At 38.9% G+C, this 62,677-nt stretch overlaps 11 protein-coding genes across 11 annotated transcripts; all 11 read right to left on the reverse strand.

Annotated features, from left to right (window-relative positions):
- Positions 1 to 6,356: 6,356 nt before the first annotated feature.
- Positions 6,357 to 13,618, reverse strand: LOC125174557 (keratin-associated protein 21-1-like). Its single transcript, XM_047874066.1, has 2 exons — positions 13,328 to 13,618; positions 6,357 to 6,713 (listed from the first exon to the last, which is right to left on the reverse strand). The coding sequence occupies exons 1-2, from the start codon at positions 13,616 to 13,618 to the stop codon at positions 6,357 to 6,359; spliced, it is 648 nt and encodes a 215-aa protein (XP_047730022.1).
- Positions 13,619 to 17,827: 4,209 nt separating this feature from the next.
- On the reverse strand, positions 17,828 to 18,043 carry LOC125175675 (keratin-associated protein 21-2-like). Its single transcript, XM_047876456.1, has one exon. It carries the CDS (start codon positions 18,041 to 18,043, stop codon positions 17,828 to 17,830), a length of 216 nt encoding a protein of 71 aa, XP_047732412.1.
- A 7,539-nt stretch (positions 18,044 to 25,582) lies between these two features.
- On the reverse strand, positions 25,583 to 25,864 carry LOC125175709 (keratin-associated protein 6-2-like). Its single transcript, XM_047876509.1, has one exon. The coding sequence runs from the start codon at positions 25,862 to 25,864 to the stop codon at positions 25,583 to 25,585; it is 282 nt and encodes a 93-aa protein (XP_047732465.1).
- Positions 25,865 to 29,772: 3,908 nt separating this feature from the next.
- LOC125175721 (keratin-associated protein 21-1-like) lies at positions 29,773 to 30,000 on the reverse strand. Its single transcript, XM_047876534.1, has one exon. The coding sequence runs from the start codon at positions 29,998 to 30,000 to the stop codon at positions 29,773 to 29,775; it is 228 nt and encodes a 75-aa protein (XP_047732490.1).
- A 3,536-nt stretch (positions 30,001 to 33,536) lies between these two features.
- On the reverse strand, positions 33,537 to 33,809 carry LOC125175744 (keratin-associated protein 6-2-like). Its single transcript, XM_047876558.1, has one exon. The coding sequence runs from the start codon at positions 33,807 to 33,809 to the stop codon at positions 33,537 to 33,539; it is 273 nt and encodes a 90-aa protein (XP_047732514.1).
- Positions 33,810 to 37,722: 3,913 nt separating this feature from the next.
- Positions 37,723 to 37,950, reverse strand: LOC125175542 (keratin-associated protein 21-2-like). The gene has a single exon (XM_047876197.1). The coding sequence runs from the start codon at positions 37,948 to 37,950 to the stop codon at positions 37,723 to 37,725; it is 228 nt and encodes a 75-aa protein (XP_047732153.1).
- A 3,688-nt stretch (positions 37,951 to 41,638) lies between these two features.
- Positions 41,639 to 41,878, reverse strand: LOC125175541 (keratin-associated protein 6-2-like). Its single transcript, XM_047876196.1, has one exon. The coding sequence runs from the start codon at positions 41,876 to 41,878 to the stop codon at positions 41,639 to 41,641; it is 240 nt and encodes a 79-aa protein (XP_047732152.1).
- A 3,612-nt stretch (positions 41,879 to 45,490) lies between these two features.
- Positions 45,491 to 45,820, reverse strand: LOC125175701 (keratin-associated protein 21-1-like). Its single transcript, XM_047876497.1, has one exon. The coding sequence runs from the start codon at positions 45,818 to 45,820 to the stop codon at positions 45,491 to 45,493; it is 330 nt and encodes a 109-aa protein (XP_047732453.1).
- A 3,901-nt stretch (positions 45,821 to 49,721) lies between these two features.
- Positions 49,722 to 49,967, reverse strand: LOC125175761 (keratin-associated protein 6-2-like). The gene has a single exon (XM_047876587.1). The coding sequence runs from the start codon at positions 49,965 to 49,967 to the stop codon at positions 49,722 to 49,724; it is 246 nt and encodes an 81-aa protein (XP_047732543.1).
- Positions 49,968 to 53,461: 3,494 nt separating this feature from the next.
- On the reverse strand, positions 53,462 to 53,695 carry LOC125175713 (keratin-associated protein 21-1-like). The gene has a single exon (XM_047876510.1). It carries the CDS (start codon positions 53,693 to 53,695, stop codon positions 53,462 to 53,464), a length of 234 nt encoding a protein of 77 aa, XP_047732466.1.
- Positions 53,696 to 57,310: 3,615 nt separating this feature from the next.
- Positions 57,311 to 57,595, reverse strand: LOC125175706 (keratin-associated protein 6-2-like). Its single transcript, XM_047876506.1, has one exon. It carries the CDS (start codon positions 57,593 to 57,595, stop codon positions 57,311 to 57,313), a length of 285 nt encoding a protein of 94 aa, XP_047732462.1.
- Positions 57,596 to 62,677: the final 5,082 nt, after the last annotated feature.

A 62,677-nucleotide genomic window follows, 5' to 3' on the forward strand; every position in this document is an offset into this window, starting at 1 on the left:
GAGAGAATTTTAAGCAGGCTCCACACTCAGCCTGAAGCCCTACATGGGGCTCGATCCCATGACCCTGGGATCATGACCTGAGCCAAAATCAAGAGTCAGACGTTCAAACAACTGAGCCACTCAAGCACCCCAGAAATGTTCTTAAGCTAATTGATCGTCAAGTGAATACATGTCTGATAGTATGTACCCCATGTATTTGTTCAATCTCTATTAATTGAACTTTAATGAAGAAAACACATACAACCAAATCCTGAGAAAATTGATTATCCTAATGCAAAACCAACTATACTGTGATTGAAGCATTATACAACAAATTGTTTCTCAGAATACTATATTAATTCAATAAACATGGGTAACATATATTCAGTTCAGTAATTATGAAAGCCAACACTTATACCTATAAAACTTCTGGCTTGAAAACATTTTATGGTTTCAATATGTAAAACAATTGAGATCCTTATTTCAATTTTGGTATCACCAAAAACATTAACATCATGGGAAAACAGGTTATGTTGAGACTGTGACTGTTTTTTAATATATTCAGAATTTAAAATCTTGCAACTGCAGAGTTAAGTGAATAAAAATGTTAATTATAAAATATCTATCACTAATTATGGAATATGTCTCAGAGGGTTGTGTGAATAAATGTATCAATTAATCTTTTAAAGATTTGATTACTGCTTTCTCTTTGCAACTTCCCATAGAGCAAAGAAATTCATTCTAACAAGTTTTTTATAATGGTTTATGTTGCGTGAATTGCCTTTGAAAATATTAAGTCTGAATCACCCCACAATATTGGGAACATATTTTATCCACATTTTCATACAAAGAAATTGATTTTTAAGGAGAAATTACATTACTAGACCAAAGTAACAAAGCTAATAAGTAACAAAGTACTATGTCATTCTGCATACTTACTGCTCACAGATGATCAGTTCATCTGTCTTTGAATAGTTACAGTAATGATGTCTGTTTCTCAAGGCAACTGAACTGTTGTGACCCACATCATATCTCATAATCTCTCAGCAATCCACAATGAGTAGATCTCGATATCCCTTCAAGAACTAGACTATTCATCATCATATTAATCCCTGACCACCGTCATGAATTCTTTTGCAAATGCTTTACTGAATCTGGTCTCTCTCTTATCCCTGCTCTGGGGATCATCTGTACAAATTCACAGAAATCTGGAAATACTGACTCAAAGTGAAGGCTTCAAAGTGTACCTCAAATCAAAACTCTTCTTCCTGTTTCTGCTACAGAGTGGGGCATTATTTTTTTCTGGCTTTCCTGACCATATCATCCTCATTCAGGCTGCCTGAACCTCACTTTAATTTATTCTTTACTTATAGAATCACTAAACTTCAAAGTAGAAGTGAATGGAATGAATCAATTAATCTCATGTTCTGAATGCACAGCTTTGCTCACTTCTGCAATAAGAGGAGATCCAAACTCTTGAACAACTTCTGGGTAGGGATGCCTATAAGTCTACCAATTACAGGGTACCTAGGTGGCTCAGTTGGTTGAGCGTGCGACTCTTGGTTTTGGCTGGGGTCATGAGTTCAAGCCCCACATTGGGCTCCATGCTGACAGTGTGGAGCCTGCTTGGGATTTTCTCTCTCTCTCTCTCTCTCTCTCTCTCCCCCACTCCCTCCACCCTCTCAAAATAAATAAATAAACTTAAAAAAAACATTCCTCTAACCATTAAAAACATTTCTTGGGGCGCCTGGGTGGTGCAGTCGGTTAAGCGTCTGACTTCAGCCAGGTCACAATCTCGCGGTCCGTGAGTTCCAGCCCCGCGTCAGGCTCTGGGCTGATGGCTCAGAGCCTGGAGCCTATTTCCGATTCTGTGTCTTCCTCTCTCTCTGCCCCTCCCCCATTCATCCCATTCATGCTCTGTCTCTCTCTGTCCCAAAAATAAATAAACGTTGGAAAAAAAAAACAAAAAACATTTCTTGTGAGGTCTATTTGTCTTTAAATTCTACCCATTGGCTCTACTTCTCTTTAGTAGAAACATGTACAATAAACCTAATTTTTGCCATTACGATAAAAAGGCTTCTGAAATATACAGAGAGATATAAGTGAAGAGAGAACATGATAAAGAATCACAGACAGACTCTTACACATAAAAACAATATACAATAAAGATGTACCACCAATCATTGACAAAGGATGGACTGTTTAACAGGAGATACTGGAGAAAATGGCTCAACACAGTGAAAAATAAAGCTGAAGCACAACATATAAAGATAGACTCCATGTGAATTAATTATCTAAAAGGAAAATGCAAAACTTGAAAGTAATAAAATGTGGAACATCTTTGACATAAAGGTAAAATAGGTCTTCTTAAAGCTTCAAAATCACAAACCATAGAGTTAAAAATTTGTGTTCAGTTATGCACACTATGAACAAAGACAAATGACACTTTAGAATAGGCAACGAACTCCAACAAATCAATAAGAAAAAGACAGAAACCCCATTGAAAAAAAAATGGGCAAAGGATATGGAAGAAACAAAGTTTGACACATATTTGAAGTAATACAAAATATTCAAAGTTTTTAGTAATCAAAGAAATATAAATTAAACAAGATGATATCACTTTCATTTATCAAATAAGTAAACATTAGAAGGTTAGATAATACCAAGTTTTAGCATAGATTTGAAAACATAAAAACTATAATTTTAGGGTTTTGAACTGGTGTGGACATTCTAAAAAGTAACCTGGTTTTTTCACTGCAAAGGCAACTGTCCACAAAACAAAGGCAACCCTCTGAATGGAAGAAGATACCTGCAAATAATATACCCAGTAAGGGGTTGATATCCAAAATACATAAAGAACACTACAACTCAACAAAAACAACAACAAAAAAGTCTGATTAAAAAGTGTGTAACACTGGATGTTGTATGAAAACCAATTTGACGTTTCATATTTAAAAAATAAAAATAAAATAAAACTAAGCAAATGCCAAAAAAATAAAAATAAAAGAAATTAAAAAAAAAGAAAAGAGTAGAAGACCCAAATAGACATTTTTCCAAAGAAAATGCACAGATGGCCAACAGACACATGAAAAGATGCTCGATATCACTAATTATCAGGGAAATGCAAATCAAAACTACAATGAGCTATCACCTCACACCTGTTAGAATGGCTAAAATCAAAAAGATCAGAAATGACAGATGTCGGCAAGGATATGCAGAAAAAGGAACCCTCACGTACCAGTGGTGGAAATGTAAATTGGTACAGCCACTGCAGAAAATGGCATGGAGGTTCCTCAAAAAAGTAAAAATAGAAGTACCATATGACCAATCACTCCACTATTGGGTATTTACCCCCAAAAATGAAAACACTAACTAGTAAATATATATGCACCCCTTGCTTATTGTAGCATTATTTATAATGGCCAAGACATAGAAGTATCCACCAATAGACAAATGGATAAGGAAAATGTGGAGTCCATTTTAGATAGATAGATGATAGATAGAGGTAGATAGAAATAGATAAATGGATATTTGTGTTTATAGCCATTTGAGTTTGGACAGGGCACAACAAAAGTTTGTCTTCTAGTTATAGAGGGTTAAATTTATACTCCTCTGTTTATAACATGTTATTTGTCCACACTGGGCTCTTTTCTTTCTTTCTTTTTTTTAAACCTATTTATTCTCTGTTATTTTTCTTTTATTTTCGTTCTCACTCTCATCCCTCATTTGCTGCCAGCCTGTATTTTATGTGCAACCATTTCATTTTATATAATACATTTTAAATTTATACAAATGACACATCTTTTTCTTTTTCCTTTCTTTTCCTTTTGGCTTTCCTTTTTCCTTTCCTTTCTTTTCCTTTCCTCAGATTGTGCCATTTGAGACAACACGGGTGGATCTCGAGGGTATGGCGCTCGGTGAAATAAGTCAGACTGAGAAAGACAAATACGTGATTCCACTCATAAATGGAATCTCAAAAATGAATAAACAAAAAGAAGAAGGATCAGAGCTATCAATATGGAGAACAAACTGATGGTTGCCAGAGGGGTTGGGCAAAATGGGTGAAGACGAAAGAGAGATATTGGCCTCCAGTTACGGAATGAGTAAGTCCTAGGAATAAAAGGCACAGCATAAGGAACACAGTCAATCATATTGTGATAGCAATGTAATGGGACAGATGGTAGCTACATTTGTGGTGAACAAAGCATAATGTTTAAACGTGTCAAATCACTAAGCTGTACCCCTGAAAGTAATAAACATTGTGTGCCGACTCTACTCAAATTTTTAAAAAAGTAACCTAGCCATACACATACCTGCCCCAGCAATTCAGATCCTGGGTTGATTCTCATAAAATCCCACAAAGGAACACGTGTTTACTGAAGCAACGTTATGATAAAGGGGACCTGAGGGCAGGTGTGTGAATCACCGAGATATTGAATGAGAAAAATCTTGTACATGCACTACGTAGATCTTGTATATACATGGTACACAGAGTACCATGCAGCAATAGAAATAACATTCTAAATGTACACACAATAGTATAGATGGATCTGTCAACACAAATCATGCTGAGTGAAGGAAAAGGAAAGGAAAGGAAAGGGAAAAGGAAAGGAAAGGAAAGGAAAAAGATATGTCATTTATATAAATTTAAAATATATAATATAAAATGAAATGGTTGCATATAAAATACAAGCTGGCAGCAAATGAGGGATGAGATTGAGAGTGAAAATAAAAGAAAAATAACAGAGAATAAATAGGTTTAAAAAAAACAAGAAGGAAAGAAAAGAGCCTGGTGTGGACAAATAACATGATATAAACAGAGGAGTATAAACTTAACCCGTTATAACTCGAAGACAAGCTTTCATTGTGCCCCTGCGGAAACTCAAATCACTATAAACACAAATATCTATTTATCTGACTTTTTGCTTTCCCCGTCTTTTGTCCTTTTCCACTGATATTCAAGACCTATGGGGTTTTGGCACACACTGTTGGCTGACAGGCAGAACCTCTGTCAACAATTTCTTTTTCCTTACCCACCTTCAGCTGAGAGTGGCCACATGACACAGTAATGGTCCGTGGAGGTGTAAGCAAACGTCTTTTTATCTGGGAAGTGTTCCTCTTCCCCCCCCCCAAAAAATTCTTTTTTTTAATTTTTTTAATTTTTTTTTTTTTTATTTTTGAAAGAGTGAGAGACAGAGCACAAGCTGGGGAGGGGCAGAGAGAGAAAGGAGACACAGAATCCGAAGCAGGCTCCAGGCTCTGAGCTGTCAGCACAGAGCCAAATGCAGGCTCGAACACACAAGCCATGAGATCATGACCTGAACTAAAGTTGGACAGTTAACCGAGTGAGCCACACAGGCACCTCAAAGACAACATTTCTTTAAAAAGTCAATGCTGCTCACCTTTTGTCCTTCCTGCCTTTTCCTGAATGGAATACGAACATGACACTGGGCATTTACAGAATCCACTTATAGTTTTGTTTTTTTTTTTTTAATTTTTTTTAATGTTTTTATTTATTTTTGTGACAGAGAGAGACAGAGCATGAGCAGGGGAGGGGCAGAGAGAGAGGGAGACACAGAATCAGAAGCAGGCTCCAGGCTCTGAGCTGTCAGCACAGAGCCCGATGTGGGGCTCGAACCCACAGACTGTGACATCATGACCTGAGCTGAAGTCGGATGCTTAACTGACTCAGCCACCCAGGAGCCCCTTGGGGGATTTTTTTAAGTTTATTTATTTTGAGAGGAAGAGATTGCAAGCAGGGGAGGGGTAGAGAAAGCGGGAGAGAGGAAATACCATGCAGGCTCCATGCTGTCAGTGCAGAGCCTGACTCAGGGCTCCATCCAATGAATCATGAGATCACGACCTGAGCCGAAATCAAAAGTTGGGTACTCAACCCACTGAGCTACCCAGGTGCTCCAATCAGTAAACACACTTATCCAAAGTTGTGGTCACCCATATTTCTAGGAGGACACAAACCTTGAAACCAATGATGGCTGTGATATAAAGAAAACCAGACTTCTCAGTAAATAAGATATTTTATTAAGAAATTGCTATTTTTGCTCCATTTTAGTATACTCCAGTTGGATAATCCTCCTGTGCTTGTACAAATAGCCACGGTACAGAGACAAATATATAAGAATTTACAATTGAAAAGTGATCAGAATAAGATCTTCTCTCTTCAGTGATGTGATGAAACTACTTGGTCCCCATCAACTGCAAAGAGCTTCTTTGATGTGTAGGCAGGTTCTTGACAGACAATAATAATTCTTTACTTTGCGATGAAGTTCATGGATGGGGAGATTGCAATTGGACTTGGACTTGTAGCGATCGTTTCAAAGGGGCAGTACAAGGAATATCATCTTCTGTAGGCAAAATGGTTAGTAGCCACAGCCATAGCCGCAGCCATAGAGGGAGCTGAACCCACAGCCATATCCGCCTTTGGAGCCATATCCATGGCCAGAGCCATAGCCACAGCCATAGCCACATCCAGAGCCACATCCAGAGCCACAGCCAGAGCCACAGCCAGAGCCAGAGCCACAGCCATATCCGCAGCCATAGCGGGAGCTAAACCCACAGCCATATCCGCCTTTGGAGCCATATCCACAGCCAGAGCCATAGCCACAGCCATAGCCACATCCAGAGCCACAGCCAGAGCCACAGCCAGAGCCACAGCCAGAGCCATAGCCGCAGCCATAGCGGGAGCCATAGCCACATCCATATCCACAGCCACAGCCCCAGCCAGAGCCACAGCCGCCACAGGAGTTTCCGTAGTAGTTACAACACATGGTGTTGGGAGGTGAGTTTTCAGTTGAGGTGTAGGAGGATATTCTGAAGTCTGGATACCATCTCCTCTTCCAGGACCTTTATATAGTCCCAGGGATGTATGGCTCATACCTCACATGGGCTCTGTTCTCTCATTTTACAACTATTTGCCTAATATTAGCTCACCCTGTGTACAACAAGTTTATTTAAATGCCCTAATTTACTTGCTAAACTAGGAATTTTCTAAGGCTTTAAAACCAGATAAAGATACATTTCCTAAGCACCCAAACATATAAGACCATAATTTTCACTTCCATAATTGCATTTCATGACCATGACATATCACATCACCAAAATATGTTTGACCTATAAATATAAGTTTGGTTGGGGTTTTTTTGTTGTTGTTCTTTCAATACCTCAGAAATCATCCACAAAACACAAAGTTCTACTCACTACTATTAATATCCTCTGTACCATCATCATCATCATCTTCATCACCATAATCATCATCCGTAGCATCTTGGTGTCTTTTTTACCCTTTCTTAGTGTTTTGTTTTTTCCATCATAATCACTCTGAAGCACTTCTCATGATTTTGCACAAGCAATTAAATATTTCAACACATTATAGCCTCGCCTGGAAACATTCTTATTCTCTCTGGAGGAGTGCGAGTCTATCCCAACCTTTTCCAGTCAGTTTATTACATTCTCTTCCTTTTTTTTTTTTTTTTTGTATTTTGTTGTTGTTGTTGTTTGTTCTTTTGTTGTTGTGGTGGTGGTGGTGGTTAAAATCCAGATGAGTACATTATTTAATATTTATTATTTAAACAGAGAGCAAACTTTCCCAAGGGTTTCAATTTAGACCAAGAAAAATGCCTTGGTTCAACAACTTCTTTGTTAAAGTCCATTTCTTTAAAAAAAAAAAAGTGTTTATTTATTTTGAGAGAAAGAGACAGACAGCAGGGGAGGGGCAAAGAGAGAGGGAGAGAGAGAATCTCAAGCAGGCTCTGCACTATTAGTGAGGAGCCCAACACAGGGCTTGATCTCACAAACTGTGAGATCATGACCTGAGCTAAAATCAAGAGTCAGACACAACCGTCTGAGCCACCCAGACACCCCTAAAGTCCAGTTCTTAAACATACGTCTATTCATAAATTTTCTCCCACTGCTCCCATCTTTGTACTATCTATCCAAACTTCCCACTAAAATGTAGCCACTCAATAATTAATTCTTCCAGGCTCTGCAATATTTTTTGATTTTATTCTCACCTGTCTTCTCTGACAAACAATATTTTAATAATGATATTTACCTGTACTGCTTTTGTTGGATGCCTTGCGTCATGACATTAATAATAGTGACCTTTCCATGGTATTTATTATTCATCCTTACTTTTAATTTGATATCCTCTTTTACCACCATTTCCCTTTGCATGGGCTTCTGGTCCAGGACATCTCTCTCATTAACAATCTTTCCTTGCTTTTCCCTAAGTTTTGGGCTTCTTGTGGTTACTTTATCCTACATCTTTGCTTTTCACCTTATACACTATTAAATCTTATCTGCTGCCACTGATTTGACCACTGTAAACACACAGATGACTCCTAAAACTAAAGACCTCTATATCAGTCTGATTCTAATCAGGATACAGAAACCACATAGTAGGATAAACAGAAATTTTAATGTGAAACAAAATTATTAAACCATGATAAAAGAGTAGCTATACGATATGAGGAAATTCTATATGGTACCCTAAGAATGTGACAGACTACTCAAAAAATTAAAAAAAAAAAAAACTTGAAAAGATTAGTTCAGCCCACTAGAAAGCAGAGAAGTTCACCGGTTTGGCCAGACCAGGGTAGTTCTGCAGTCATTGACCAAGTAGGAGACAACTCTTTCTGGAACGCAGATGAAAAACAAGCAACCGATGGTGTGGGCGTGTAGAGGGCCTGGGAAGCTCTGGGATACAGGCAGACAGAGGATGGGGAATTCCTGTAGAGGCAATCTGGGTGTCTTTGAGGGCAGGAGGTCAACAGGGATTCGTGAATGAGAAGTCTTCAAGGTACAGGTTTCCATATGGAGGGGAGCCAATAAAGATTCTTGTCAGTCTGAGGCTCCGGCATCACTGAGGATCCCTCACATCCTCAACTCTTGACTGAGTAGAGCTTCCCCAGATGTCTTCACATCCACACTACTGAACACCCTCCCCTTCCCTCCAGTGCTGCACCCAAAATATTCAGAACCACTTCCTCTTGCAATGTCCCAACACCCCCCGCTAGTGAGAAAGCTTCATACCATGCTCACAGCAAAGAAAAAAATGCCTAAAGGAATCCCATGTGTTATCACAGAGCATCTACTGAAGAGGCAGTAAATTGATGACTGATACATGTCTCCCCCAAGTTTCAGAGGCTCTGTAATAGAAATAGCTTTCCATGGCAAACAGATCGATTCCCTTTCCGGCTGAGCCACTTGCTAACAATTTGACCAAGGAAAATGTCCTCAGATTTGTGAGCCTCAGTTTTCATAACCTCTAAGTTGGAACAAAAATAACATGTATTTAAAATTTTGTCAAAATGTCTGTAGAAAATATATAGGAGATACAAAGGGTATAGCACAGATCCTGATGTATAGTGGAGACTCAATACATTCTATTTTTCCTTTCCCCCTTTCTTTGATCCACATACAAGGAATCCCAAATAACAGCAGCTTTTCAAATACCTACATTTACTTATACCGATATATTTATTGTACTAAAATTTTAAGATGTTGTGTAATGTCGCTCTGGTTTCAAGTGCATCTGTGTTAATTAATGTTTTTCATAATAAGTTTTCAAAAGTGACCCAACTCCCTCAGAAAACAAACTACCATGCAATTGGCCTCAGTGCACCTTGTTGGGTGCATTTTAAATCATATTTTTATAAACATGTAGTATCAAACCATACATCACAGGGCTTAGCTTCATAGCATATTTTGAAGATCAGTGATCATAAACATCTATTGAGGTTACAGTCCCCTCCCTTGGGAATAAGCCTATGTATTTAATAGGGAGAAAGTAAATTTCTGCATTCCCAGAGTTCCACAGTTTACTATGGAAGAGTAAAGTCAGTTGCTGCTTGGCGGTGTGACCATACTGCAGCTGAATGTTTCAAGAGTGATGAGTAATGTGTCGTTGTACGGGGGCTCCTGCTGATTCACGAGATTATACATTAAAAGTTCTATGAGAATCACACTGACAGCAAATATACTTTTTCCCTCTTTTCCCTCTTCCTGCTTAGATGTCAATTGAATCTGAGTCAAAATGTGATTTGGTCCAGCTCCTCCCACACGACTAGGCAGTATTCGCTACTGTAAAATGCTTTATTGGCTGAAAACATTCCTTTTCCAGTTGTCTGTATGTGAGCCGTGAAACCATTTGGTGAAACTATCAAATTGTGAATTAAAAATGTCATTTAACAGAGACTGACACTCAGAAGGGTTCAGTGCCAAATTAAAATTGCATTTCCAAGTTTGCTTGATGTGACATATAATCTGTACTATTGTATTACATAATAATATAATAGGGAGATACAAGTAACCTCTCTTTTAATAGTTTCAGTTTTCAGGAACTCTCAACTTATTGTTTAAAACAATCTCATTTTATTGTGAAATCTCTTTTTGTTAGTAGTTTCTATATGATTCAAATCTCTCAGAATCCTCCATGGAAAATTCCTAGTGTAACTTAAGATCCTTGCAAATGCCATATTCCTTTTCCCGACTCCTCCCTAGTATTTTCCCCCATGAAGTCTGTAGTGCAGCCTTTGGTTAATATGGAATATTTCTATCTTACTGTGTCTAGGTTTTTTTCATGTTTATTTTTTTCTTTTTATTTTATGTATTTTTTTAATTTTAAATTCCAGTATAGTTAACATATAGTGTTATGTTAGTTTCAGGTTTGCAAAATAGGGATTCAACAATATCAGACATCCTCCAGTGCTCATCACAAGTGTACTCCTAAACCCCCATCACCTATCTAACCCACCCCACGACCCACCTCCCATCTGGTAACCATCAGTGTATTCTCTATAGTTAAGAGTTTGTGTCTTGGTTTCTCTCTCTCTCTCTCTCTCTCTCTCTTTTCCTTTTCTAATTTGTTTTGTTTCTTAACTGTCTCTGCACAGTCAAGGAAACCATTGACAAAACTAAGAGGCAACCTACTAAATGGGAGAAGATATTTGCAAATGACATAGCCATTAAAGTGTTAGTACCCAAAGTATATAACGAACCTATGCAACTCAACACCTAAAAAGTAAACAATCCAATTAGAAATGGGCAGAAGACATGAACAAACATTTCTCCAAAGAAGGCATCCAAATGGCCAACAGTCACATGAAAAGATGTTCAACAACACTCAACACCAAGGAAATGCAAATCAAAACCACAATGAGATATCACCTCACACCTGTCAAAATGGATAAAATCAAAAACACAAGAAACAACAAGGGTTGGCAAGAATGTGGAGGAAAAGGAACCCTCTTGCATTGTTGGTGGGAATGCAAACCGGTGCAGACTTGTCTAGGTTTAAGCTTCTGCTGATACTACAGCCTTACTTTGCTAATATGGTTACTATTGCCATATTACCTCAGCCTCATGCCTTGTCTTCTTCCTATAGGATAAGGTAATAAAATATATTCATTATCTCTGGTCATCTTCCAAATCTATAAAAAGTTTTTCATTTCACTTCTTTCCTACCATTGTTAAGAACATTACCACTTTGTTCAGTGACTCTGATTCTATGCCTTGCAGGCATTGTTAACATTATAGGATCAACACTTCTTGAAAATTAGAATAGGGGGCGCCTGGGTGGCGCAGTTGGTTGAGCGTCCGACTTCAGCCAGGTCACGATCTCGCTGTCCGTGAGTTCGAGCCCCGCGTCGGGCTCTGGGCTGATGGCTCGGAGCCCGGAGCCTGTTTCCGATTCTGTGTCTCCCTCTCTCTCTGCCCCTCCCCCGTTCATGCTCTGTCTCTCTCTGTCCCAAAAATAAAAAAAAAAAAAAAAAAAAAAAATTAGAATAGGATGAGGTGTTAAGAGTCAGACAGATCTAACTGGCTCCTATGTGTTTTAATTTCTCTGTAACAACCAGAGTAAATAGTAACATAGCCCATACCCAGACACCCTCAGAGCTGAATAACCTCTCTGACACCAAAATCCATTTTTGCCTGTTATGTTTTAAAACTGTCACATATTAAGATGTTAGCCTCCTTTTAATTCCATACGTGTTCATCTAATTCTGGTCCCCAGAACCAGGAAACCAATATTGATCTCTCTTCCATGTAACAAATATTTTAAAATATGGGAAGAAAATGGTGGTGTCAACACAAAGTGCTATGAGGTACACACTTGTAAGTACCCCCTCTCATAGCCTCTTCCTCCCTTCCCCCCGTCTCCGAGCTGCCCTTACAAATTTCCAAGTCCAGGCCATACACTATACCCCCTTCAATTACTCCAACATGCTCCAAACAAGATACCTTTCTTCCAATCTTCCATAGTCCAATCCACACACACGGAAACACGGAAATGGTGTGAATTTGTGTTTAGTATTGATATGAAAGATGGAAAAAAGATGGAAAAAAGACAGAAAGGAAAGAAGTTGCAAAGACAAGAACAAATGGCTGGATAAGCCAATAAGTATCTTAAAACAAAATCCAAGCAAATCTTAACACCTTATAACACAAGGCTTTGCGTGACCTGGCCTCTACTCACCTCTCCAGTCTAGATGGTTTCTGCTCTCCTGTCCCCAGACCTCCTTACATTCCCTAAGCATACTAACCTCCCATCTGCTGAGAGCTTTGCACCTGTTCTCCCTCCTGCCTCCAACATTCTTCCCCTTATTCTAGCATCTATCCATTTGCCAAATATCAGCCTACTTGTTACTTCTTCAGACTTTTAGCCTGATCTTCCTATCTGAAACAGCACCATATTCTTTTTTTAATTGGACTTTACATTTTATTTTATATTTTTCTAAGGTGGCTCCATGCCCAGCTTGGGGCTGGAACTCACCACCCCAAGGTCAAGAGTCACATGCCTACCAACTGAGCCAGCCAGACACCCCTGGACTTTACATTTTAGAGCAATTTTATGTTAACAGCAAAATCAAACAGAAGGTTCAGCTTACACAGTGGTTACCCAACCTTCCAGGGAAGCCACAAATACTAACGTCAGTGACGAATCTGGCCCAAAGGACTCAATAACTTTCAGGAACAAGTGAAATTTATGTATTGAAAAAATATACTTTTATCCCACATATGGAGTTTTTATGCTCATGGACAATACAAAACCATAGAACAGGATAACCAAGAATTTACATTTTGAACATAACCAGAATCAAATCTTCTGTTTTCATGTAACATAATGGAAACATTCATAATTCCTCAATAACAGGTTCTCTGAAGTAAACACAGGTGGAATCCAATTCTTACTTGCATGTAGAGATAATAAAATGAAGCATCTTTTAGGGGGAAATGTTAATCTTGAAATATTTCTTCAGAGGCATACAATATTCTAGGAGCAAGAAGAACAGCATTTTCTGTAGCAAAATGGTCGACAGGTATAGCAGCCACTTCCATAGCCACAGCCGTATCTGCAACCATAGCCACAGCCACAGCCACAGCCACAGCCATATCCACAACCATATCCACAGCCATAGCCACAGCCACAGCCAGAGCCATATCCACAACCATATCCACAGCCATAGCCACAGCCATATCTAGAACCATATCCACAGCCAGAGCCATATCCATAGCCACAACCAGAGCCATATCCACAGCCATAGCCAGAGCCATATCCACAGCCACAGCCAGAGCCATATCCACAGCCCCAGTAAGAGTTTCCATAATAGTTGTAACACATGGTGGCAGAGGGTGAGGTTTCCGTTGAGAGAAAGAGTGCTTCCAAAGTTTGAACGTCACCTACTACCCTGGAACCTTTATATACTGACAAGGAAGGGCCAGGGCATGTAATGAATTTTGTGATTCATGCAATAAATATTTATTTAATATCTAGCATGTATAAGTCACTCCTGTCAGTTGATAATGAGAGGACTTGATCTTTTCACAGCTATAGCATCTATCTTAAATGAAACAATTATTATAGACTCCAGTTTTATTGGGAAACCATGTTTGTTTTTTGTCACCCAGGAATTGTCTTGAGCCAATTACAAATCTGTCGAGAAAGTTTCCATCAATTATCCAATCATCTGAGCACATGATTCCAACGATATATGTAACAAGGCTCTGTGGAGGGTAGCAAAGTTTAGATTTGGAAATATGACTATTAAAATAAGCTTGACTAATTACATTGACTAGCTTACTAAATACTACATAGGGGATTTCATTGGAACTTAATGCTGCCCAATTCAGAACCTCAACATTCTATGTTGTAGAGTTCCTATGAATCCAAATATCCATGCATATGATATTCTGATAATTTTACCCCAAGAGCCATTCCTCAATAAATTTTTATCAATTCCAGGTATTCATTTAGTTCAAACAGAACAACACACACACATACAAATACCCTTTAAAGACTGTTGAGGCGCGCCTGGGTAGCTCAGTTGGTTAAGCATCCAATTTCAGCAACTTCAGCTCAGGTCATGATCTCATGGCTCGTGAGTTCATGCCCCATGTCAGGCTCTGTGCTAACAGCTCAGAGCCTGCAACCTGCTTCAGATTCTGTGTCTCCTTCTCTCTCTGTCCCTTCCCCACTCATGTTCTGTCTCTCTCTCTCTCTCTCTCTCTCTCTCAAAAATAAGTAAACTTTAAAAAAATGTTAAAAAAGACTTGAAATTTTTGCAAATCACAAATTTCCTTCAGACATTTTAATCTATGTGACCCCAATAAAATTGTGAAAGAGGTAGATAACTTGTAATATGGAAATTGGAGTACAAAGAGGTTTAGGAACCTTACCGAAAGCTCCACAGTTAATACATTACAAAGATCAAGTGTCTGTTCTTCGTTTCATTACATCAAGTGTCCCTTTCTACTCATTAGAGGCTTAAACACTTATTGTTTCTTATGGTGACCCATTTCGCTGTGAAATTACTCTGTTATAAAATCGCCACACACTTTCAAGTCTCATTATTCCCAGTGTCACTTTGGGTCCTAGGTAAAATTTATTTCAATGTTGTGTTCACAAGCCAGTCTCCTCAAGTATGTCTGAGAGTGCCTCTCGACCTTTCTTCCACTTTCTCTCTATAGCGGTCTACTCTTAATACCTACTGGTATGACTGTCTCCTAATCTCTGTTGATATACAGAAATGATATAGGGGTCACCCAAGTCAACCACACCTCTTACCAGATAATTTAGAGAACAGTAGAGAAAGCCTGTTGTAAACTATCACACACACACACACACACACACACATACACATACACGCGCGCGCGCACACAAATAGCACCTCAGGACAATATACGCTTATTCTTTCCAGTCTAAGTGGATCAGAAGTCTAAGCACAGCCTACCTAGGATCTCTGTTCGGGCTTCATGATATTACACTCAAAGTATCAGCCAGGACATCTGAAAAATCTCTTTCTGTGAAACTTGAGTTTCCAGATTTAGCCAGTACGCCCCAAATATTGCATGAAACATACTAAAAAGTTATCTGGTTTTCATCTAAAATTCAGATTTATTCATCTTGAGTTTTATCTTCTAACCCCAAACATAACATAATCACAGGAATGCTATCCCATCATCTTTGCAAAGGTAAAAGGCAAGTTACAAGACCTGCTCACACTGAAGAGGAGGGAAGCATACAATGATGCATGTCATTAGAGGTCACCTTTGAATTCAGCCTACCGACACCTGTGAATTTATTCCTTAAGTCCAACTAGTGATTACATTTCCTCCAGCTTTGATGATATCTATTGCAATAAGGCTCTAGGCTATAGACCTTTCCTGAAACGTATTACATCTTTTTCCCCTGTTCAGAGGCTATTTCCCTTTATGATGGACCAACTTCTATTCATCTTTCATATTTCAGCTAGAAGTTTCTCTCTCTTTCAGAAATATGCCTGACTCTTCTTTGTTTATTCTTTGTCTTGGCCTCTCTTCTAAACAGAGAGGCCTTCTTTATTTTTCAAACACCTTTGTTATAATTATATTATAGCAATATTCTGATCTTTGTAGCTTGTAGGGTTTTGTGTATGTGTCTTTTCCACACTTTTAGAAAGTAGGGCTAAAATATTTTAATTCTCTGTCCATAGAACATAATGAAATGTCCCTTATTAGGTAGTCAACAAATGTGTGATGATTAAGACTACTCATTCCTCTAATTTATAAGAAGTGATTCTATTTCTTCCAAGGAGAATAATCTATCATCATCCTCTTGTGTCCTTCCTTTTCCTAAGCCTGCAATTTCTTTCAAGATTCAAGGAATACTGGGACGCCTGGGTGGCTCAATCAGTTGAGCATCTGACTCTTGGATTTGGCTCAAGTCATGATCTCATGGTTCCGTGAGTTCAAGCCCTGCATTAGGCTCTGCATGGACAGCGTGGAGTCTACTGGGGATCCTCTCTCTCTCTCCCTGTCTCTCTTACCTCCCCCACTCCCATTGTCTCTGTCTCTCTCAAAATAAATAAACTTTAAAAAAAAGATTCAAGGAATATTAAGAACACTGAATTTATTTAACCATGGGTGGTTGAATTTTGACTCCAGTTCTAACAGTCTTTCTGCCTCCCAAATGAAGATAGGATCTCTCAATCCAAAACATATTACATCTGGCTTCTCCCCCTAGATTTGGCAACATAAAAGTTTGTGGTCCTGTATTTTCCTGGTATTAGCATCACCATTATCACAATCAGGTCTCAAAGCTCAAATCCATTTCTAACCTATAGCATCCTACAATAGAACAGGAAATGGATATGTAACTCTGGTTAATTCTACCTCTCCCCCCAAATAAGCCTACTAATAGGGTTTTAGACCTATCCCGTGATAGACCATCTAATGAGGGAATCACTCTTGTTTCAGATGGTGTCACATTGAAAGATCTCTTGTGTTGAGAAATTTGTATGTTATGATCACCCATTCACCCCACCCTGATTAGTGTCTCTGGAAAGACACAGAACACATCTGTAATGCTAGTCTTATTGATTTTGCTATACCAGCCTTTCAGATATATAACTGCATATACTACCCTGAATTCCTTACCATTCTATGTGCAAAGAAAAAATACGTACTTTTTAGATATTACCTTCTCTAGGATTTTCTCCCATCTTCTTTACTGATGATGTTTAAGATCTTATAGGTTCTACCTTCACAAAGTCCCTGATGCTCATCTGTTCCCTTTCATTATCTATCCTATCATCTAAACTCAGGTTCATTTAACCAGTCCCCAGGTCATTTCTGTACCTCATTATTGAGCCTTCTTTCCCTCCCCTTACAGCCCATTTTTTTCACGAGCATCATTTTCCCAAAGCAGATTTTCGAGGCGTGTGTGTGTGTGTGTGTGTGTGTGTTGAATACATGAGTGTGGTTAACATGGAAAGAGTGAAATGGATAGCTCCAGGATCATGAGACACAAATGCTTAAAAACAAACCTTTGAGTAAAATGAAGTAAGAACACATGACTCAGCCAAGAAGGTTCAATATTTTAGGGATGAAATACAAGATATGTAATATTCAGTATGTCATGGATACTGACCAGTCATAATGGAAGCCAGACATACATAACCAGAACGAAGAGTTTAGCATGAGCTCTGTCAATCTCTGAGGAGGTCACAGAAATAATACACAAAAATATGTCAATGACATGTATGACAGAAAAGATACACAAACTTGGGAGGAGCAGTAAAACGTGTTTTATTTGGAAATCATCACAATAGAGAAGCATAGAATAAGAAGATAACAAGTTTAACCTTGGACAATGGCAAAAATGAGGTCTTCCTTCCAAAAACATAGGATAACTCAGACCCCCTCAATTACAATGAAGACTTTCAAGAAGACAGGCAGTTTACCGCAGACTCTGACTACTCTCTTCATTCAGATCTGGTGTGATTATGGGACACTGAAACAAAAATGGCTTGGAATAATCATCTTAGAGAAAAAGATGTATTTCAGTTATGTTCTAGCAGCAAGATGAATAACATCTTCTGTAGGAAAATGGTCTGCATCCACAGCAGGCAGAGCCATAGCCAGACTTGTATCCACAGCCGTATCCACAGCCACTGCCCGAGCCGTATCCACAGCCATAGCCACAGCCATATCCAGAACCACAGCCACAGCCATAGCCACAGCCATAGCCACAGCTACCACATGAGTTTCTATAGTAGTTGCAACACATGGTGGCAAGAAATGGAGCTTCAGTAGTTCTTTAGAAAAGCAGATGGAGGTTTCGGGAGTCTGAATGTCATGTCTTCCCCTGAGACCTTTATATACTACCAGAAAAGGGCGGAGCACACAACACAGACTTTGTAGCCGCATTACCACAGCAATTTCATTTTTAAAAAGCTCATCATTTTAAGGACAACAACTTTTTTCAGGTAGTTATGGCCAGGATTTGGCCGTAACTAGTCACAAGAATTACAGGAAAACAGACGTAACCCTCGTATTATAGGTCTGTGGAATGTTAACAAACCTAATTTAGATTTTCACTCGAGGGGGCACTAGCCCTCCTGCAATTCCAGATAAACATACATGGGCACTGAGACGCTCCAGCATCTCCTCTCAGGTTCAACAGGAAAGCATCGTGGCTGGAAGTGAGAGGCAAACAGCAGGTGTATTAGGTGACACATTCTCCGGTTATATCTACAAGAAAGTGGAGGGAACCCAGGTAGAATGGCTACTGCAGTGTGGCTGGAGCAAGAGACAGGTGAGGAGAAGATCTAAGTTAGTATAAATCAGGGATCTGATGCAAAATATCAAAATAAAAACAACCATTATTTTATCCAATATAATATAATCCACTCTAAGACATTTTTCAGTATGACATATATTTTTAAATGTTTATTACTTATTTTTGAGAGAGAGAGAGACAGAGTGTGAGCAAGGGAGGGGCAAAGAGAGAGGGAGACACAGAATCCAAAGCAGGCTCCAGGCTCCAAGCTATCAGCACAGAGACCAATATGGGGCTTAAACTCATGGACCACTAGATCATGACCTGAGCCGAAGTCAGGCATTTAACCAACTGAGCCACCCAGGTGCCCCAGTATGACATATTGTTTTGAAATATCTGCCACTTGCATTGCCAAAATTTTATCTTCCCCACATTCTACTGATTCATTAAAACACAGCTTAGACTATACCCTGTATAGGAAGCATTCCTGGAGTACATGTATTAAGCATAATTCCTCTGTTCTTCCATAGTTTACCTTTATTGTGGTACTGAATATGTTGTATTAGCATGCTGTGCTTTAATGATCTGATTCCCTTCATCGATTGTGTGTTATTTAAGGCCAATAACTGTCTTTATTTTCTGTGAATCTAAAGAACTAGGTAACTCACTAACTGTTGAATGAGAGTCTATGAGATTCCTTCCACCTGTAAAATTATTGTTATTTTAATGGATAGGATGTTATATAAGAAAAATAAATTTGAAGAACAACAATAATTATTATTAACATTTATATTTCTTTCTATAGCTTTTGAGTTACACTCAGATTTATCACTTCATCTGAATCTGACAAAAACAACATAAAGTAGGAAATTGTGGTGTGCATTTTTACACACGTTCCAGATGAGAAAAAGGAGGCTGAGGATACTTAAGTCTTGCCCAAGGATGATAAGTTATTTAGGGGTAGAGTTGAATTCTCTCAATCCTCCCTATAACATAAAAGCTAGGACAGGACCCATGAATTTTTTTTTTCATGAATTATTATTTCCTTCAGTGTTTCAAAAGCGAAATATTCACTTTGTCTGACTGAGATTGCCAGTATTTTGCAACTTTTCTCTTACACTTCTGTCATCTGGATTTTGTTTCTTTACGATCTTCACCTCACAGCCAAAGCAGACAACTCAGCCCCCTCTCAGACCTGCTCCAGGACTCCTCTTAAGCACCACATGGTGGTACTAGGACTGTCCCTCTGCATCTGCAATCTCTGTCTACTGAGAGTACAGTCTTCATAACATTTTGTAAGTCAGCATTTAAGTAGAAATGACGGTAACTTTTCTAGACATCTCAAATTTTAGTCAATATAGATTAAAAGCATCTGGATCCACAAGTACAATGTCAAAATTAAAACCTGAAACATTCTAGATTGCCTTCTAATTATGACTGTCCCAATTTTCATAATTCTTTCCACTAAAACATATTCAACATTGGCTCCATTCCTGAAAACTCCATGACCCCTTGACATTTCACATCACCTGCTTTCTAAACCATCTTTGGTATGATCGTATTTACCCTCATAGTTCCGTTGATTCTTTTTCCAGACAGTGACTAAACAATTAATGTTACAAGAATTTTTGAAGACCTGCATCATGCAAGTGCTATTCTAGGGCATAGGATATTGAATAAAAAGTATGTATCTAGAGCTCAAGGATGAGTTCTGTGCTTTAGAAACTCTAGGGAGAGTGAATCATCATTTCCATTAGACCATTCTTTATGTTTCCACCTCGTGCTACATGAAATATTAGATTGTATTCAATGTTTGCTCTTCCTTCCCCGTTAGCTCTTCAATATGCTGCAACCAATACCTATGGTTATCACCACCCCCTTAATAAAAACTTTTTTTATTATAGATCTCACCCCTTCTGCCAAATCGAATGGAAACCTCTCTACTAATTAATAGAACTTGATACAAGAAAAAAAAAAACAGGACCCAATCATCAGAAAATAAACTACTTTACTAATACCCATTAATTTGTTATGAAAAGTACATTGACAAACACAATGTCAATTTACTTGGCATCAAAACATATGTCAGAGTTCATAACTATGGAATACATGTATGATAGATGTACAGAACATCTACCTTGGGAGTCTAACCTATGTATCTGACATGAGAATATTGGGATTATGGATTAAAATTCTGGAATTATCAAAATACTGCCAATATTAACAGATATAATATATAAGGTTGAGCCATATACAAAGTTTTAGGTTAAAATGGTTAAATGTCAGCCACTTCACTATGAGCAACCTAATAATAAATATAATAACAAAAATGTACTGCATTCTCACAGTGGTAGAGTTTTGCATATTTTATTTATTTTGTACTTCCAACAATCCTGATTTAGCACTCTTTTAGCATTTTACCTCTGAATATACTGAGGCTCAGAGGTGTTAAATAATATCAGCTCATAACTGATGGAGCTAAAGCACAAGTAGTGTGACTCTGGATCCTGGACCCTTAATCACTATCCACACAATTTTCTCCTTGGAAGTGTAATCATTGGGATGGCCTTGAGGAAATGATATTTTGCAGAAGGAGAATGTGGTTAAATCCAACGTTTCATGCAAGGGGAACGTAGATACCAACTTAAGATAAGCTCTAAAGATTTCCGGACATAAAGAAATATTGTAACCCCTCTTACTGATTTCTGTGGAGTTTTATTTTTCTTTTTCAGGTTTATAAATAATACGTCCACATTTTTAAACTTTCAAAAAAGTAAGTTTATTCTCAATAACAAGAGGCATGTGGGCAGTGGCCTGCCATTTAATTGTTTAATGACCTCTGCTGAAGGTAGGGGGTCTGATTTGCCAATTTCCGTGATGTAAATATCCTTAGCATGACTAGTTTCAGATTAAATGGCTTACAAAATTCCTGAAAGTCTATATCATCTTTTGATACTCTAATAAATTAACTTTCATGTTTACAACTTAAATCAATATGCCACTTCTTTTGTGTTTGGGGTAAGGCAGGTATCCATCTTTTCTTTATCTTAAACAGTAAATTGATTAATCCCATTTACTGAACAAACTATCTCAAATGAAAACCTTGTTACTAAGCACCCCTGAAGTCTTTAGCACTGGCTATTGTGGTCTTACTTCCCCAGAATGATCTACTCCCTATACCTTGATAACAGGTGGACAAACATGGCTTCTCTTCTAGGCTGAAGTCCTCACTGGCCAGCTTGTTGTGACTTTATAAAGCCAAACTGTACAATAGGAATGTATTATTAAACACATACATTTTAGAATTTTCCAGTAGCCACATTTTAAAAAAATAAAAAGAAACAGATGAATTGATTTTATAGCATATTTTACTTAACCTAATATATTCAAAATATTATAACAATATTTAACCAATATTTTTTAATTATTTGATATATAGTTTTAATTCTTTTTTATACCAAATCTTTAAAATCTAGTGTGTACTTTATACTTCAATGCATTTCATTTTGGACTAGCCATATTTCAAGTGCTCAATGGTCATATCCCTCTAGTGGCTACCATCTTGGACAACGTAACTTAAGAGAATCTCAGAATTCCTATATGGGTGTAATACTGATTATAAGCTTTCCAACAGAGGTTACTACTTAAGCAGTAAGCTGTCAACTTATTCATTTCTTTTTAAAATTCCTCTTCCTTGAATTTTATTTTCTTTCACATGTAGCAGATCAATTTCAACTCATCCTTCATGGCTTTGCTCATATGTCATTCTCCTTTAGAAGCAATATCTTGTCTAGTACTCCTTTTCTACATTATGACTCATTTTGGCTTCTCCTTTGAATTCTTCCTCAGCATCCCTATAACACCTATAAACATGCATGCTATAATGTGAATGTATGATTTATTATTTTGTATCCAAATGAATATCTTTAATTATTGGAAGAAGGAACTGTGTGTTCTTTGTGCCTCTGTCCCCAACATCAATCATAACATGTAGCTGGATCATGGATGTTAAAATTTGTTAAATTACCAAAAGAACAAATGCCTGATTTTATAATTTAGTACATCAACAATATGCAATAGCTCATCAAAGAAAAAGATCTTGAGTTTCTTCATGAAGAAGCTTTAATGCTTAAATAATTTCCTGATTATAAAAAGTAATCACTTTTATCAATGGTATCCATTTCCTCCATTATGTGACCCAATGTCTGAAGCCATATCTTCATTTTTCCCAGCCTTCCCTGATGAATGGTACACACACACACACACACACACACACGAACTATCTCTGATTTTATCAACCTATCTCTCTTTTACAATTTTAATTTCCTCATTTACTCAAGATGAGAGTCATAATTATTTTGGTTTTTTTTATTTTATATAAAAGAGTATTTTAATTCTTATCCTTAGGAACTATAAAGAATATACATGATTTGGAAATGAAACTGTACCAAACAATGGCCAAAGAAAAATCATCCACTCTATGCCTTTTCTTTGGTCTGGTCACTCAGAAATACGTTATCAGCTATGATTGCTGTTGCTTGTCACCTCACATTAATTTTATCCGTGTATTTGCCATAATCTACTGTCCCTTACATGTAAATTCCGGACCCTTTTTTCACATACTGGTATACCATATCTCTGAGGCCTGGTTGGAATACTGATATTCTGCACCATGTTGTCTTTTGACTGACATCACCCATTTGGTATATTCCAGTCTCCCCTGACCACCACATCTCATTCATCGCTAGAGAAAATATTGTGACCAGGTTTTTCCCCTCCACCTGTCTCATGATGGGGTCCTGACCCACCCACCCACTTTTCCTACGATTTAGTCTTTGGTCTTCCCACCTAGCAAAGAACTTGTGGTTCCCTCCCTCTCTCACTAACTGTGACATTCTACACAATTGTTTATTGACTAAGAGAGTCACAATATTTGTGATTTGAACATATATTTAATGTTACTTCATGAAGACTGTTGTTTGGATATGTAAATGACCTTATAATACTTAAAAAAATCGTATCCCCACATTTTTAAAAATTTCTGTGATGACAAAGGCCATATGAAACAATGAGTAGATTTTCAACCACAAGCAATCATTAGAAGTAGCTTCTCTTCTTTGTAAGACTAAATGTACATTATGCAAAGCAGTCAGTCCTCAGCTCTGACTAACAAATGTTCCATCACTGAAAACTGTCCAACTCTTGAAAGCACCCCGGTTTCCTCACCAGTAAGACACATTATATGCTGGGCATAGCCTCACTCCAGGGCTGACCTTGATGGCAGAACCATCTTCCTTGGAATTGGCCATGTTGTGGAGTCTCCAAACTCCAGGAACCTCAGATTCACACTTTGTGAAGTGACCTTTGTCATGGGGATGAGTCAGTGAGTCATTTTTCACTGCTGGTTGAAATTGACTCTGAAAAGACATTTTTTATTGTAAGATCTACATGTTAGAGTTCTGGAAAGGCATATGAGGAAAAACCCTGAAGTCAGACCCCAACAAACTCGTAGACTCTCAAACTCAGAAAGGACTGGGCTTTTCATCCCATTCTTATCTGCACCGAGTAGGGCACTCAAAGACACCTTTAAAGCACTAGTCCTTGTACTTTCAAACTGGTAGTTATGGCACCACTGATAATACCCAAAACTTAATGAATTTCTCTTTCCTTTTACACTTCCTACTGTCCTTTCTAGACTTTCTTACAACTGCCAAAATTTCAGATGACACAAAACTTCAAAATACTGCCCAGAACTGTATCCAATACTTCAAACTGCACTGTCTTCCCCAGGAGGCTGTTTTATTTCCACCATAACAATCATCCATTTAAATTTATTTTAATTATGGGCACCTGGGTGGCTCAGTCGGTTGAGCATCTGACTTTGGCTCAGGTCATGATCTCACGGTTCGTGAGTTCAAGCCCCGTGTCAGGCTGTGTGCTGACAGCTCAGAGCCTGGAGCCTGCTTCAAATTCTGTGTCTCCCTCTCTCTCTGCTCCTCCCCCGCTCAGGCTCGCTCTCTCTCTCTCTCTCTCTCTCTCTCCCTCTTCTTCAAAAACAAATTTAAAAAAAACATTAAATTTATTTTAATTCTTACTTTTCTTTTTATTATTACCTACTAGAATGTAAACACTCTGACAGCAGGAAACCCGTCTACAATGTTGGACCTGTATCTTCAGTGTGTAAGACAGTTCCCTTTCAAAACTATTCAAAACTATTTGCCAGTTAAGTGACTAATATCAATTTCACAAACTCAATATATGCAAACAAATGTGTTTGCACTTGCATCAAAATGCAGATGACATGATACCACATTTTTATTCTACTTATCCTTTCCTTAGTTATTCATCCATCACCTGAGTCTGCTTCCAATTTCTCATTAATCCTGGGAACTCTCTTCCATTCCATTTATCCTTTAAGTGCTCAAGCCACACCTCCGCTCCTTTGGGCTTCTGTCACAGCCTCCTGAAGAGGTGACATCCCACCTCATCTTTCCCCTTCACCTCCATTCTAGATACAGTGTGATTTTCAGGACTCAGTTCTGAAATACTGTGTGAGGGCTGAGTATGAAGGATGCAAGAAGAATAGGTGGAGAAGACATTATCTCTGATGTACACAAGAGAAGAAATGCTTGTATTGTATCAAGGAGAAAAGTCAAGGGTTCATGAAATATATTGTCAGCTGGATTTCAAGAGACACCATAACACCTCAAAAAAAGGAGTAATTCACAGGCAAGAACACAGAGATGTGTTAGAAGCAAAGAACCATTTTTATTGAGAATAAGGGATTTGCCTAGCTGTGGAATGTTAGGATCATTGCCACAGTCACAAAACAGAATCCAGATTAAGGGAGTAAAGCCCAACATATGGAAAACAGTAAGATGATACTACACAGCCACAAGATGCCATCCTACAAATGTTAATGGTGGTCAAATCTTCTACAAAGCATGCAATTTCTTAGATATAGAAGTCTTGGGGTATGGATTCTTGAATCAGCCTTCTCTTAAGGCATGTCATTTCAGAAACAAGTGGGGTTTGAACAGTGATGTTCTAGCAGCAAGAAGAATAACATCTTCTATAGAAAAATGGCCGGTAGGCACAGCAGCTGGAGCCATAGCCATAGCCACAGCCATATCCAGTGCCATAGCCACAGCAGGAGCCATATCCACAGCCAGAGCCACAGCCATACTGTGAGCCATATCCACAGCCACATCCAGTACCATAGCCACAGCCATAGCCTGTTCCATAACCACAGCCATAATAGGGGCCACATCCACAGCCATAGCCATATCCGCAGCCATAGCCACAGGAGTTGCCGTAGTTGCAACACATCTTGTCAAGAGAAGAGAATTCACGTTGATGGCGAGAGGATGTGGTGAAGTGCATGTCTTCTACTAGCCTTGGACCTTTATATACTGCCAGTAATTGACAGAGCATGCCATTCATCCCCTGACTTACCCAACAAATATGTAAGCAACTATGCTGTGCCAGTAACTGTCAACAACCAGTAATGTCTTGGGTAAAATAAACTGTTTATTTGGGGGTGACTCTCATTTTATTTAAAGAGCAACAATTTTTTTAACTTTATTTATTTTGAGAAATAGAGCATGAGCAGAAGGGAGGCAGAGAGACAGAGGGAGAATCCCAAGCAGGCTCCACTCTGTCAGCACAGAGTCCAATCTCATCAACTCAAGAACCATGAGATCATGACTTGAGCTGAAATCAAGAGTCAGATGCTTACCAGACTGAGCCACCCAGGTGACCCTATTTAGAGGCAGCATTTTAATTTACTCTGCCAAAGAATTATCTCAGTAGCATCATGTGCTCTACATAGAACAGATACCAAACTTCACAACCTCCTATCTTTTAATATATTTCATATAACAAGTTTAGGGGGAATTTAGGAAAATTTTGTCCCTCTTGATCTCTCCTCCTTCTCAAAACATCTACCTCTGCCCTTGGGGAAGGAAATAACTCCCAACTCCTTTCTGGAATCATCACAACTTCTTGGCAGGCTTCTTGCACCCAGATACCTACTGTATATGACTACTGTCTCTTTGTGGGAGAAACCAGGGATGATGATAATATCAGGGCACAGAACAACCCCCAACAACATTGAAAGGTCTAATGTCAGATGTCAATAGTGCTGAGATTCTGAAACCTTGGTTTATAACATCGCATCTATAAATTACGTTCTTTATTTTTTTTCATTTTTTTAATGTTTATTTATTTTTGAGAAAGAGACAGAGCACGAGCAGGGGAGGAGCAGAGAGAGAGGGAGACACAAAATCTGAAGCAGGCTGCAGGCTGCGAGCTGTCATCACAGAGCCTGACGCGGGGTTCAAACTCACAAACCGCAAGATCATGACCTGAGCTAAAGTCAGACGCCCAATGGACTGAGCCACCCAGGTGCCCTAGGTTCTTTCTTTATTGCTGTCTAAGTCCAAATATTCCTTTCTTCTCAACTAAACCAAGCATCTGACCTTTCCATCAGCAGATGTGTAGTTTAAAAAAAAGTTGTTTACTTTTTGTTTGTGATGTTTTTGGTTATTTTTGTTGTCTAAGTCACTATTTTCAGATTCAGGCACAATCCAAAATTTAACTTTTTACTATAACAGCTATGAAATCCATGTTGGAAGTACAAACTCAGGAAGATTATTCCTTCTACTCCACTTTCAAATTTCAACAACAAAGTAATGAGTGCCAACAAGTCCTTTATCAAGTGCTTTCAACAGAGATTTTTCATAAAGCTGCTGATTTCCTTTTCTGAGAACTTTAATTATTAGACATTTTTCCTTCAGTTAAGAATACTTCCAACTGATTTTTCTTATACTGGTCACTGGTCTGTTTGATTGCTATGTGTCATCACTAACAAGAAGCTTAAAGAAAACATATCCCACGCAATTGTTCTTTACCTTTTATTTTCTCTCCTTTTCTGTCAGTCTTGAAATTCGACATGACAAATTCTAATGCAAAGGTTATCTAGAATAGACATGTTAATTTTCAAAAACCCACTTTCTGGTCACAATATGCCTGATCTATTGAAAATCATTCCTATATTTATTGCATTATTTCTAGTACATTTCCATTCAGATCTCTAGATACTGATCCATAACAGCAGAAAAAAATCTATATTTTGTACATCTCTGAGTCACAAGTTCTAAGTAGAGTGCCTGGCATGTAATTTGAAATCAATCAATATTTCCATCGATAAAAACAGATGCATTAAAACAAAATATGTTCTAACATTGGAGTGTTCCCATTTTACTCAAGCTGAAACTTTCAAATGTTCTGTGACTAAGAGAGTCACAAATTTCACATTTTGAAGATATGTGTTAGCTTACAAAGACATATTTCCAGAGGTATTAGTTATCTTAAATGTTTCATAAATGATCGGCACTTCACTACACATGTAAATTTTGATATACATGACTAATTAATGATATTCTGCCCTCCTCCAGAAAGTATTCAATGACAAGGACATAAATGAAACCATAAGTTAAATGTTCAGTGAACTTCATTATTAGAATTCCCTACCCATCTTTGTAGGGTTTCCCCACTCATATTGACCCAAAGGACAGTCAGTCCCCATATCTGACTTAAAGATGTTCCATCTGTGAAAAATGCCCAACTCTTGAAAGAAACCATGTCTCTTCATCAGCAGAACATGTTATATCCTGGGCATAGCCTCACTCCAGGGCTGACCTTGATGGCAGCACTATCTTCCTTGGAATTGGCCATGTTGTGGAGTCTCCAACCTCCAGGTACCTCAGACTCAGACTTTATAATGACCCTTGTCATGGAGATGAGTTAGTGAGTCGCTTTTCACTGCTGGCTGAATTTGACCCTGAAAAATATTTTCTACTGTAGGATCTAAAGGTTAGAGTTCTGGAATGGCACATGAGGAAAGGACATTGAAAACAGACCCCAACAAACTAGTAGGTTCTCAAACTCAGAAAGAACTGGGCTTTACATCCCATTCTTATATCTGTACCAAGTAATGCTGTAAATGCTACCATTAAAGCACAGGTCCTTGCTTTTTTCAACTGAAAATTGTGGCAGCACTGATCATACCCAAAACTTAATGAATTTCTTTTCCACCCTTTGTATTTAGTATTGTCCTTTCTAGTCATTCTGTCAACTTGGATCAGTTCATTTGACACAAAACATCAAAATACCTCCCTGAACTATCTCTTCAATATTTCAACCTTCATTGTCTTCCCCAAGAAGCTGTTTTATTCCCCCCAAGCAAATTATGTGTCTAAATTTGTCACAATTAATTTGTAACATATTTATTAAAACCAACAAGATGTATACACTCTGAGGGTAGGAAATTCATCTACAATTTTTCTACTGTGTATTCAGTGTGTTGGATGGTTCTCTTTCAAACACATTCAAAAGTATTTGTCAATTAAGTAACTTAAATCAATTTCCTCAAACTCAATTTATGCCAACAAATATATTAGCAAATCCATCCAATTCAGATGATATGATACCATGCTTTTCTTCTAACTTACCCTTTCCTTGGTTCTTTACACTTCAGCTGAGGCAGCTTCCAATTTCGCAGAAATACCAGAAACTCTCTTTTCCATCACATTCATCCTTTAAGTGATCAGGCCACACCTCCTTTCCCTCGGGCTTCTGTCACAACCTCCCAAGAGGTGCCATCCCTCCTCGTCCTCATCTTTTCCCTCCACATCCATTCTATCTACAGTGTGATTTCCAGGGCACAGTTCTGCAGTACTGTGCTAGAGATATGAGACTTAGGTGGAGAAGACATTATATCGATGCATGTAAGAGAAGAAATGCTTGTATGATATCCAGAAAGAGACCCGGGTACATGAAATATATTGTCAGCCCAATTTTCAAGAGAGGCCATAACACCTCAAGATATGAGGCTTTCTCAAAAAAGACTAGAGACATTTGATAGAAGGAATTAAACATTTTTATTGAGAATAAGGGATTTGCCCAAATGTGGGATGTTCGAATCCTTGCCACAGTCACAACACAGAATGCATACTAAGGGAGTAAGAACAACACTTTTTGGAAAACTGTTAGATGATACTCGATAGCCTCAAGCCACAAGATGCCATGCTACAAATGTTACTGGAGGTCACATCTTCTATGACACATGAAATGTTCTCGATATATAAATCTCTATATATAAATATAGATCCTTGAATGAGCATTCTCTTAAGGCATGTCATTTCAGAAGCAAGTGGGGCTTGGACAGTGATGTTCTAACAGCAAGAGGAATAACATCTTCTATAGCAAAATGGCTGGTAGCCACAGCAGCTGGAGCCATAGCCATAGCCACAGCCATATCTGGTGCCATAGCCACAGCCATACCCTGAGCCATAACCACAGCCATAACGGAGGCCATAACCACAGCCATAATAGGGACCACATCCACAGCCATAGCCATAGCCACAGCCATAACCACAGGAGTTGCCGTAGTTGCAACACATCTTGTCAAGAGAAGAGAATTCACGTGGGTTGTGAGAGGATGTGGTGAACTGTGTGTCTTCTACTAGCCTTGGACCTTTATATACTGTCAGTAATTGGCAGAACATATCATTCATCCCCTGACATACCCAACAAATATGTAAGCACTTCTGGTATGCCACTCACTGTCAACAATCAATAAATGTCTTGGGAAATGTGACTTCATTCTGTTGGAGTCTCCAGTTATATTTAAAGAACAGCATTCTAATTTGTTCTGCCAAAGAATCTCTCACTAGAATCATGGGCCATACGTAAAACTGGTACCCAACTTCACAACTTACTGTCATTTAACTTACCTTATATATCATCGTTGAGGGACATTTAGGAAAATTTGGTCCTCTTGATCTCTCCTCTTTCCTAAACTATCTACATGTCCCCATAGGGAAGGAAATAACTCCCATCTTCTTTCTGGAATCATTGCAAATTTTTGCCTGCCTGCTCACACCCAGATACCTACTGCAGATACCTACTAGCTCCAAGTGTGATAAACAAGGGTGATGCTAATTCCAGCCAACAGGATAAAGCCCAACAACACTGGAATATCTGCTGCACAATGCCAATAGTGTTGAGATCTAGAAACCTTGGTTTGTAACCTGACATCTATATATTCTCTCTTTATTGGTGTCTAATTCCAAATACTTCCTTTTTTCTCAACTAAACCCTTTATCCAATCATCCCATTACCAGACATGAAGTCAGAAAGAAAGGAAGAAAGAATTAAAGGAAAGAAGGAAGGAAGGAAGGAAGGAAGGAAGGAAGGTGTCCCTGTTTTTTGTTGGTATGGTTGTTTCTTGGGATGTTTCTGCTCATCTTGGGTGTCCTGGCTTTACATCAATCACCTTTCCATGAATCTGGCAGAATCCAAATTTGTATTACTTTTTACTGTGACAACTATAAAATCCAAGCTGGAAGGGAGAACAAACTCAGGAAGATCATTCCTTCTACTCCACGCTAAAATTTCCCATCAACGAAATGTGTGACATCCAGTCTTTTACTCAATGCTTTCAGCTGGGAATTTCATAAAACTGCTGATTTCCTTTCCTGTGATCATTCCTTGGTTGACAGTATTTCCTACTACATTTAGACTGGTCTATCTGATCACTCTGCTGTAATTCATCCCTTACCAGAAGTTTAAGAAAATATACCCACTACAATTGTTCTTTAGATTAATTTTTTCTACTTCTCTACCATTCTTGAAATTCACAACTATAAGCTCTAATGCACAAAATCCCTAAAATACACACTTTGCTTTTCCAGCATGCTCTTTCTTGTCACAATAGTCCTGAACTATTAGAAAAGATGTCTAGCTTTCTTGCAGTATTTCTAGTAACTTTCCATTCAGGTTTCTGAATACAGATCCATAATGGCAGAAAAATAATTTCTTATTCTGTGCACCCCTCTTTCCCGATGAAGTAGAGCCGGGCACATAATTTGAATTCAGTCAATATTTCCCCGGTAAAGAAATGCATTAAAACAAAAAGGTGCTCAAGTGTTGGTGTGACATTAGAAGTTATAAGATAATTCAATATATTATCACCATGTTCTCATTCCAATCTACTCTTTCTATCCTGAAAGTGTCAAAAGTTTTTAACTAGTGAGACTCAAATATCACATTTTGAGGATACTTGTCAGTTTATGAACACCTTGTCACAGAGGTGCAAGTTATCTTATATATCTAATAAATATTCGACCCTTTATGGATATGTAAATTGTGATATAAACGCCTAACTGATGATGTTCTTCCCTCCTTCAGAAAGCCTTCAAAGACAAGGAACAATATGGAACAATGAATAGACTTTAACAAACTGTAATTATTGGAATTCCTTCCCCTGTCTGTAGGATTTACCCACCCTTGACTAACCCAGAGCACAGGCAGTCCTCAGAACAGACTTAGGATGTTCCATATTGAAAACTTCAAACCCTTGACAGAAGCCCTGTTTCTTCCACAGCAGGACACTTAATATCCTGGGCATAGCCTCATGCCAGAGCTGACCTTGATGGCAGGGTTATCTTCCTTGGAATTGGCCATGTTGTGGATGGAGGCTTTTAGCTCCAGTGTCCTCAGACTCAGACTTTCTGCAGTGACTTTTGTCATGGAGATGAGACAGTGAGTCATTTATTCTGCTGGTAGAAATTGAGTCTGAAGAGACTTTTTTCTGATGTATGCTCTAACATACATGTTAGAGCTCTGGAAGGCACAAGAGGAAAAGGCACATGAGGAAAAGACACTTTGGTAAGAACCCAACACAATTGTAAGCTCGCAAACTCCCAAACTATCCCTTGCTTTTTTCCACTACAAATTGTGGCACCACCAATCAAACCCCAACCTTCATGAATTTCTCTTTCCCTTTATATTACAAGTGTTCTCTCTAGTATTTCTTTCAAATAGCATCAGTTCTTTTGACACAAAATGTCAAAATACCTTCTTGAACTATCTCCTCAATCCTTCAGCCTGCAATCTCTTCCCAAGTAAGATGTTTTATTGCCTCCATAAGGATGATCTCTCCAAATTAACTTCAACTAATTCCTACTTATTTTTAAATATCGCCATTAGAATGTCAACACACTGAGAGCAAGAAAGTACTCCACACTTTTCCCCCTGTATCTTCAGTGTGTAAGATAGTTCCCTTTCAAAAGCATTCTAAACTATTTGTGAGTTAAGTGACTGAAATCAATTTCCCCACTCTCAATATATGCCAACAAATACATCCGGACTTCCATTAAATTACAGATGATACAATACCACATCTTTTTTCTAAATTATTCTTTCCTTAGTTCATTAGACAACTGAGTCCATTTCTAATTTCTCATTAATCTGGAAACTCTCTCTTCCATTCCATTCATCCTTGAAGTACTCAGGCCACACCTCCTCTCCCTGGAGCTTGTCTCACAACCTCCAAAAGAGGGAACATCCCTCCTTGCCTTTCCCCTCCACCTCCATTCTACCTACATAGAGTGTGATTTCCAGATGAAAGTTCTGAAATATCTGTGATTTGTGTTGAGGTGTGAGGGCCTGGGCATGAGGGGTGCAAGGCACAGGTAGAAAAGGCATTTTCTCTGATGCACATAAGAGAAGAAACGCTTGCATTATATGAAGGAAGAGCCCTCATGTGCATGAAAAATATTGTCACCTAGATTTTTAAGAGAAGTCATAATACCTCAAGAAAAGGAGTAATTCACAAGCAAGAACACAGAGATATATTAGAAGCAAAGAATCATTTTTATTGAGAATAAGGAATTTGCCCAACTGTGGGGTGTTAGGCTTGTTGCCACAGTCAGATGACAGAATCCAGAGTAAAGGAATAAACACCAACATTTAGAAAACAGTCAGATGATACCACACAGCCTTGAGGTACAAGATGCCATTCTAGAAATGTTGCTTGGAGGTGAGAGTCTCTGTGAAGCATGCAATTTCTTGGATATAGAAAATGTGAGGTATGAATCCTTGATTCAGCCCTCTCATTAGATGTGTCTTATTTAGAGGACAATGGGGTGATGTTCTAGCAGCAGGAAGAATAACATCTTCTATAGCAAAATGGCCAGTAACCATTGCAGCCGGAGCCATAGCAGCCGGAGCCATAGCCACAACCACAGCCATATCTGGGGCCGTAGCCACAGCAGGAGCCATATCCACAGCCAGAGCCACAGCCATACCAGGAGCCATATCCACAGCCATAGCCAGGTCCATAACTCCAGCTGTAATAGGGGCCATAGCCACAGCCGTAGCCATAGCCACAGCCATAGCCACAAGAGTTGCCGTAGTTGCAACACATCTTGTCAAGAGAAGAGAATTCACGTGGGTTGTGAGAGGATGTGGTGAACTGTGTGTCTTCTACTAGCCTTGGACCTTTATATACTGTCAGTAATTGGCAGAACATACCATTCATCCCCTGACATACCCAACAAATATGTAAGTACTTCTGGTATGCCACTCACTGTCAACAATCAATAAAAGTCTTGGGAAATGTGACTTCATTCTGTTGAGGTCTCCAGTTATATTTAAAGAACAGCACTTTAATTTGCTCTGCCAAAGAATTCTCTCACTAGAATCATGAGCCATACATAAAACTGGTACCCAGCTTCACAACTTGTTGTCATTTAATTTACCTTATGTTCATGGTTGAGGGACATTTAGGAAAATTTTCTCCTCTTGATCTTTCCTCTTTCCTAAACTATCTACCTGTCCCCATAGGGAAGGAAATAACTCCCATCTTCTTTCTGGAATCATTGCAAATTTTTGCCTGCCTGCTCACACGCAGATACCTACTGCAGATGCCTACTAGCTCCAAGTGTGATAAACAAGGGAAGATGGTAATTCCAGTCATCAGAACAAAGCCCAACAACACTGGAACTTCTGCTGTACAATACCAATAGTGTTGAAATCTAGAAACCTTGGTTTGAATCTCACATCTCTATATTCTCTCTTTATTGGTGTCTAATTGCAAATAATTCCTTTTTTTCTTAACTAAAGTCTTTATCCAATCATTCCATTACCAGACATGAAGTCAAAAAGAAAGGAAGGAAGGAAGGAAGGAAGGTAGCAAGGAAGGAAGGAAAGAAGAAATGAGAAAGAAAGAAAGAAAGAAAGAAAGAAAGAAAGAAGAAAGATACGAAGGAAGGAAGGGAGGAAGGAAGGAAAGAAGGAAGGGAGAAATGGAGGTGTCTCTGCTTTTTGTTTGTATGGTTGTTTCTTGGGATATTTATGCTCTTCTTGGTTGTCTATGCTTTACATCAATCACCATTTTATGAATCTGGCAATCCAAAATTGGATTACTTTTTACTGTGACAACTAAAAAATGCAAGTTGCAAGGGAGTACAAACCCAGGAGGATCATTCCTTCTACTCCTCGCTAAAATTTCCCATCAAAGAAATGTGGGACATCCAGTCTTTTCCTGAAAGCTTTCACCTGGGAATTTCATAAAACTGCTGATTTCCTTTCCTGTGATCTTTCCTTAGTAGACATTTTTCCTTCAGTTGACAGTATTTCCTACTACTTTTAGACTGGGGTATGTGATCCCTCTGCTGTGATTCATCCCTTACAACAAATTTAAGGAAAATATGTCCACTACAATTGTTCTGTAGCTTAATTTTTGCTACTTGTCTACCATTCTTGAAATTTACAACTATAAGCACTAATGCACAAAATCCCTAGAATACACACTTTGCTTTTCTAACACCCTCTTTCTTGTCACAATACTCCTGACCTATTGAAAAAGTTTTCTAGCTCTATTGCATTTTTTCTAGTACCTTTCCATTCAGGTTTCTGAATACAGATGTATAATGAGAAAAAAAAAAGTCTCTTATTCTGTGCACACTTCCTTCCAGATGAAGTACAGCACTGCCCACAATTTGAATTTCGTCAGTATTTGTCCAACTAAAAAATGCATTAGAACAAAATCGTGTTCAAATATTGGTGTGCCATTTAGAAGTTATAAAATAATTCAATATATATCGCAATATTCTCATTCCTTTCAACCCAAAAATCTCCAATATTCTTGGACTAAGAGACTCTCAAATTTCACACCTTAAAGATAAATGTCTGGGGGTTGCTGGATGGCTAGTTGATTAACTGTCCAACCTCAGCTCAGGTGATGATCTTACGGTTTGTGAGTTCGAGCCCCGTGTAGTGCTCTGTGCTGACAGCCTGGAGACTGAAGCCTGATGCAGATTCTGTGTCTCTTTCTCACTCTGCCCCTCCCACACTGACACTCTGTCTCTCAAAAAAAAAAAAAAATAAAATAACTATATGAAAAAAATCCAAATAAATAAATAAATAAAGTTTTCTGTTAGGGAACACATAGTTCCATATGTTCTTCTATGCCTTATAAATAACCAGAACTTTACTAGATATGTAAATTATAATATACGTGCCTAATTGATGACATTCTTCCCTCCTTTAGAAGCCTTCAAAGACAAGGAACATAATGGAACAACGAGTAGATTTTCATCAAACTGTAATTTATAGAATTCTTTTTCTTGTTCATAGGATGTACCCATCCTAGACTAACTCAGAGCACACTCAGTCATCACATCAGATTTAGACTATCCCATGTGTTCCAGATTTAGACTATCCCATATATTCCATCCATTGAGAGAAGGCTTAATTCTTCATCAGCAGGAAACTTACTATACTGGGCATAGCCTCCATCCGGGGCTGACCTCGATGGCAAGGCCATCCTCCTTGGAATTTGACATGGTTTAGAGTCTCCTGGCTCTACGATCCTCACACTCAGACTTTGTGCACTCACCTTTGCCATGCATATGAGTCAGTGATTGGTTTTTCACCGCTGGTTGAATTTGAGTCTGAAATACATTTTCTATTGTAGGATATAAAGGTGAGAGCTCTGCAATGGCACCTGAGGAAAGGACACTGAAGTCAGACCCCAACAAACGGAAGGTTCTCAAACTCAGAAAGGAATGGGCTTCTCATCCCATTCTTGTATACGCACCAGGGAAGACACTAAAGGACACCATTAAAGCCCTACTCCTTCCTCTTTTCAACTGAAAATTGTGGCACCATTGATCATACCCAACACATAATGAATTTCTCTTCCCCTTTCTGCTTGGTACTGCCCTTTCTGGCCATTCTTTCAACTTGATCAGTTCGTTTGACACCAAACATCAAAGTACCACCCCAAACTATCTCTCCAATATTTAATGAACCTTCTTTCTCTTCCCGAGGAAGCTGTTTTATTCTCTCCAAGCAAATTATGTGTCTAAATTTGTCATAATTAATTTGTAACATATTTATTAACACCAACAAAATGTAAACACTCTGAGAGTAGGAAATTCATCTGCCATTTTTCTTCTATGTATTCAGTGTGTCGGATGGTTCTCTTTCAAACACATTCAGAAGTATTTGTCAGTTAAGTGACTTAAATCAATTTCTTCAAACTCATTTTATGCCAACATATATATTAGCAAATCCGTCCATCTCAGATGATATGATACCATGCTTTGCTTCTAACGTACCCTTTCCTTGCTTCTTTACACTTCAGCTGAGGCAGCTTTCAATTTCTCATGAATGCCAGAAACTCTCTCTTCCATCACATTCATCCTTTAAGTGATCAGGCCACACCCCCTTCCCCTTGGGCTTCTGTCACAACCTCCCAGGAGGTGCCATCCCTCCTAGTCCTCACCTTTTCCCTCCACATCCTTCTACCTACAGTGTGATTTCCAGGGCACAGTTCTGCAGTACTGTGCTAGAGATATGAGACTTAGGTGGAGAAGACATTATATCGATGCATGTAAGAGAAGAAATGCTTGTATGATATCCAGAAAGAGACCCGGGTACATGAAATATATTGCCAGCCCAATTTTCAAGAGTGGCCATAACACCTCAAGAAATGAGGCTTTCTCAAGAGAGACTAGAGACATTTGATAGATGGAATGAAACATTTTTATTGAGTTAAGGGATTTGCTCAAATGTGGGATGTTTGGATCCTTGCACAGTCACAACACAGATTCCATACTAAGGGAGTAAGACCAACACTTTGTGAAAAACTGTTAGATGATACTCCATAGCCTCAAGCCACAAGATGCCATGCTACAAATGTTACTGGAGGTCATATCTTCTATGACACATGCAATGTTCTCAATATATAAATCTTGGGGTATAGATACTTGAATGAGCCTTCTCTTAAGGCGTGTCATTTCCGAAGCAAGTGGGATTTGGACAGTGATCTTCTAGCAGCAAGAAGAATAACATCTCCTATGGTAAAGTGGCCGGTAGCCACAGCAGCTGGAGCCATATCCACAGCCAGAGCCACAGCAGGAACCATATCCACAGCCGTATCCTGAGCCATTGCCACAGCCATAACGCAGGCCATAACCACAGCCATAATAGGGACCACAACCACAGCCATAGCCATATCCACAGCCATAACCACAGGAGTTGCCATAGTTGCAACACATCTTGTCAAGAGAAGAGAATTCACGTGGGTTGTGAGAGGATGTGGTGAATTTTGTGTCTTCTACTAGCCTTAGACCTTTATATACTGTCAGTAATTGGCAGAACATACCATTCATCCCCTGACATACCCAACAAATATGTAAGCACTTCTGGTATGCCACTCACTGTCAGCAATCAATAAAAGTCTTGGGAAATGTGACTTCATTCTGTTGGAGTCTCCAGTTCCATTTGAAGAACAGCATTTAATTTGCTCTGCCAAAGAATTCTCTCACTAGAATCATGGGCCATATATAAAACTGGTATGCATCTTCACAACTTGTTGTCATTTAATTTACCTTATGTATCATTGTTGAGGGACATTTAGGGAAATTTTGTCCTCTTGATCTTTCCTCTTTCCTAAACTATCTACCTGTCCCCATAGAGAAGGAAATAACTCCCATCTCCTTTCTGGAATCATTGCAAATTTTTGCCTGCCTGCTCACACCCAGATACCTACTGCAGATATCTACTAGCTCCAAGTGTGATAAACGAGGGTGATGCTAATTCCAGTCATCAGAACAAAGCCCAACAACACTGGAACTTCTGCTGTACCAGAAGTGCCAATAGTGTTGAGATCTAGAAACCTTGGTTTGAATCTCACATCTCTATATTCTCTCTTTATTGGTGTCTAATTCCAAATAATTCCTTTTTTTCTTAACTAAAGCCTTTATCCAATTATTCCATTACCAGACATGAAGTCAGAAAGAAAGGAAGAAAGGATGAAAGAATTAAAGGAAGGAAGGAAGGAAGGAAGGAAGGAAGAAATTAGAAAGAAAGAAATAATGAGAAAGAAAGAAAAAGAAAGAAAGAAAGAAAGAAAGAAAGGGAGAGAGACTTAGAGAGGAAAGAAGCAAGGAAGGAAGGAAGGAAGGGAGGGAGGAAGGGAGGAAGGGAGGAAGGGAGGAAGGGAGGAAAGAAAGAAGGAAAGTGTCTTTGTTTTTTGTTTGTATGGTTGTTTCTTGGGATATTTCTACTTATCTTCGTTTTCTAGGTTTTACATGAATCACCATTTTATGAATCTGGCAGACTCCAAAATTTGCATTATTTTTACAGTGACCACTATAAAATCCAAGCTGGAAGGGAGTACAAACTCAGGAATATCATTCCTTCTACTCCACGATAAAATTTCCCATCAAAGAAATGAGTGACATCCATTTTTTCCTGAATGCTTTCAACTGGGAATTTCATAAAACTGCTGATTTCTCTTCTTGTGATCTTTCCTTGGTAGACATCTTGCCTTCAGTTAAGTGTATGTCCTACAACTTTTAGACTGGTGTATCTAATCACTCTGATGTGATTCAACCATTACAAAAATTTTAAGGAAAATATAGCCACTACAATTGTTCTTTAGCTTAACTTTCTCTACTTTTCTACCATTCTTGAAATTCACAACTCTAAACTCTAATGCACAAAATCCCTAGATTACACACGTTGCTTTTCTAACACCCTGTTTTGTGACACAATACTCCTGAACTATTGGAAAAGTTTCTTACCTTTCTTGCATAGTTTCTAGTACCTTTCCAGTCAGTTTTCTGAATACAGATCCATAATGGCAGAAAAATAATCTCTTCTTCTGTGCACCCATCTTTCCCTATGAAGTAGAGCCTCGTACATAATTTGAATTCCGTCAATATTTCCCCAGTAAAGAAATGCATTAAAACAAAAAGGTGTTCAAGTGTTTTATGCCAGTACAAGTTATCAGATAATTCTATATATTATCACAATGATCTCATTCCATTCAACCTTGAGTCTCAAATGTTTTTAAGTAGTGAGTCTTAAATCTCACATTTTGAGTATAGTTGTCAGTTTATGAACACCTTGTTCCAGATCTATAAGTTATCTTATATACCTGATAAATTATCGACCCTTTATGGATATGTAAATTGTGATATAAACGCCTAACTGATGATGTTCTTCCCTCCTTCAGAAAGCCTTCAAAGACAAGGAACAATATGGAACAATGAGTAGATTTTTAACAAACTGTAATTATTGGAATTCCTTCTCCTGTCTGTAACATCTACCCACCCCTTGACTAACCCAGAGCACAGGCAGTCCTCAGAACAGACTTAGGATGTTCCATATTGAAAACTTCCAACCCGTGACAGAAGCCTTGATCCTTCCACAGCAGGACACTTAATATCCTGCGCATAGCCTCATGCCAGGGATGACTTTGATGGCACGGTTAACTTCCTTGGAATTGGCCATGTTGTGGATGGAGACCTTTAGCTCCAGTGTCCTCAGACTCAGACTTTCTGCAGTGACTTTTGTCATGGAGATGAGACAGTGAGACATTCTTTCTGCTGGTAGAAATTGACTCTGAAGACACTTTTTTCTGATGTATGCTCTAACTGTTAGAGTTCTGGAAGGCATATGAGAAAAAGACACTTTGGTAAGAACCCAACACAATAGCAAGCTCGCAACTCCCAAAATATCCCTTGCTTTTTTCCACTACAAATTGTGCCCCACCAATCATACCCCAACCTTCATGAATTTCTCTTTCCCTTTATATTACAACTGTTCTTTCTAGTATTTCTTTCAAATGGCATCAGTTCATTTGACACAAAATGTCAAACTACCTCCATGAACTATCTCCTCAATCCTTCAGCCTGCAATCTCTTCCCAAGTAAGATGTTTTATTGCCTCCATAGGGATGATCTCTCTAAATTAATTTCAACTAATTATTACTTGCTTTAAATATACCCATTAGAATGTCAACACTCTGAGCGCAAGAAAGTACTCCACAATTGTCCCCCTGTATCTTCAGAGTGTAGGATAGTTCTCTTTCAAAAACATTCTAAACTATTTGTGACTAAGTGACTGAAATCAATTTCCTCACTAGCAATATATGCCAACAAATACATCCGGACTTCCATTAAATTACAGATGATACAATACCACATCTTTTTTCTAAATTATTCTTTCCTTGGTTCATTAGACACCCGAGTCCATTTCTAATTTCTCATTAATCTGGAAACTCTCTCTTCCATTCCATTCACCCTTGAAGTACTCAGGCCACACCTCCTCTCCCTGGAGCTTGTCTCACAACCTCCAAAAGAGGGAACATCCCTCCTTGCCTTTCCCCTCCACCTCCATTCTACCTACATAGAGTGTGATTTCCAGATGAAAGTTCTGAAATATCTGTGATTTGTGTTGAGGTGTGAGGGCCTGGGCATGAGGGGTGCAAGGCACAGGTAGAAAAGGCATTTTCTCTGATGCACATAAGAGAAGAAACGCTTGCATTATATGAAGAAAGAGCCTTCATGTGCATGAAAAATACTGTCACCTAGATTTTCAAGTGGAGTCATAACACCTCAAAAAAGGAGTAATTCATAAGCAAAATCACAGAGATATATTGGAAACAAAGAATCATTTTTATTGGGAATAAGGAATTTGCCCAACTGTGGGGTGTTAGGCTTGTTGCCACAGTCAGATGACAGAATCCAGAGTAAGGGAACAAAGACCAACATTTAGAAAACAGTCAGATGATACCACACAGCCTTGAGGCACAAGATGCCATTCTAGAAATGTTGCTTGGAGGTGAGAGTCTCTGTGAAGCATGCAATTTTGTGGATATAGAAAATGTGAGGTATGAATCCTTGATTCAGCCCTCTCATTAGATGTGTCATATTTAGAGGACAATGGGGAGATGTTCTAGCAGCAAGAAGAATAACATCTTCTATAACAAAATGGCCGGTAACCAAAGCAGCCGGAACCATAGCCACAACCACAGCCATATCTGGGGCCGTAGCCACAGCAGGAGCCACAGCCATACCAGGAGCCATATCCACAGCCATAGCCAGGTCCATAACTCCAGCTGTAATAGGGGCCATAGCCACAGCCGTAGCCATAGCCACAGCCATAGCCACAAGAGTTGCCGTAGTTGCAACACATCTTGTCAAGAGAAGAGAATTCACGTGGGTTGTGAGAGGATGTGGTGAACTGTGTGTCTTCTACTAGCCTTGGACCTTTATATACTGTCAGTAATTGGCAGAACATACCATTCATCCCCTGACATACCCAACAAATATGTAAGCACTTCTGGTATGCCACTCACTGTCAACAATCAATAAAAGTCTTGGGAAATGTGACTTCATTCTGTTGAGGTCTCCAGTTATATTTAAAGAACAGCATTTTAATTTGCTCTGCCAAAGAATTCTCTCACTAGAATCATGGGCCATACATAAAACTGGTACCCAGCTTCACAACTTGTTGTCATTTAATTCACCTTATGTTCATCGTTAAGGGACATTTAGGAAAATTTGGTCCTCTTGATCGCTCCTCTTTCCTAAGCTATCTACCTATCCCCATAGGGAAGGAAATAACTCCCATCTTCTTTCTGGAATCATTGCAAATTTTTGCCTGCCTTCTCACACCCAGATACCTACTGCAGATACCTACTAGCTCCAAGTGTGATAAACAAGGGAAGATGGTAATTCCAGTCATCAGAACAAAGCCCAACAACACTGGAACTTCTGCTGTACAATACCAATAGTGTTGAGATCTAAAAACCTTGGTTTGAATCTCACATCTCTATATTCTCTCTTTATTGGTGTCTAATTCCAAATACTTCCTTTTTTTCTTAACTAAAGTCTTTATCCAATCATTCCATTACCAGACATGAAGTCAAAAAGAAAGGAAGGAAGGAAGGAAGGAAGGAGAAAAGGAAAGAAAGAAAGAAAGAAAGAAAGAAAGAAAGAAAGAGGGAAAGAAAGAAAGAAGAAAGATACAAAGGAAGGAAGGAAGGAAGGAAGGAAGGAAGCAAGGGAGGGAGGGAGAAGTGGAGGTGTCTCTGGTTTTTGTTTGTATGGTTGTTTCTTGGAATATTTCTGCTCATCTTGGTTGTCTATGCTTTACATCAATCACCATTTTATGAATCTGGCAGAATCCAAAATTGGATTACTTTTTACTGTGACAACTAAAAAATCCAAGCTGAAAGGGAGTACAAACCCAGGAGGATCATTCCTTCTACTCCTCGCTAAAATTTCCCATCAAAGAAATGTGGGACATCCAGTCTTTTCCTGAATGCTTTCACCTGGGAATTTCATAAAACTGCTGATTTCCTTTCCTGTGATCTTTCCTTAGTAGACATTTTTCCTTCAGTTGACAGTATTTCCTACGACTTTTAGACTGGGGTATGTGATCCCTCTGCTGTGATTCATCCCTTACAAGGATTTGAAGGAAAATATGTCCACTACAATTGTTCTGTAGCTTAATTTTTGCTACTTGTCTACCATTCTTGAAATTTACAACTATAAGCACTAATGCACAAAATCCCTAGAATACACACTTTGCTTTTCTAACACCCCCTTTCTTGTCACAATACTCCTGACCTATTGAAAAATTTTTCTAGCTCTATTTCATTATTTGTAGTACCTTTCCATTCAGGTTTCTGAATACAGATGCATAATGGCAGAAAAAAAAGTCTTTTATTCTGTGCACCCCTCTTTCCAGATGAAGTAGAGCCTGGCACATAATTTGAATTCCGTCAATATTTCCCCAGTAAAGAATTGCATTAAACAAAATTGTGTTCAAATGTTGGTGTGCCATTAGAAGTTATAAGATAATTCAATATATTATCACCATGTTCTCATTCCATTCAACCTTGAGTCTCAAATGATTATGTAGTGACTCTTAAACTCACATTTTGAGTATTGTTGTCAGTTTATGAACACCTTGTTCCAGATCTACAAGTTTTCTTATATACCTGATAAATTATCGACCCTTTATGGATATGTAAATTGTGATATAAACGCCTAACTGATGATGTTCTTCCCTCCTTCAGAAAGCCTTCAAAGACAGGGAACATAATGGAGCAATGAGTAGATTTTAAAAAACTGTAACTATTAGAATTGCTTTTCCTTGTCTGTAGGATTTACCCACCCTTGACTAACCCAGAGCACAGGCACCCCCAGAACAGATTTAGGATGTTCCATATTGAAAACTTCAAACCCGTGACAGAAACCCTGATCCTTCCACAGCAGGACACTTAATATCCTGCGCATAGCCTCATGCCAGGGATGACTTTGATGGCACGGTTAACTTCCTTGGAATTGGCCATGTTGTGGATGGAGACCTTTAGCTCCAGTGTCCTCAGACTCAGACTTTCTGCAGTGACTTTTGTCATGGAGATGAGACAGTGAGTCATTCTTTCTGCTGGTAGAAATTGACTCTGAAGACACTTTTTTCTGATGTACGCTCTAACTGTTAGAGTTCTGGAAGGCACATGAGAAAAAGACACTTTGGTAAGAACCCAACACAATAGCAAGCTCGCAACTCCCAAACTCCCTTGCTTTTTTCCACTACAAATAGTAGCACCACCAATCAAACCCCAACCTTCATGAATTTCTCTTTCCCTTTATATTACAACTGTTCCTTCTAGTATTTCTTTCAAATGGCATCAGTTCATTTGACACAAAATGTCAAAATACCTCCTTGAACTATCTCCTCAATCCTTCAGCCTGCAATCTCTTCCCAAGTAAGATGTTTTATTGCCTTCCTAGAGATGATCTCTCCAAATTAACTTCAACTAATTCTTACTTACTTTTAAATATCGCCATGAGAATGTCAACACTCTGAGACAAAGAAACTACTCAAAATTTTCCTCCTGTATCTTCAGAGTGTAGGATAGTTCCCTTTCAAAAACATTCTAAACTATTTGTGACTAAGTGACTGAAATCAATTTCCTCACTAGCAATATATGCCAACAAATACATCTGGACTTCAATTAAATTACAGATGATACAATACCACAACTTTCTTCTAAATTATCCTTTCCTTGGTTCATTAGACACCCGAGTCCATTTCTAATTTCTCATTAATCTGGAAACTCTCTCTTCCATTCCATTCACCCTTGAAGTACTCAGGCCACACCTCCTCTCCCTGGAGCTTGTCTCACAACCTCCAAAAGAGGGAACATCCCTCCTTGCCTTTCCCCTCCACCTCCATTCTACCTACATAGAGTGTGATTTCCAGATGAAAGTTCTGAAATATCTGTGATTTGTGTTGAGGTGTGAGGGCCTGGGCATGAGGGGTGCAAGGCACAGGTAGAAAAGGCATTTTCTCTGATGCACATAAGAGAAGAAACGCTTGCATTATATGAAGGAAGAGCCCTCATGTGCATGAAAAATATTGTCACCTAGATTTTTAAGAGAAGTCATAATACCACAAAAAAGGAGTAATTCACAAGCAAGAACATAGAGATACATTAGAAGTAAAGAATCATTTTTATTGAGAATAAGGAATTTGCCCAACTGTGGGGTATTAGGCTTGTTGCCACAGTCAGATGACAGAATCCAGAGTAAAGGAATAAACACCAACATTTAGAAAACAGTAAGATGATACCACACAGCCTTGAAGCACAGGATGCCATTCTAGAAATGTTGCTTGGAGGTGTGAGCCTCTGTGTAGCATTCAATTTCTTGGATATAGAAAATGTGAGGTATGAATCCTTGATTCAGCCCTCTCATTAGATGTGTCTTATTTAGAGGACAATGGGGAGATGTTCTAGCAGCAAGAAGAATAACATCTTCTATAGCATAATGGACGGTAACCATAGCAGCCGGAGCCATAGCCACAGTAGGAACCATATCCACAGCCATACCGGGAGCCATATCCACAGCCATAGCCCATACCACAGCCACAGCCATAACCAGGTACATAACTACAGCCATAATAGGGGTGATAGCCACAGCCGTAGCCATAGCCACAACCATAGCCATAGCGATAGCCAGGTCCATAACTATAGCCATAATAGGGGCCATAGCCACAGCCGTAGCCATAGCCACAGCCATAGCCACAGCCATAGCCACAAGAGTTGCCGTAGTTGCAACACATCTTGTCAAGAGAAGAGAATTCACGTGGGTGTGAGAGGATGTGGTGAACTGTGTGTCTTCTACTAGCCTTGGACCTTTATATACTGTCAGTAATTGGCAGAACATACCACTCATCCCCTGACATACCCAACAAATATGTAAGCACTTCTGGTATGCCACTCATTGTCAACAATCAATAAAAGTCTTGGGAAATGTGACTTCATTCTGTGAGGTTTCCAGTTATATTTAAAGAACAGCATTTTAATTTGCTCTGCCAAAGAATTCTCTCACTAGAATCATGGGCCATACATAAAACTGGTACCTACCTTCACAACTTGTTGTCATTTAATTCACCTTATGTTCATCGTTGAGGGACATTTAGGAAATCTTGTCCTCTTAATCTCTCCTCTTTCCTAAACTATCTACCTGTCCCCATAGGGAAGGAAATAACTCCCATCTTCTTTCTGGAATCATTGCAAATTTTTGCCTGCCTTCTCACACCAGATACCAACTGCAGATACCTACTAGTTCCAAGTGTGATAAACAAGGGAAGATGGTAATTCCAGTCATCAGAACAAAGCCCAACAACACTGGAACTTCTGCTGTACAATGCCAATAGTGTTGAGATCTAGAAACCTTGGTTTGAATCTCACATCTCTATATTCTCTCTTTATTGGTGTCTAATTGCAAATACTTCCTTTTTTTCTTAACTAAAGCCTTTATCCAATCATTCCATTACCAGACATTAAGTCAAAAAGGAAGGAAGGAAGGAAGGAAGGAAGGAAGGAGAAAGAAAGAAAGAAAGAAAGAAAGAAGACAGAGGGGAAGGAAGGAAGGAAGGTAGGAAGGAAAGAAGGAAGGAAGGAAAGAAGGGAGGGAGAAATGGAGTTGTCTCTGCTTTTTGTTTGTATGGTTGTTTCTTGGGATATTTCTGCTCTTCTTGGTTGTCTATGCTTTACATCAATCACCATTTTATGAATCTGGCAGAATCCAAAATTTGCACTACTTTTTACTGTGACAACTAAAAAATGCAAGTTTTAAGGGAGTACAAACCCAGGAGAATCATTCCTTCTACTCCTCGCTAAAATTTCCCATCAAAGAAATGTGGGATATCCAGTCTTTTCCTGAATGCTTTCAACCGGGAATTTCACAAAACTGCTGATTTCCTTTCCTGTGATCTTTCCTTAGTAGACATTTTTCCTTCAGTTGACAGTATTTCCTACTACTTTTAGACTGGGGTATGTGATCCCTCTGCTGTGATTCATCCCTTACAAGGAGTTTAAGGAAAATATGCCCACTACAACTGTTCTTTACCTTAATTTTCGCTACTTGTCTATCATTCTTGAAATTCACGACTATAAGCTCTAATGCACAAAATCCCTAGAATATACACTTTGCTTTTCTAACACCCTCTTTCTTGTCACAATACTCCTGACCTATTGAAAAAGTTTTCTAGCTCTACTGCATTATTTCTAATACCTTTCCATTCAGGTTTCTGAATACAGATGCATAATGGCAGGGAAAAAAAGTCTCTTATTCTGTGCACCCTTCTTTCCAGAGAAAGTACAGCACTGCACATAATTTCAATTCCGTCAGTATTTGTCCAATTAAAAAATGCATTAGACAAAATCGTGTTCAAATGTTGGTGTGCCATTTAGAAGTTGTAAAATAATTCAATATATTATCGCAATATTCTCATTCCATTCAACCCGAAAATCTCCTATATTCTTGGACTAAGAGAGTCTCAAATTTCACACCTTAAAGATAGTTGTCTGAGGGTGCCTGGGTGGCTAGTTGGTTAAGTGTCCAACCTCAGCTCAGGTGATGATCTTACGGTTTGTGAGTTCGAACCCCGTGTAGTGCTCTGTGCTGACAGCCTGGAGACTGAAGCCTGATGCAGATTCTGTGTCTCTTTCTCACTCTGCCCCTCCCCCGCTGACATCTGTCTCTCAAAAAAATAAATAAATAAATGAAAAAAATTGAAATATATGAATAAATAAATAAATAAAGGTGTCTGTTTGTGAACACATTGTTCCATATGTTCTCTATGCCTTATAAATAACCAGAACTTCACTAGATATGTAAATTATAATATACATGCCTAATTGATGATATTCTTCCGTCTTCAGAAAGCCTTCAAAGACAAGGAACATAATGGAACAATGAATAGATTTTCAACAAACTGTAATTATTTGAATTCTTTTCCCTGTTGTAGGATGTACCCATCCTAGACTAACTCACAGCACACTCAGTCATCACATCAGATTTAGACTATCCCATGTGTGATAATTCCATCCCTTGAGAGAAGGCTTAATTCTTCATCAGCAGGACACTTACTATACTGGCATTGCCTCCATCCAGGGCTGACCTCGATGGCAAGGCCATCCTCCTTGGAATTTGACATGGTTTAGAGTCTCCTGGCTCTAGGATCCTCACACTCAGACTTTGTGCACTCACCTTTGCCATGCATATGAGTCAGTGATTGGTTTTTCACCGCTGGTTGAATTTGAGTCTGAAATACATTTTCTATTGTAGGATAAAGGTGAGAGCTCTGGAATGGCACCTGAGGAAAGGACACTGAAGTCAGACCCCAACAAACGGAAGGTTCTCAAATTCAGAAAGGACTGAGCTTCTCACCTCATTCTTGTATACACACCAGGGAAGACACTAAAGGACACCATTAAAGCCCTACTCCTTCCTCTTTTCAACTGAAAATTGTGGCACCATTGATCATACCCAACACATAATGAATTTCTCTTCCCCTTTCTGCTTGGTACTGCCCTTTCTGGCCATTCTTTCAACTTGATCAGTTCGTTTGACACCAAACATCAAAGTACCACCCCAAACTATCTCTCCAATATTTAATGAACCTTCATTCTCTTCCCCAGGAAGCTGTTTTATTCTCTCCAAGCAAATTATGTGTCTAAATTTGTCATAATTAATTTGTAACATATTTATTAACACCAACAAAATGTAAACACTCTGAGAGTAGGAAATTCATCTGCCATTTTTCTTCTATGTATTCAGTGTGTCGGATGGTTCTCTTTCAAACACATTCAGAAGTATTTGTCAGTTAAGTGACTTAAATCAATTTCTTCAAACTCATTTTATGCCAACACATATAGTAGCAAATCCGTCCCATTCAGATGATATGATACCACACTTTGCTTCTAATGTACCCTTTCCTTGCTTCTTTACACTTCAGCTGAGGCAGCTTTCAATTTCTCATAAATGCCAGAAACTCTCTCTTCCATCACATTCATCCTTTAAGTGATCAGGCCACACCCCCTTCCCTTGGGCTTCTGTCACAACCTCCCAGGAGATGCCATCCCTCCTAGTCCTCATCTTTTCCCTCCACATCCTTCTACAGTGTGATTTCCTACCTACAGTGTGATTTCCAGGGCACAGTTCTCCAATACTGTGTGATTTATGTTGGAGTGTTAGGGATGTGAAATTTAGGTGGAGAAGACATATCGATGCATGTAAGAGAAGGAATACTTGTATGATATCAAGAAAGAGACCCGGGTACATGGAATATATTGTCAGTCCAATTTTCAAGAGAGGCCATAACACCTCAAGAAATGAGGCTTTCTCAAGAGAGAACACAGACATTTGAAAGATGGAATGAAACATTTTTATTGAGAATAAGGGATTTGCCCAAATGTGGGATGATCGGATCCTTGTCACAGTCACAACACAGAATCCATATTAAGGGAGTAAGACCAACACTTTGTGGAACACTGTTAGATGATACTCCATAGCCTCAAGCCACAAGCTGCCATCTTACAAATGTTACTGGAGGTCAAATCTTCTATGACACATACAATGTTTTCGATATATAAATCTTGGGGTATAGATCCTTGGATGAGTCTTCTCTTAAGGCGTGTCTTTTCAGAAGCAAGTGGGGCTTAGACAGTGATGTTCTACCAGCAAGAGGAATAACATCTTCTATAGAAAAATGGCCGGTAGCCACAGCAGTTGGAGCCATAGCCATAGCCACAGCCATATCCACAGCCATATCCACAGCGGGAGCTGTAGCCACAGCCATACCCTGAGCCATAGCCACAGCCATAACGCAGGCCATAACCACAGCCATAATAGGGACCACATCCACAGCCATAGCCATATCCGCAGCCATAGCCACAGGAGTTGCTGTAGTTGCAACACATCTTGTGAAGAGAAGAGAATTCACGTGGGTTGTGAGAGGATGTGATGAAGTGCGTGTCTTCTACTTGCTTTGGACCCTTATATACTGTCAGTAATTAGAAGAGCATGTCACTCATCCCCTGACTTACCCAACAAATATGTAAGCAACTGTGCTGTGCCAGTCACTGTCAACAATCAACAATGTCTTGGGCAACGTGAGCTCATTATTAAGGAGACACCAGTTCTATTAAAAACAGCATTTTATTTCATTCTACCAAAAAAACATTTCTCAGTAGAATCATGGACTCTAAGTAAAACCAAAATCCATGTTCACAATCTCCAATCATTTAACAAGAAGGCTGAGGGATTTTTAGGAAATATTTCTCCTTCTTGATCTCTCCACACTCGTAAAACATCTACCTCTGTCCAAAAGGAAAGAAAAATTCATCTCCTTTCTGGAATCATTGCAATATCTTACCAGGCTTCTTGCACCCAGATACCTGCTACAGATATCTACTGGCTCTGTGTGGTAAAAGCTAGGGATGATGCCCATTTCACGACACAGAAAGGTCCTCAACGCCATTGAAATGCCTCATGTCAAATGACAAAGGTGCTGAGATCAAGAAACCTACCTTTGTAGCCTCACATCTATAAATTAGATTCTCTCTTTACTCGTGTCTATTTCCAAAGTTTCCCCTTCTTCTCAACTAAACTGAAAATCCAACCCATTCATCACCAGACATACAGTGGGGGGGGGGGGGGATGTTGTTTATTTGTTTGTGATGTTTTTCTTTTTCTTCATTGTCCAGGTCACTATGTTCATATCCAGGCAGAATCCAAATTTAAACTACTTTTCACTGTAACAACTATGAAATCCTAGTTGGAAACGAGTACAAATTCAGGTATCATTTCTTCTACTCCACACTCAAATTTCAACACCAAGAAATGAGTGTCATCCAGTCCTTTATTGAATGACTTCCACAGGGATTTTAATAAAACTGCTGATTTCCTTTTCAGAGAAGTTTCATTATTAGATATGTTTCCTTTGGTTGAGAATATTTCTAATGTTTTTTTTTATTTTCTAATATTGCTCATGGGTTTTCTGATCACTCCACTATGTGTCATCCCTAACAACAAATACAACACATATATCCCCTTACAAATGTTCTTTACCTTTAATTTTCCTACTTTTCCATCATTATTGAAATTCAAAACCATAAATTCCAATGCACGAGTTCCCTGAAATAGACATGATACTTTTTAAACACCCACTGTATGCTCACAATACCCACGAACTAATGAAAAACACTTCCTATCTTTATTGCTTTATTTCTATACACTTCCATTAAGAGCTCGGGACACTGATGTTTAATGGCAGAAAAAATCTTTTCTTCTGTGTGTCCTTGAATCATCAGTTAGTTCTAGTGCATGGCACATAATCTCAACTCAATATTTCTGCCAATAACAAACAGACACATTAAAACAAAACCATGTTCAAACGTTGGTATCACTTAGAATCTATAAGAATGTGGATATAGGTCATAATGTTCTCAATTCATTCAAGCCAAAAGTCCCAAATGTTCATGGCTAAAACAGTCACAAATTTCACCTTGTGAAGATATCTGTTAGTTTTCAAAGTTATTTCTCCAGATATACAAGTTATCTCATACGCCTAATAAATGATAAACTCTTTACTAGAAATAGAAAGTATGAGATACGTGCCTAATAAATACTATTCTGCTCTCTTTCAAGTACTGTTCAATGAAAAGGAACCTAATGAAACCATAAGTTCTATGTTCAACAAACTGTAATGATTGGAATTGACTTCCCCTGTGTATAAAATTTTCTCACCTCTGATTTATCCAGAGCACAGTCAGCTCCCAGAAATGACTTACAGATGTTCCTTCTGTGAGAATTGTCCAGCTCTTGAAAGAACATCTCTTTCCTCATCAGTAAGACACATTATATCCTGGGCATAGTTTCCCTCCAGGACAACCTTGATGGCAGAGCCATCTTCCTTGAAACTGGCCAAGTTGTGGAGTCTCCAGGACCAAGGGTACTCAGACCCAGAATTTGTGCAGTGACCCTTGCCATGGAGACGAGACAGGGAGTCTTTTATTCTTCTGGTTGAAATTGTGTCTGAAAGACAATTTTTGTTGTAGGATCTAAATGTTAGAGGTCTAGAAAGTCACATGAGAGAAACACACTGAAATCAGTATCCAACAAAGTAGTACACACTCAAACTCAGAAAATCAACTGGAACTACTAATCTCATTTTATATCTGCCCCATTAGGGGGCCCAATTAAGACACTAGCCATTGATCTTTTGCACTAAAACTCGTGGCACCACTGATCATACCCAAAACCTTATGTATTTCTCTTTCTACTTTACATTTACAACTGTCCTTTCTAGTATTTCTGGAAACTGACATGAGTTCATGTGACAGAACATGTCAAAACACATCCTTGAACTAACTCTTCAATACTTCAGTCTTCTCAAGGATGCTGTTTTATTCACACCATAGGAATTATCTCTCTAAATTTATCTGAATTAATTCTTCTCTTTGTTTTATTAACCTACTAGAATGAAACCACTCTGACAGCAAGAAATTCACCTATAATTTTTCTACTGAGCCTTCAGGGTGTGGGACAGTTGCCTTTCAAAAACATTCAAAACTATTTGGCAATTAATGGACTTAAATCAATTTACTGAAACTCAGTATATGCCAAAAAATGTATTTGCACTTCCATCAAAATGCAGATAATACAATATCACATTTTTCTTTTGCTTCTCATTTCCTTAGTTTCTTACATCTCAACAGAGGCGGCTCCCAATTTCTCATTAATCCCAAAAATTCTCTCTTCAACTCCATTCATCCTTGAAGCACTCAGGCCATACTTCCTCCCCCTTGAGCTTGTGTCACAACTTCCCGAAGAGGTGTCCTAACTCTTCCTCCGCCCTTCCAGCCTTCAGCTCCATTTGGATACGGTGTTACCTCAAGGACATAGTTCTTACGCAGTGTATTTTATGTTGCGGTGTTATGGATACAAGAAATAGGAGAAGACATTATCTCCGATGCACATAAGAAAAGAAATGTTTATATTATATCTAGGAAGAGACCCAGGTTCATGGAATATATTGTTGCCCGAGTTTCAAAAGATGCCATACACCTCAAAAAGGAGTCATTCATTAGCCAGAACACAGAGATTACTTAGAAAAAAAATGAAACATTTTTATTGAGAATAAGGGATTTGCCTCACTGTGGGATTTAGATATGTTGCCACAGTCTCAACACAGAACCCAGAATAGAAGTAAAGACTAACATTTGGAAAATAGTCAGAGGATACCACATAGCCTTCAGCCACAGGAAGCCTTCATACAAATGCTAACTAGAGGTCACAATTACCGAAAGCATGCAATTCATTGGATATAGAAATCTTGGGGTATAAATCAATGAATGAGCCCTCCCTTAAAGGGTGCCATTTCAGAAGCAAATGTGTCTTGGACAGTGATGTTCTAGCAGCAAGAAGAATAACATCTTCTATACCAAAATGGCCGGTAGCCACAGCAACCAGAGCCATAGCCACAGCCACAGCCATATCTGGTGCCATAGCCACAGCAGGAGCCGTATCCACAGCCATATCCACAGCCATAGCCAGGTCCATAACTATAGCTGTAATAGGGCCCATAGCCACAGCCATAGCCATAGCCACAGCCATAGCCACAGGAGTTGCCGTAGTTGCAACACATCTTGGAAGAGATTTCACGTGGGTTGCAAGAGGATGTGGTGAACTGTGTGTCTTCTACTAGCCATGGACCTTTATATACTGTCAGCAATTGGCAGAACATACCATTCATCCCCTGACATACCCAACAAATATGTAAGCACTTCTGGTATGCCACTCATTGTCAACAATCAATAAATGTCTTGGGAAATGTGACTTCATTCTGTTGGAGTCTCCAGTTATATTTAAAGAACAGCATTTTAATTTGCTCTGCCAAAGAATCTCTCACTAGAATCATGGGCCATACGTAAAACTGGTACCCAGCTTCACAACTTGTTGTCATTTAATTTACCTTATGTGTCATCGTTGAGGGACATTTAAGAAAATTTTGTCCTCTTGCTATCACCTGTTTCCTAAGCTACCTACCCCACAGGGAAGGAAATAACTCCCATCATCTTTCTGGAATCATTACAAATTTTAACCTGCCTTCTCACACCCAGATACCTACTGCAGATACCTACAAGCTCCATGTGTGATAAACGAGGGAAGATGCTAACTCCAACCAACAGAACAAAGCCCAACAACACTGAAACTTCTGCTGTACAATGCCAATAGTGTTGAGATCTAGAAACCTTGGTTTGTAACCTCACATCTATATATTCTCTCTTTATTGGTGTCTAATTCCAAATTCTTCCTTTTTTTCTCAACTAAACCCATTATTCAATCATTCCATTGCCAGACATAAAGTCAAAAAGAAAACAAGGAAGCAAAGAAGGAATGAAGCATTTAGAAATAATGAAAGAAAGAAAGAGAGAGAGTAGAGAGAAAGAAGAAAGAAAGAAAGAAAGAAAGAAAGAAAGAAAGAAAGAAAGAAAAAAGAAAGAAAGGAAGGAAGAAAGGAAGGTGTCTCTGTTTTTTGTTTGTATGATTGTTTCTTGGGATGTTTCTGCTCATCATTGTTGTCTACTCTTTACATCAATCACCATTTTATGAATCTGGCAGAATCCAAAATTTGTATTACTTTTTACTGTGACAACTCTAAAATCCAAGCTGGAAGGGAGGACAAACTCAGGAAGATCATTCCTCTACTCCACGCTAAAATTTCCCATCAAAGAAATGAGTGACATCCAGTCTTTTACTCAATGCTTTCACCTGGGAATTTCATAAAACCGCTGATTTCCTTTCCTGTGATCTTTCCTTTCCAGACATTTTTCTTTCAGTTGACAGTATTTCCTATGACTTTTAGACTGCTCTATCTGATCACTCTGCTCTAATTCATCCCCTACCAGAAGTTTAAGGAAAATATACCCACTACAATTGTTCTTTGGCTTAATTTTCTCTACTTTTCTACCATTCTTGAAATTCACAGCTATAAACTCTAATGCACAAAATCCCTAGAATACACACTTTGCTTTTCTAACAACCCCTTTCTTGTCACAATACTCCTGAACTATTGGAAAAGTTTTCCAGCTTTCTTGCAGTATTTCTAGTAACTTTCCATTCAGGTTTCTGAATACAGATCCATAATGGCAGAAAAATAATCTCCTCTTCTGTGCACCCCTCTTTCCAGATGAAGTAGAGCCTGGCACATAATTTGAATTCAGTCAATATTTCCCCGGTAAAGAAATGCATTAAACAAAATTGTGTTCAAATGTTGGTGTGCCATTAGAAGTTATAAGATAATTCAATATATTATCACCATGTTCTCATTCCATTCTACTCTTTCCATTCTGAAAGTCTCAAAATTTTTTAACTAGTGAGACTCAAATATCACATTTTGAGGATACTTGTCAGTTTATGAACACCTTGTCACAGAGGTGCAAGTTATCTTATATACCTAATAAATATTCCACCCTTTATGGATATGTAAATTGTGATATACATGCCTATCTAATGATGTTCTTCCCTATTTCAGAAAGCCTTCAAAGACAAGGAACATAATAGAACAATGAGTAGATTTTTAACAAACTGTAATTATTGGAATTCCTTCCCCTGTCTGTAGGATTTACCCACCCTTGATTAACCCAGAGCACAGGCAGTCCTCAGAACAGACTTAGGATGTTCCATATTGAAAACTTCCAACCCGTGACAGAAGCCCTGATCCTTCACAGCAGGACACTTAATATCCTGGGCATAGCCTCATGCCAGGGCTGACCTTGATGGCAGGGTTATTTTCCTTAGAATTGGCCATGTTGTGGATGGAGTCTTTTAGCTCCAGTGTCCTCAGACTCAGACTTTCTGCAGTGACTTTTGTCATGGAGATGAGACAGTGAGACATTCTTTCTGCTGGTAGAAATTGACTCTGAAGACACTTTTTTCTGATGTACGCTCTAACTGTTAGAGTTCTGGAAGGCACATGAGGAAAAGACACTTTGGTAAGAACCCAACACAATTGTAAGCTCGCAAACTCCCAAACTATCCCTTGCTTTTTTCCAATACAAATTGTGGCACCACCAATCAAACCCCAACCTTCATGAATTTCTCTTTCTCCTTTATACTCACAACTGTTCTTTCTAGTATTTCTTTCAAATGGCATCAGTTCATTTGACACAAAATGTCAAAATACCTCCTTGAACTATCTCCTCAATCCTTCAGCCTGCAATCTTTTCCCAAGTAAGATGTTATTGCCTTCCTAGGGATGATCTCTCCAAATTAACTTCAACTAATTCTTACTTACTTTTAAATATCGCCATGAGAATGTCAACACTCTGAGACAAAGAAACTACTCAAAATTTTCCTCCTGTATCTTCAGAGTGTAGGATAGTTCCCTTTCAAAAACATTCTAAACTATTTGTGACTAAGTGACTGAAATCAATTTCCTCACTCGCAATATATGCCAACAAATACATCCGGACTTCCATTAAATTACAGATGATACAATACCACATCTTTCTTCTAAATTTTCCTTTCCTTAGTTCATTAGACACCCGAGTCCATTTCTAATTTCTCATTAATCTGGAAACTCTCTCTTCCATTCCATTCATCCTTGAAGTACTCAGGCCACACCTCCTCTCCCTGGAGCTTGTCTCACAACCTCCAAAAGAGGGAACATCCCTCCTTGCCTTTCCCCTCCACCTCCATTCTACCTACATAGAGTGTGATTTCCAGATGAAAGTTCTGAAATATCTGTGATTTGTGTTGAGGTGTGAGGGCCTGGGCATGAGGGGTGCAAGGCACATATAGAAAAGGCATTTTCTCTGATGCACATAAGAGAAGAAACACTTGCATTATATGAAGGAAGAGCCCTCATGTGCATGAAAAATATTGTCACGTAGATTTTAAAGAGAAGTCATAATACCTCAAGAAAAGGAGTAATTCACAAGCAAGAACACAGAGATATATTAGAAGCAAAGAATCATTTTTATTGAGAATAAGGAATTTGCCCAACTGTGGGGTGTTAGGCTTGTTGCCACAGTCAGATGACAGAATCCAGAGTAAAGGAATAAACACCAACATTTAGAAAACAGTCAGATGATACCACACAGCCTTGAGACACAGGATGCCATTCTAGAAATGTTGCTTGGAGGTGTGAGCCTCTGTGAAGCATGCAATTTCGTGGATATAGAAAATGTGAGGTATGAATCCTTGATTCAGCCCTCTCATTAGATGTGTCTTATTTAGAGGACAATGGGGAGATGTTCTAGCAGCAAGAAGAATAACATCTTCTATAGCATAATGGACGGTAACCATAGCAGCCGGAGCCATAGCAGCTGGAGCCATAGCCACAACCACAGCCATATCTGGGGCCGTAGCCACAGCAGGAGCCATATCCACAGCCATATCCACAACCAGAGCCACAGCCATACCAGGAGCCATATCCACAGCCATAGCCAGGTCCATAACTCCAGCTGTAATAGGGGCGATAGCCACAGCCGTAGCCATAGCCACAGCCATAGCCACAAGAGTTGCCGTAGTTGCAACACATCTTGTCAAGAGAAGAGATTTCACGTGGGTTGCGAGAGGATATGGTGCACTGTGTGTCTTCTACTAGCCTTGGACCTTTATATACTGTCAGTAATTGGCAGAACATACCATTCATCCCCTGACATACCCAACAAATATGTAAGCACTTCTGGTATGCCACTCACTGTCAACAATCAATAAAAGTCTTGGGAAATGTGACTTCTTTATGTTGGAGTCTCCAGTTATATTTAAAGAACAGCATTTTAATTTGTTCTGCCAAAGAATCTCTCACTAGAATCATGGGCCATACGTGAAACTGGTACCTACCTTCACAACTTGTTGTCATTTAATTTACCTTATGTATCATTGTTGAGGGACATTTAGGAAAATCTTGTCCTCTTGATCTCTCCTCTTTCCTAAACTATCTACCTGTCCCCATAGGGAAGGAAATAACTCCCATCTCCTTTCTGGAATCATTGCAAATTTTTGTCTGCCTGCTCACACCCAGATACCTACTGCACATACCTAGTAGCTCCAAGTGTGATAAACGAGGGAGGATGCTAATTACAGCCATCAGAACAAAGCCCAACAACACTGGAACTTCTGCTGTACAATGCCAATAGTGTTGAGATCTAGAAACTTTGGTTTGAATCTAACATCTACATATTCTCACTTTACTGGTGTCTAATTCCAAATACTTCCTTTTGTTCTCAACTTAACCCTTTATCCAATCATTCTATTGCCAGACATAAAGTCAAAAAGAAAAGAAGGAAGGAAGGAAGGAAGGAAGGAAGGAGTCAGAAAGAAAGAAAGAAGGAAAGAAAGAAGAAAGAAAGAAAGAAAGAAAGAAAGAAAAAAAGAAAGAAAGAAAGAAAGATGGAAGGAAGGAAGGAAGGAAGGAAGGAAGGAAGGAAAGAAGGAGGGAAGGAAGGAAGGAAGGAAGGAAGGAAGGAAGGAAGAAATGAAGGTGTCTCTGCTTTTTGTTTGTATGGTTGTTTCTTGGGATGTTTCTGCTTGTCTTCGTTGTCTACGCTTTACATCAATCACCATTTTATGAATCTGGCAGAATCCAAAATTTGTATTACTTTTTACTGTGAACTTTAAACTCCAACCTGGAAGGGAGTGCAAACTCAGGAAGATCATTCCTTCTACTCCATGCTAAAATTTCCCATCAAAAAATGAGTGACATCCAGTCTTTGACTGAATACTTTCACCTAGGAATTTCATAAAACTGCTGATTTCCTTTCCTGTGATCTTTCCTTAGTAGACATTTTTTCTTCACTTGACAGTATTTCCTACGACTTTTAGACTGGGGTATATGGTCCCTCTGCTGTGATTCATCCCTTACAAGAAGTTTAAGGAAAATATACCCACTACAATTGTTCTTTACCTTAAATTTCCCTACTTTTCTACCATTCTTGAAATTCACAACCATAATCTCTAATGCACAAAATACCTGAATACACACTTTGCTTTTCTAACACCCCCTTTCTTGTCACAATACTCCTGAACTATTGGAAAAGTTTTCTAGCTCTATAACATTATTTCCAGTACCTTTCCATTCAGGTTTCTGAATACAGATGCATAATGGCAGAAAAAAAAGTCTTTTATTCTGTGCAACCCTGTTTCCTGATGAAGTACAGCCTGGCACATAATTTGAATTCCTTCAATATTTCTCCAATTAAAAATGCATTTAAAAAACCGTGTTCAAATGTTGGTGTGCCATTTAGAAGTTTTAAAATAATTCAATATATTATCACAATAATCTCATTCCATTCAACCTGAAAATACCCAATATTCTTGGACTAAGAGAGTCTAAAATTTCACACTTTGAAGATAGTTGTCTGGGGGTTCCCGGGTGGCTCCTTGGTTAAGTGTCCAACCTCAGCTCAGGTGATGTCTAATGGTTTGTGAGTTAGAGCCCCGTGTAGAGCTCTGTGCTGACAGCCTGGAGACTGAAGCCTGATTCAGATTCTGTGTCTCTTTCTCACTCTGCCCTTCCCACCCTGACATTCTGTCTGTCAAAAAAAAAGAAAAAAATTCTAATGAATAAAAAAATAAATATAGTAGTCTGTTTGTGAACGCATTGTTCCTTATGTTCTTCTATGCCTTATCAAAAACCAGACCGTTACTAGATATGTAAATTATGATATACATGCCTAATTGATGATATTCTTCCCTCCTTCAGAAGCCTTCAAAGACAAGGAACATAATGAAACAATGAATAGATTTTCAAAAAACTGTAAATATTAGAATTCTTTTCCCTGTTTGTACGATGTACCCATCCTAGACTAACTCACAGCACACTCAGTCATCACATCAGATTTAGAATATCCCATGTGTGATAATTCCATCCCTTGAGAGAAGGCTTAATTTTTCATCAGCAGGACACTTAATATGTGGGGCATAGCCTCCATCCAGGGCTGACCTCGATGGCAAGGCCATCCTCCTTGGAATTTGACATGGTTTAGAGTCTCCTGGCTCTAGGATCCTCACACTCAGACTTTGTGCACTCACCTTTGCCATGCATATGAGTCAGTGATTGGTTTTTCACCGCTGGTTGAATTTGAGTCTGAAATACATTTTCTATTGTAGGATATAAAGGTGAGAGCTCTGCAATGGCACCTGAGGAAAGGACACTGAAGTCAGACCCCAACAAACGGAAGGTTCTCAAACTCAGAAAGGACTGGGCTTCTCATCCCATTCTTGTATACACACCAGGGAAGACACTGAAGGACACCATTAAAGCCCTACTCCTTCCTCTTTTCAACTGAAAATTGTGGCACCATTGATCATACCCAACACATAATGAATTCCTCTTCCCCTTTCTCCTTAGTACTGCCCTTTCTAGCCATTCTTTCAACTTGATCAGTTCGTTTGACACCAAATATCAAAGTACCACCCCGAACTATCTCTCCAATATTTAATGAACCTTCATTCTCTTCCCCAGGAAGCTGTTTTATTCTCTCCAAGCAAATTATGTGTCTAAATTTGTCATAATTAATTTGTAACATATTTATTAACACCAACAAAATGTAAACACTCTGAGAGTAGGAAATTCATCTGCCATTTTTCTTCTATGTATTCATTGTGTCGGATGGTTCTCTTTCAAACACATTCAAAAGTATTTGTCGGACCAGCAGAAGATGGCAGCGTAGGAGGATGCTGGGCTCACCGCGCATCCTGCTGATCACTTAGATTCCACCTACACCTGCCTAAATAACCCAGAAAACCACCAGAAGACTAGCAGAACGGGGTCTCCGGACCCAAGCGCAGACAAGAGGCCCACAGAAGAGGGGCCCCTCCTGAAGTGAATCACCTAAGGAGAAGCGAGCTAAGCCTGCCCCTCCTGCCCCCGTGCACCTTGCCTACCCACCCCAGCTAATACGCCAGATCCCCAGCACCACAAGCCTGACATTGTGCAAGTAGTCCAGATGGACCACGCCACCCCACAGTGAATCCCGCCCCTAGGAGAGGGGAAGAGAAGGCACTCACCAGTCTGACTATGGCCCCAGCGATGGGCTGGGGGCAGACATCAGTTCTGACTGCGGCCCCGCCCACCAACTCCAGGTATACACCACAGCACAGGGGAAGTGCCCTGCAGGTCCGCACCACTCCAGGGACTATCCAAAATGAACAAAGGGTAGAATTCCCCTCAAAAGAATCTCCAGGAAATAACAACAGCTAATGAACTGATCGAAAACGATTTAAATAATATAACAGAAAGTGAATTTAGAATAATAGTCATAAAATTAATCGCTGGGCTTGAAAACAGAATAGAGGACAGCAGAGAATATATTGCTACAGAGATCAAGGGACTAAGGAATAGTCAGGAGGAGCTGAAAAACGCTTTAAATGAGATGCAAAATAAAATGGAAACGTCCACGGCTCAGACTGAAGACGCAGAGGAGAGAATAGGTGAACTAGAAGATAAAATTATGGAAAAAGAGGAAGCTGAGAAAAAGAGATTAAAACAATCCAGGAGTATGAGGGGAAAATTAGGGAACTAAGTGATACACTAAAAAGAAATAATATACGCATAATTGGTATCCCAGAGGAGGAAGAGAGAGGGAAAGGTGCTGAAGGGGTACTTGAAGAAATAATAGCTGAGAACTTCCCTGAACTGGGGAAGGAAAAAGGCATTGAAATCCAAGAGGCACAGAGAACTCCCTTCAGACGTAACTTGAATCGATCTTCTGCACGACATATCATAGTGAAACTGGCAAAATATAAGGATAAAGAGAAAATTCTGAAAGCAGCGAGGGGTAAACGTGCCCTCACATATAAAGGGAGACCTATAAGACTCGTGACTGATCTCTCTTTTGAAACTTGGCAGGCCAGAAAGGATTGGCATCAGATCTTCAATGTGTTGAACAGAAAAAAATATGCAGCCGAGAATCCTTTATCCAGCAAGTCTGTCATTTAGAATAGAAGGAGAGATAAATGTCTTCCCAAAAAAACAAAAACTGAAGGAATTCATCACCACTAAACCAGGCCTACAAGAGATCCTAAGGGGGATCCTGTGAGAAAAAGTACCAGAGACATTGCTACATACAGACATCACAATGACTCTAAACCCGTATCTTTCTATAATAACACTGAATGTAAATGGATTAAATGTGCCAACCAAAAGACATAGGGTATCAGAATGGGTAAAAACACAAGACCCATCTATTTGCTGTCTACAAGAGACTCATTTTAGACCTGAAGACACCTTTAGATTGAGAGTGAGGGGACGGAGAACTATTTATCATGCTACTAGAAGCCAAAAGAAAGCTGGAGTAGCCATACTTATATCAGACAAGCTAGACTTTAAATTAAAGGCTGTAACAAGAGATGAAGAAGGGCATTATATAATAATTACAGGGTCTATCCATCAGGAAGAGCTAACAATTATAAATGTCTATGCGCCCAATATGGGAGCCCCCAAATATATAAAATAATTACTCATAAACATAAGCAACCTTATTGATAAGAATGTGGTAATTGCAGGGGACTTTAACACTCCACTTACAGAAATGAATAGATCATCTAGACACAGGATCAATAAAGAAACAAGGGCCCTGAATGATACATTGGCTCAGATGGACTTGACAAATATATT

This window comes from Prionailurus viverrinus, chromosome C2 (genome assembly GCF_022837055.1).
Source record: "Prionailurus viverrinus isolate Anna chromosome C2, UM_Priviv_1.0, whole genome shotgun sequence".
In the NCBI taxonomy this organism is placed as follows: Eukaryota; Metazoa; Chordata; class Mammalia; order Carnivora; family Felidae; genus Prionailurus; species Prionailurus viverrinus.

What these genes read in the sequence shown, in the direction of transcription:
- LOC125174557 (XM_047874066.1), bottom strand. Translation starts at nt 13,618, where the DNA reads ATGTGTTACAACTATTATGGAAACTCTTACTGGGGCTGTGGATATGGC. An exon ending in ACGGCTGTGGCTATGGAAGT is followed by an intron (nt 6,714 to 13,327) that starts GGCTGCTATACC and finishes GGCTCTGGCTGG; the next exon opens with GGCTGTGGCTGTGGATATGG.
- LOC125175675 (XM_047876456.1), bottom strand. Translation starts at nt 18,043, where the DNA reads ATGTGTTGCAACTACTATAGAAACTCATGTGGTAGCTGTGGCTATGGC.
- LOC125175709 (XM_047876509.1), bottom strand. Translation starts at nt 25,864, where the DNA reads ATGTGTTGCAACTACGGCAACTCCTGTGGCTATGGCTGCGGATATGGC.
- LOC125175721 (XM_047876534.1), bottom strand. Translation starts at nt 30,000, where the DNA reads ATGTGTTGCAACTACGGCAACTCCTGTGGTTATGGCTGTGGCTATGGC.
- LOC125175744 (XM_047876558.1), bottom strand. Translation starts at nt 33,809, where the DNA reads ATGTGTTGCAACTACGGCAACTCTTGTGGCTATGGCTGTGGCTATGGC.
- LOC125175542 (XM_047876197.1), bottom strand. Translation starts at nt 37,950, where the DNA reads ATGTGTTGCAACTATGGCAACTCCTGTGGTTATGGCTGTGGATATGGC.
- LOC125175541 (XM_047876196.1), bottom strand. Translation starts at nt 41,878, where the DNA reads ATGTGTTGCAACTACGGCAACTCTTGTGGCTATGGCTGTGGCTATGGC.
- LOC125175701 (XM_047876497.1), bottom strand. Translation starts at nt 45,820, where the DNA reads ATGTGTTGCAACTACGGCAACTCTTGTGGCTATGGCTGTGGCTATGGC.
- LOC125175761 (XM_047876587.1), bottom strand. Translation starts at nt 49,967, where the DNA reads ATGTGTTGCAACTACAGCAACTCCTGTGGCTATGGCTGCGGATATGGC.
- LOC125175713 (XM_047876510.1), bottom strand. Translation starts at nt 53,695, where the DNA reads ATGTGTTGCAACTACGGCAACTCCTGTGGCTATGGCTGTGGCTATGGC.
- LOC125175706 (XM_047876506.1), bottom strand. Translation starts at nt 57,595, where the DNA reads ATGTGTTGCAACTACGGCAACTCTTGTGGCTATGGCTGTGGCTATGGC.